This window comes from Furipterus horrens, unplaced genomic scaffold (genome assembly GCF_987537825.1).
Source record: "Furipterus horrens unplaced genomic scaffold, mFurHor1.1.pri manual_scaffold_7, whole genome shotgun sequence".
Lineage (NCBI taxonomy): Eukaryota > Metazoa > Chordata > Mammalia > Chiroptera > Furipteridae > Furipterus > Furipterus horrens.
The window spans coordinates 11,722,811-11,794,899 of NW_028327177.1; the positions used below are offsets into that span (position 1 = coordinate 11,722,811).

General features: G+C 39.0%; 1 pseudogene; it reads right to left on the minus strand.

Moving 5' to 3' along the window:
• Positions 1-5,479: 5,479 nt before the first annotated feature.
• Positions 5,480-39,290, minus strand: LOC150004039 (small ribosomal subunit protein uS3 pseudogene; annotated as a pseudogene).
• Positions 39,291-72,089: the final 32,799 nt, after the last annotated feature.

Below are 72,089 nucleotides of genomic sequence, written 5' to 3' on the forward strand. Positions count from 1 at the left end.
ACAGTGATAACTTGAATATGTCTATACATATGTAGCTGACAAAGACTTTTCATTTGCATCTTCTCTTCTTTTTTTCATGTGAACCCACTGAGACAGAATTTGCAGGTTTTATTACTAGCCTCATATTATAGTTGAGCAAATTGAACCACAATGAACTTGATTAACTGAATTAGTCAGAGTTGAACTTTGAAACTGAATTAAAATTCTTGCTGATGCAAGGTTGGCCCTGACGTGCAAGGCTCAACAGTCTATGCGAAACCCAAGAGCCTGGCTTAGAAGATAAAACCCGGGAGACAGAGGTCAACGCTTAGTAAGTAGGCTATCATTTTAAGCCACTTAGCCATGTTGACCTCATTTTCTCATTTAATAAACGAAGGTTGATACCTTTCACTTCACAGGATTATTATAAACATTAAAAGATCTGTTAGAATGCTTTTGGACATTTTATATGATAATTTTTAGTTATACTCCTAACTAAGATGAGTGCCTTCAGTTTTGGATACACACTTCTGCCTAATAAATGAATGCTCCCTGTAAATTATCTGAGGCAAGACAAGCTGATGGTTTAACCACAAGCCCTGGGGTTGCTCTGATTATATTTACATCCAGTTCTGCCATTGAACGGTTATGTGACCTGGGAAATCATTCCATCCACCTGTACCTCAGGGACCTCATCTATTAAATCACATTTAACATACCATGTATTATATAGAATATTGAAAGAAAGGATTGATAGTTACATATATAAAGACACTGTTTGATACATAGTAGCATTTAACCGATCAATGATTGATATTTATTTCTGCTGTATAGATTGGGGGCTATGAGCTGGAACTCCTCTTAAAGTCTCTTTCAAATTAATATTTGATAAAAATATAATGAAAACCTATTACATGCCAACCATTGCTCTAGGTAAAGGAGGTCCGTTCTTGAACAAGACTATATTTGTCTTGTTTCTTTAATACTCTAGAAATAAGGAGAAAGGAAACTTTCTCCCCTGTGTAGCTTCAGAGGGCACAAGTTTAGTCAGGAGAGGTAGAAAAAGAGGGGAGGTCCCTGTCAACTATGCAGCTCTGTGATTAACCTCTGGAAGCCCAGAGATCAGCCAGGCCAGGACTCCGCCGTGACAGTTCACGTAGGTTAGAAGTTCACTTCTTCTTAATTGATCCCAGACTCTCGTTCGGGACAGCCTTCGTTGGTGGCGGGCTTGCCAGGCAGCCTGCACTAGGTGTCACATCAGATAACAATGACTTCATTTCCCCCAGGCATGCTCAAGAAATGATATTCACTCAAGCTGCTTCTATTCCTCCCGGAGAAGTTTTTCCTCATTCATCAAATGACAAATCTAATCCATGCACATTTGCCTAACTTGTTTATCTCAAGATGGTGGAGTCAGCAGTTCTGTGTTAGTTTAAAAGGTAGAGGATTCTATCTGGAAGTTGGACTGAGATCAAAGTGTTATTAAAATATGTGTAAGTGGCGTGGAAAAATACCTCTCTTCCTCAAAAGGTTACTCTCAGCATCAAGGTAGATAATTGACATGAAGTAGTACTTTTCCCAGTTAAATTTTTGTTTTTGAGAAAATTGTAAAATCACATGTAGTTGAAAGAATTAATACAGACAGATAAATGGAAAGTACACTTTACCTAGTTTTCTCCAATGATAACACCTCACAAAACTGTAGCACAGTATTACAAGCAGGAAATTGACATTGACAAAATCCACTGATGATTTTATTTTACCTACACCTGGGGGTGGGGGTCACACATGCCTGTGCATTTAGTTCTATGCAATTTTATCACAAGTGTAGGTTCATGTATCCACCACCACTCTGAAGATTCAGAACAATGCCATTACCATCACCATAAAGATCTCATGTCGACCTTTTATAACCACACCCACCTCCCTTTCCCACCCCCATCTGCCCACCTGCATCCAGGACTAACCCCTGGCAACCAGTGATCTATTCTCCACCTCTATAATTTTGAGCTTTAAAGAATGTTATATACATGTAATCATACTACTTCAAATTGCTTGAAAGTGTAAGGAAGGGTCAGCTGGTATTATTGTTATTATTAGTTATGATAATTTTACTAACAACAATTATGTTATTTTTATAGCAATCATATTTCTCAGACAATTATAATTTTCTGCAAGCAATAGGTTTTCTGGTTTATTTGGTGGGCCATTACAAAGGAAATGGTATTAAACAGTAGCTGGTGAGAGGTTAGGTTTTCTGACAGTTTTTCCTGTGGGAAAAGGTCTTGTCTTGACAAAACTCTGCTAGAGAGAAGACGGGAATCTATAAAACAGAGGTGTTTGCTCTTCCTAGAAGTTTTTATTATTAGCCTTATTAAAATAATCCAGTGGTTTTTCTTCCAAATATACACATATATATAAAGTGTGCTATATAACATATCTTAAGAGACTCTGAGATCAAAGTTGATGTTTTAAGAAAACCAGATGCAACAAAACCTATTCCCAGTAATTCTAAGATAGGTCTTCCTGAGGAAAAAAAAGATTAAAACAATTGTTCTGATAACACAGGCAAATTGAACTCATCAAACAAATAATCACTATTACTATAATCACCATGAGACACTTTAATTGTGGTATGATATGCTGAATTCTGCTAAGCATAATACATAAAGTACTCTAAAATCGCACAACACATTTTTGTGATTAGTTTCTTTTATTCCTTTTCATTGAGTAGAGTGAAGCTTGGAAAGATTAAATAACTCCAATTCTCAGACATAGTGGTTGGCACAGCTATTATTCAAATCAAGTGTATCCAGTCACAGTTCTTTATTAGAGAAGAGATACATAACTCTATTTTGTTTCTGCTTTTATCTCCAAACTTTTTAATTTTGATAACATTGAAACTAACAGAAAAGTTGCAAGAATGGTACAAGAAATACCAATATACCCTTTACCTAAGTTTATCAGTTGTTAAAAATGTACTGAATTTGATTTTTATTGAAAACAGTTGTTCCAGTGATAGTCTTTGCAGACATATTTCCTCAACCCAGGATCTAAAGATTTACTTTTCACGTCACTTTAGTCTCCTCTGTTCTAGAACAGTACCCAAAGGCCATGTTGTCAGTCACTGAAGACTACTGCCAAGCCCCTGCAGCATGAATTCAATGATGAGAAAGAACCGAAGACATTGTAAGGAGACAGTCCCCCCCACCACCACCACCACCTCTTCCTACCAGGACCAAACAAATACCAAATTCCTTTTTTTACCACAATGGAAGGTGAAACTGGGCACAGTGTTACTTTCTTTAGGCAAGATTTTTTGTTTGCTGTATATTCAGATGATAAAATATGGACACAAATTTTATTTTATCCAAGTATGCAGGAGATGAGATTTCCTGTAGCTTGTAAAGTCTCCAAAGAGCTTTTAAAATATGCCTTCATTTGTCATACTTCATGCAACAGCAAAGAATCAACTGTAAAGAAAACACAGGATTACTAAATATTCTGTCTTTAGAATGGAAGAATTTGGGTTTGAATCATAGATCCATGTTCTTCACTTACGTCTCAGTAACCTTTACTTGTCTAAGGTCCTTTATCCTCATTCGGAAGATAGTTGCCATCATTATCTTACAAAGTTTTCACGGGAAAGCAACATAAATGGCAATAATTGGCATAATATCTGGCACTAGCAGGTACTGTTTCGATGTATTTAAGTCAAAATGATATGATCTGTTGCTAAACATACCCCATGCCACCTTCATGTCTATAGCTTCTTTGCCATTAGGAGTTCGCTTTATTTCTCTGGGGGGAATTCAGTTTCATTTCCAGGCACTTATCTGCTGTCTTACAGGAGTTGAAACCAGTGTTCACTGAGTGATACAGCATCAAACACAGGACTTCCCCCTTCATTTCCGTGTTGGGTTACCACTAGAATTACGGCTCATCAGCCAACCCAGCTTGCAGTTAGAAAGTTGTTCTTTGGGTTGGCCACAGGATAATTTTCTCATTCCGTGGTTTGCTGTGGTTGATTCTGTGCTATATTCCCTCCTGGGAAAACTCTGTACTTTACAGTGAATTCCTGCGATCAGTTCCCCCTTCTCACTCTGTTGTCTCGCTTTCCCAAGGGTGATCTTTAGCTCATACAGTAATTATTATTGGTTTGTTACTAATCTCTTCTAATTCCTATTAAAAAATAATTAAGAAAGCCATTTATTTTTGTTGTTGGTTTTTTTTTTACCATCAGCTCATTTACTCTTTTATTTATTTAAAACTTTTATGCATCCCTAATTCCTTCATTGTGCAAGGAACTTTAGAGAGTTTCTATTTCATTTCAGCCACTGTGGTTTAGACCTGCTTGTTAGAGCTATAAAAGTCTATACACTAATTAACACAGACATCTCTTTTCCCACCTGTTAAAAATTAAAATTGAGTTTCAAAAGCAGAAATGTACAGTTAAATTGTGGAAAGGACTCATACCTAAAACTGACTTACAATGTTTTCTAAGTAGATGTTCCTTTAGTCTATTTCCTTATGAATTATTATAACACACAAGTATGTTTTAGAGTTTTGGAGCCAGACACACCTGCATTCATGTGTCAATTCTCACAACAGAATGACAATAATATTTAGGGTCATCTATGTGTTGGAAGCTGGACTTAGTACTGTCTATTTGATTCCCTTCAATCGTCAGGAAAACCCAATGAACTTAGATTTCCATTTTATAGTAAAATAATGTGAGGCTTAGAGTAACAGATGAGGTCACACTAAGCAACACGCTTAGTGGTGATGGGAGGCGTGGGGTTTTATTCTAGGCCATTTTAGTTTGTATATCTGCATGTACACTGCTCCATCACAGACTTGCTGAGGGCAAGGCTCAGGTCCCTAATCTATAAAACTGCAGTAATACAGTAATATTTACCTATGTATGAGGTTTTTGTGAGCACTGGCTAAGTCTGCATGCAACGACCTTTCTGAGGCTAACACAGCTGATACACAGTAAATGTTGGGGGGCTCTCTTCTTCCTTTGATGGTCTGAGGGCCCTTAGGGTAAAGGAGCAGCATCCCTTTCACCTTTGTGTTCTTCAGTATCCTGTAAAATATCTGGCAAGAAGTGGGTGCTTAATAAATATTAGGACAAATAAAGAAAGTGAGAAGAGCAAGTATAAAAACTGACAAATGGGGGAAAAAAGGTAATAAAAATAAGGGCAAATACAGTCAAAAGTTTACTATATTCTGGAAAATATAGTGATTTCTTGGCATACATTTTCTTCTTTGATTCTTTTTATAGCCCTGTGAAGTTGGTTTTATTATTATTATTATTATTATTATTATTATTATTATTATTATTATTATTTTATTCTACAGGTGCAGCACTGCACTGTGTAGAGGTTAAGGACTTATAGTCACACAGATGTAATGCGGTATAGCTTCTACTTGAACTAAGCTTTACGTTTGTCCAGAGCCCATCTCTTCATCTCCTCCGTATGCCAAACAACAGAAATCAAGATGCTAAATCCACCTTAGCTCGTAACACTGTTAACTCGGGCTCCAGGATGCCCTGTTCTGCACTGGTCGGTATTGCAGGTGATGGTTTGTAGACCCCCGGCCCTTCCCAGCCTGACCTCTCAAGGTCCTGCAGTAGCCAGGTGGGCCGTAGCTTCAGCTTCTCTCCTCTGGGAAGAGCTCCTGGGTGGCCAAGCACGGCTTGTGGGCTCAACAGCTGCCTTCCCTGCCGCCGGCCAAGCAGCTGGGCACGTGAGCGGCTCCGGCAGCCTGCAGTCGGATTGTGTAACCGGCTGTGGGCTCCTGGCGGCTCTGGGATTGGCTGGGTCCCTTCAGGAAATGAAGGGAAAGCTCCAAGGGAGCTTGACAAGAGCTGCTCTGAGACAGGAAGCAACAGGCGCTTGACCTCCTTGAATTTCCAATGCAATTCCTTTCAAAGGCACATGCTGTGTCTTAATCTCCTACAAAGGTACCTCTTTTGCCTACCACAGTGCTTGGACGTATGCAGTGAAATTTTGCCGAGTGAATGAATGATTGGGTGAAAGAGATGCAATTCTATTTGCTATTGGTAAGGTAATAATAAAGCCAATTTATTTTGGGGTCCTTTAACAAGTTTCTTGCAACCAGTAACTTTCAGTTTTCTGTCTTCTTTGTAGCCCCTCCCACTCCCCTCACCCTCTCCACCACTGCCCCATGATCCTGACAGTTCCCTCCTAAATCTTCTTCTTCTTACCCCATATATTTATTTCTTCTTGAGTCATACTTCAAAACCATGTTAGGAAATAGCTACGTATTTGATCAGAATGAAATGCAATTCTGTTATGTTCTAGTATTTATCCTCCCAGAAAATAAGGATAAATTTTAAGTCATCTTGTACACAATATCTTAATTCCATTTATTTGGGGTACGATGGTCAGCCACAAAACATATTTTGACAAAGGTTAACTCTTATAAAATCTTCAATCTACTATTTAGATTTTCCCTACCTGTAAAGCTGGCTTAAAAGCACAAATGGTGCCCACATCTCATGAGCTTTACAAATATAAATACAAGCACAACTATCATGTATGTATGTCCACACAGACCTCCAGGTACCTTGGGTCATACCAAGTGGAAGTATATTTTCATCAAAATTATGGGTAAATGCATCTCAAAGGGCAAGGCCACGAAAAGCTCCCGTCTGAACCTTCACTTCTCTCCTTAACTCAGAGTGAAAAGCATATCAAATACCTTTTTTTAAAAAAACACTATATCAATTATACATCTTGTTACTATTTTTGAATAGGTCAGTGTAAAGACTTAGTAGTGAAGCTTTCTGAAACCTAGTTAGTTAGCAAAATGAGACATTTATATATGTTCTTGATATTACGTGATGTCTTTCAAGTTTTTTTATTATTAGAACCATGTGTTCAATAATTTTCTTTTTTTATTACATCCTTTCTAGTTACAAGTCTAGAAAGAAATAGACAGTGAGTTGGGATCATTTTTATTCTATTCTTGGAAAAGTTCTGCACCCAAAAAATAAAACAGAGAGAACTTCGTAGAGTAAAAGGACATAACAAAAAACAATACCTAAAAAATGTTTATAGCGATTCTTAAGTTGTCTTATTTACCACATACATTCTTAACTTGGCTAAGAATGGTGAGTTTATGCTAGTCATCACTTACTAAAACAAAAATTGTTGTTTATAAACCCATTTATAAATTTTACCACTTAGGGTTAATCATGTATACACATGTTTTTTGTGTTTTTAGTTATTTTCATAATTATCAAGAGATATATGTCTAAACTACAAAAGAAATAATTCTGTTTACCTAGAACAGAATTCATTTAAAACAATTAATAACTCTATAGCTCTTTGCAACTGTGGTCACTATGGACCTCAGACCACTATAATGCAAAACGTCTTAACTGGGCCTATTATTAGAAGATGAGCAGAAGGACACTTATGCAAATATTGAGCAACATAAAGGCAAAGACTATGCTATGCAAGACTTGTTTGCAAAAAGGTCTCTATGTAGCAACAAGATAACTCAAGGGTTATATGTTTGTACTAGAAATCTTCAAACTTAGAAAAATATAAAATATTTTAGTTTAGAAATATATTCTTAAATTTGTTTGATTGACTTGCACTATAAAGTAAAATTAATACTAGTTGTTAAAAAGAATCATCCATAGAAAAGGGATTAGACTAAAACTTCAAATTTAATTTTTTAAACTTTAGTGACTATAACTTTTAGTTATTTCTTTACTAATGTGATTCTGTATTCATATTTTTTAACTTTAAGTAAGTAATTAGCTGTTTAATTGTTTTAACTTTTATGAGTAATTATATGTTGTAAATTGTGTTTTGTACATACACTAAAGAAAAATTATCTAACTGTAGCATTTTCATCTGATTTTAGAAACACAGGGTGGGGTGAAGATAAGTTTACAGTTATTTAAATAGAAAATAATACAATAATTAATAGATAATAATGCACGAATAAACTCCATTTTGCATACTCACAGCTGTAAACCTACTTTTGTCCCATCCTGTATATAGAATTGTGTATAAAACTATTTGAAATCTAATCAACCAAGTTTAAGGAAGGTTTTCCATTCTGACATTAGATTAAAAAGTATAGAATAGTTAAGTTTATTTAACAGTTGGTAAGATGCCTCAAATTCAAGAAAATAAAATATATTACAAATGTTTGGCTCTGGTTGAGATCTTGGCCTTGAAATGTTCTCCTGCCACCTGTCTACTCAATACAAGTAATAGTAATATTCAGTGGGGGATACTCCTCTTCATGGTTATGTTTTAAATATTTTTAAACTTCTGTTGGTCACATAAATGATGCATTACAAAAATTAAGATAGAGATACTTAGATGATATATTTGGTCAAAAATAATAATAACCTTCAGCATGGGATTACAAGTTACTAAATTTTTTATGGTTTATATTTCAGAATTTTAAACTGGGAGAGACATTTTTGCAAAATCAAATATCTTTCCTGAAATGTAAAATTTGAGTCTACTCAGTAGAATCCAGTGTAATCCAATGAAGGCCATGTTAACACATAACACAAATAGATAATTATTACCTGCTTATAAGAGTAGTGTTAGGATGTAACAGGCCTAGCACATAGTGATATACATAGGTTTTCATAAATAGTGCCAATAAATAGTGGATTAGTAGTTTTGTTACTGAAAAAATAGTCATCATATGAAAATTAAATTTAAGAAATCCATTCTCTCAGCAGATCCAAATAATAAAAGGAAAATTTTAATTGTCTTAGTGGGAACATAAATGTTCTGTGATAAGAGAAACAAATGGTATCATGGAATAAGTAGAAAGCTTATTTTTCTAAGTAAACTAGGTATAAAGTTTAAAAAAGAGAGGTATCCAGGGGAAAAAGAGGACATAGAAAATGTAAAAACATGACCACTCTTGGCTGTATCTTTGTGTACTGTCTATCACAGAAGAACGCATAAAAATCACCATTTCCAGAATATGTGATTATGTCCTTAGAAATGTGACTAGAAAATGACTGTAAACTCATAATGCATGTAACAGGTCTGCACTTAATTTTAACAATGTACCCTTGCTTTTCTAAGATTTTAATAATAAAATTATTCATTAAAGTGATAAAATAACTGCCTACCTTCAAAGAAAGACTAAATAGCTACATGTTCTTTTTGGTCAAATATCAGAGTTTTGGTAGGTCGCTGCAGGTGTTATGATAGAGTCAAGGGCCATACTTATTATGTGTTCCTGGAATATTTTTAAATACTGGGATTTGAACAGCATACACAAAGGAATTTAAATTTAAAAATCAACAAAGAATCAATAACTATAAGAAGTATTCTATTATTCACCTGGTCACTGTTCTGTATACATCACAATGTGAGTAAAGTTTGTGCTGCTTTGGCAAGTAGTACTTTCTTACATACTCAAGAAACAAAATTACTGAATAGTCTAATAAAACTGTGATTTGCCATTTCCCCTTCAGCTGTACATTACAACTAACAAATATTGCCATAGTGAAATATGTTCATATTTACAGCTCAAATAAATACATCAAATGATGAAAAATTGGCAGCATGTTTTTGAAGAATTCATGGCCCTATGGTTAAGAATCACTACATTAGAGAGCAAATAACTTTTAAAATATGCTTGTTTGGATATTATATATACCCAAACTAGAAAAATGAAGTTGAGAACTGAAGTAATTCTTTAAAATTTAGACCAGCAGTTTTGGGTAAAAAACAAAAACAAAAACATTTTTTATGTATTTTTTAGTTTGAATGACAAAGAAAATAACAAACAAATCAACAAAGTTAACATATAAAACCTATCCATTTTCTACATAAACACCAGTAGGAAGAAATCATTTATTTTTTACTGTAATTGTCTGATAGTATTGTTTTTAGTCTTCTACTGAGTTATAAGGCATTAGTATTGAAAGTAATTGCTATAACAAACTAGGAACACAGTAGTAAGTGAATAAATAAAAGTTTTGCTAACAAATCAACCAAAGATTATTAAATGACTTAGATTGACTAGTCACTTGAAAAGAGAAAAGGAGAAGCAAATTTCAGATGGAAAAATTTAACACATGGGTAGTTGTAGGTTGTGACCAGGCACGTTACCAAATAGTGCCAAGTTTCAATAGTCCTGTTAAGTTAAAGTGCTAAAATACAAGTTCAGTACTATTTGCCTACATTATCCTCAATGGCTTTCCCAATTAGCTAAGTGATATGATTAAACCCGAAAGGAGGGAAACAACACTTACTGAGGATGTATTATTTACCACGTACTTTCACAGATTTCTCTTTAAAAAAAAATTCATTTGTTTGTTTGTTTGTTTGTTTGTTTATTTTCAGAGAGAGGGGAAAGGAGAAAGAGAGGGAGAGAAACATCACTGTGTGGTTGCCTCTCACTTGTGCCCCCAACTGGGGACCTGACGTGCAACCTAGTCATGTGCCCTGACTGGGAATAGAACCAGCGACACTTGGTTCGCAGGCCGAGACTTGGATTTCTCTTAATTAATAATGAAATAGATGATGATAGCAGCTGTGGAAATACATGGTCAGTAAATACTTAAACTTCAAAAATCTGTAGTGACTTACGAGAAATCATAAGGAAAATAGCACTTTATATCTGGAGCTCCCACAGCTTACTCCACTCTACATAAGACTATTAATTTAAGTGTCCCTTTCCTGGAAATCCGATGCTTACAACTCCATGAACACTTTGGAGTGTATGTACGTATATTGTGGGTTGTTTCACAATATCTGCTCACTTGGTGTTATGTTGATGAAACATCTGTACTTTGAGCTGAATTTTTCTTTTTCCATCCAACTATTTGTCCTTTACTCATGCATGGACATTGATTTGCTTTGCTCTGTAGAGGTCACTCAACCATAGTGACCAACTATTTGCACCAATATCACAATTAACCCAGAAGGTTCTAGATAACCACTAATTTTCTCACTTCGGGAAACTTTCTTTGCCAGCGACAAACATGCCCTAATATGGTTGATCACTGTTTTATATTGTTACTTGCAATTCTACCATGTGACTGTGAATCCATGAAGAGGAACCATTTTATGTTCTTTATCAGTTGTTCCTAATTCTTCCCTTTCATCCAATACATAGACTTATGTAGAAGCATAAAAATAGACTTTTGTCTTTTATTTAAATGTTTTTAATTAAAAGTCATGAACCCTATTTACATACTTAATCTGTTCCATATGTAGATAGGAGGATATATTTCAGAGTAATGTCTTACAGGAAACTTTTCCTGAGAATAAGAACACTGAATCTTTATTTATAAATTGAAAATTCTCCAGTGGCTTTTCAGTCACACTTAGGATAAATCCAAACTCCTTATCATTTTTCTTACGAGGGTCTAAATGATCTGGCCCCTGTCTTTCCAACTTCACCTCACGGCTTTCCCCTTGTCCCCATACACCCCAAATTAGCTACTTTTCACTTATTTCAATGTGTCAAGCCCATTCCTGCTTTAAGTCATATGTTGTAGTTTAGTCTTCTGGCAAGAATGTTCTTCATGTGACTCTGATTCTTGTCATTCAGTGCTGAGATAGGCCTTCCTTGACCACCCAGTATAAACTGGTTATCTGTTCATTCACTCTTTCTCACATCACCCTATGGCAAGCTTCTGTGGAGTTCGTATTTTTTTCTTGTTTATTTGGATTGTTTGTGTTATATGGTGTGCTGTTCTGTACTAGAATTTAAACTTTGCCCCTATAGCCCTATTGTCTAAAATACTCCTAGCACATATCATGCACAGAGTTAAACGAATGTCAAAGGAATTATTATATCTGTAGATATATATGATTTTTTCTTTATTTTTAAATTACAGAAATTTTCAAAATATAGGCAAAGAAGAAAGAATATGTGATAAATCCCTAGGTACCAATGAATCAGCTTCAAAAATTATCAACAATTCCAGCACTGTTATATAATTAATACCTTTAAAGTATAGATTCAACTTATTGTTCTATCATTCATTGCAACTCTTTCCTATTATCCACAATACTAACTTTCATTTATTATTTGAATATACCATTAACAGGCATCTACTTTAAGCAAAGCATTCTGTTCAGTCACTATTAAAAATAAACTTGAATAAGACCTTTGTCCTTAACTCGAATTAGGGAAATAAAGATATGTACACAGAGACCTAAAATTTGAGTACAAGTGAAAAATGCTTTGAGCTAAAACAAATAATACAGCAGATGAGAAAAAACTTTTTTTTTCAACTGGAAATACATTGAAAAGTTTTTACTTTCTGAAGCAGTGTTTTTTTATTTGGGTCTTTAAGAATAGATGAAATTTTAGTAATCAAAGGTCAAATAAATAGCATTCTAAGTAGAAGAAAAAATACTAGCAAAAACAGTAAAAGCAGAAAAGCAAATATAAGAAATAGCAAGTTCGAGTCTAGCATAGTGTAAATGTATTAAGAACAGTGGAAAGAAATACTACAAAGAGGGCTGAAAATTAAGATTTGGTACTTTATCGGAGAAAGACAAATACCATATGATCTCACTTGTATACGGAACCTAATGAACAAAATAAACTGATGTACAAAATACAACCAGAGGCCTGGCTCCATGGAACAGACTGACAGCTCTTGAGGGTGGAGAGAAGGACTAAATGAAAGAAGGTGAAGGATTTAACAACAACAACAAAATATATATATATATATATATAAATTATATATTAATATTATTATAGGTATTAGGTATTATAGGTATTATTATAGGTATTAATTATATATATCCCCTGGCTGGTTTGGCTCAGTGGATTGAGCGTCAGCCTGCGAGCTAAGTGTCGCTGGTTCGATCTTCCAGTCAGGGCACATCAGAGAAGGAAAACTCTGACTCCAAAAAACCTCCGCTGCCTTGCGGCATACCTCTTCAGGGGAAAGGCTAAGGGAGTAAACCCCGACAGAAAATCCGGAGCCGGAGTCCCTAAGGCGGTTTGACGTTGTAGTCAACACCGGCAACTCCTGCGGCGCACCTGAAGCCAAGCTGTATTGACTCCGTCTTTCCCTTGGATCCTTCAGCTGCGAAGAGAGGGGGGGTCTGCTGCATGGGCAACAGCAGACCCTCCATATCACCCTGCCCAGGCTCTGTAGCTTCAGCTTCACTGGAGAGGACACTCCAGCGTCATCGCAAGATGTCGATTCAACACGGGAGGAGACAGATACCGTGTCACTCCCGAGTCGGACTGCACAACCATTCTCGGCGGTGCAGATAGACTCTTAAGAAGCTACACCATCGTCTCTCGAGATGGACGGCTGCCAATGACGACGACGAATTATATAACAGTGCTGGTGACGGCCAGAGGGAAAGAGTGGTAGGGGCACGGAAAGGTGGGCAAATGGGGGGACACTGAGGTTGGAGAGAGACTTTGCTTGGGGCGATGGGCGCACAACGTAGTGTGCAGATGATGGTTTATTGAGTTGTACACTTGAAACCTGTCTGGTTTTGTGAACCAATGTCGCCCCAATAAATTCCATTTTTAAAGTAAATAAGGAAAGTTACAAAGACAAGCCAGATGGAACCACACTTAAGAAAAAGATTTTGTGCCTTGTTCAGAAGGAAATGGGGATTCATTGAAGGCTTTTGAGAGAAATATCACTTTAAAAGCGCTTTAGGAAATTAAATGTCATAGCCGTGGTAGCATACAAGATAAATAAGAATAGACTAGGCTGCAAAAGAAGTCATCAAAAGATAATGTCACAGTAGAAAATGTGGCCCTTCTAAAATATGGCTCCGAATTCTTAGACAGAGCTCCTATTTAAAGATCTTTAATCTCCACTGACCTCTCTCATGAGTCAAAAGCAGCTGTTTATTGTCTCCCTAACACACTGTGCTCAGTACCGTCTCCAAAGTTTTGCTCTTTGGGTCCATCTGCCTGGACTTTTTTTCTCCTCTTCTCTCTTCTTTTCAAAGTCTAAATAAACAGGGGCCAACTCAAGTCATGTTGTCTTATTGTGGTCATTAAACCACAATATTTTCCCCCTTTCTGAATAGCCACAGTATTTTGTGAACGGATGCTTGTTTCATTGATTAGGTGTATTGTGCCAGTCTATGTATGTTTCATCTTCCTAGCTAAATGCTATTACCAGATAAGGACCAAGACTATAATTTAGATTTCTCATGCCCAGCATTGTGAATTGTACCCAGGAGACATCTGATTTTATAGTGCTGATGGCGTTGGTGAAATTGTTGACATTGACGTGATTTCCTAGTATTCCAAACACTGCTTGTTTATTTCACATAGTTGCAATTGATTTATTTAAAATCTTGCAAATGGTTTCCTTTCTCCTTCTCAATTATTTAAAAGTTGTGATGGGTCATTTGGGAATGAATTTTTTTCCTGTTCTCTCATTTCTTGTCCTTTGTGGAAATTGAATAAAAAATGATATTCTTGATACTTGTATTACCACCTACCTGATTCTATGAATCTTAGATACTAGGAAAAGGCACTATGATATCCGGACTCAGCTTCTCAAATCCTAACATATTTATGGAGTTGTAGACTTTAAATAAAAACTTCTAATAAACAAACATTCATTTAGTTATAATTTTCATTCAAATCAAACCAAAGAGAGAGAGTATCAATGGTAGCTATCTCTTAGATTATCAACAGGGTAAATAATTTCATTACATATATACCGCTTAAACATGTTGTTATGTGCTGAGTCTGGAGCCTACGCAGGAATTACCAGGTCCCATCAATATGTTAAGGAAAATAAGGTAGATGAATAGAAAAACTTGCATTTTCTCAAAGGCTGAGGAACTCCTGACAACCCATAGTGGAGGCTAAAGGTCTAGTTGTGGATGTGTTATTTAAGCTTCCCCTGGGAAACAAAAGTAATTGACCCTGATAAAGTTCATGCTGACCAAAATGTTTGTTTATTTTGTATGTGTCATCTTAAAAGTCAAAAGCAACAGACATGTTGCTTCTCACATTCCTATTATTTATTTGCCACATTAGGACACACTGCCACAAAACGGCCCAGATGTAACTTGACATGACATGTTTTTCACCAGTCCCAAGTTGGCTATGAAATTCTAGTGAAACAAAATGTCAGGGTGTGGTCCCTTTGCTGTTACACATCCCCCCACCCCTTTCTTTCTACAAGAGGGAGAGAACAGAGTTCTAGAATAATAGTAAGGAAACTTATCTGCAGTTCCTCACTTTGCTAATCAATCCTATGGTGGCCTGACAGTGAATTCACAAAGGGTAGCTAGAAATCTCAAGGATCTCTGGAATTTTCTCCTGTGCTAAGTTTTTACAATGTGACCATGCTCCTGCTTCTGCTTCAGACAGGGAGTGGATATTCACTGGGAATAGTTAATCCAATCCAGACATCACCATGACAGTGTCTCATGGGGGGAGAGGCTGTCCTTCCATTCATTCGGGCTGGGTGGTTTTGCAACTGCAAACGCATGGGGGAGGTGGGTTACAAGGGCTTTCTTTTCTGCCAAATATATTTCACTCCGTTTCTTCACCAGCTGTCTGGTGATCTGAATCCCTTATGAATAAACTGAAGCCCAAAATTTTATCCGTTTCCCTAGAAGAGTAATAAGAAGTTTGATATCATATTTAATGAGCAGAGCAGATTAGTATTTTTAAAAGAAAAATCCTATGCAAATTACCATTAATTCATTTTGAAAGCTTCAAAATAGGTCTGAGTCCTTCAACTGCAGTATGTTTTATTTTTTGTTTACTTCTCAGTTTCTATCCAATTGAATGATGATGTTCTCAGCTGACATTTGTCAATAATTTGTCAACAGAGCGGAGAAGTGAGGATGTTTAGGGGCAATTTACTTCTTGACAATATTGGCAATCATAGTGGAATGAATCTTCATCCTTAACTCAGCACATTCTGTATAAGGAATGTGTTCAAAAACATAGTGCCAAGACATTGTAGAAATGAAAGGGTGAGGGCAGAGAAAAGAGCAAAAATAAGATGGAAGAAAAAACTCGAGATTGTGTTCTTGAACAATTTATTATCATTGTGAGTGACTTGTAAATACTTTTTTCAGCAAAAATTCCTTCCCTGAGGTGGACATAAATGCCTGCAATGGCAGAGAGTCGCTCACAGTCTCTGAAATAATGAAGACCTCAGGTCACTAGAAGAGAACACAGGGGCAAGATCAAAGTTGAAGGCAGACTGTAGACATACCAATTTGGCTGTTAAATGTTAGCAATTATTACTCCACAGATTGTAACCATAATTTATACTCATTAAAACACTGTGGATATTGAAGAAATGTGGTAGTTTACACTCTTCTCTGCTACTGACAAGTTAACCTCAATTGGATTATTGAATCATTCATACAGCAGAGCACAGAGTAGAGCTCAGACTGAGAACTTAATGGGTGTTTTGGTGGGGATAGGGGTGGAGAAAGTATAACGGTCATTAATGAGGGAGAGAGATTTACAACCACGTCAGACCCTAGAAGGACACAGGAAATGTGAATGCAGAGAAAGGAAAGGAAAGGAGTAGAACTTCTAATCAACAGAAGGAATGAGGCTGGTTCTATAACGTGCATTTAATCAAATGCATACAAATGTCCTCTCTTTTAATTGAGGATTACTTTCCCCACCACACCTAAGCTTCTGGGAGCCAGGATTCAGGCGGTGGGAGCAAGGAACATTGTGTTCTGCAAGAACAAGAGGTCCTCTGTCAGAAGATGGGAAACTTGTTAGTTAAACTCATTTGAGCCCATTTTCTGGATCTGAATCCCAGCAGTGGCTTGGGACTGTATAAATTGTCCAAGATTTACACAACGGCTTTATAGCATTCTTTCGGATACAGAAGCAAGGCAGGATAATCTGCGATGGATTGGTTTTTCTAACAGAGCCAAAAACGAAGTACAGGGGACTTTCTTTTGAAGAGTGATTAGTATAGATCCTATCCTGTTATTTACTTGATTAGGGAAACACAATGGATTCAAATTGAAAATCCCAGAAGTGTCCGAGAGAATGCCTGCCTACATCTAGGGCATTCTTCATGTTTATTATAGGGTTTTCAAAACTAGAAGCAATCTTGTGTACTAAACTTTTTCCCCCAAATTTGCTACTCCACAGCTTGCCAAGCTAAATGAGTTCTCGCCAGAGGCAGGGTAGGAAAAAGCATTTAGCTGAGGAAAGCTCTAGGTAGGAGTAAGGGGTTTTCTCAAAAAGCTGGCCCTAACCTGTTTTGTTAGACATTCTGACAGAGCAATAAAAAGCATATCAGCTCCAGCAAGTGTGGCTCAGTGGATTGCGTGCCGGCCTGCAAACCAAAGGGTCACCAGTTCGATTCCCAATCAGGATATATGCCTGGGTTGCCAGCCAGGTCCCCATTTGGGGATGCACAAGAAGCAACTATACATGGATGCTTCTCTCCCTCTCTTCCCCACCTCTATAAATAAATACCGTATTTTTCACACTATAAGATGCACCTGACCATAAGACACACCTAGATTTAGAGGAGGAAAACAAGAAAAAAAGAGTCTGAACTAAATGGTGTACTAAAATATTTAATAAAATGTCACAGAATAATATTTCAACCATGTAAACTGAACAGCAGTCAACAGCAGTATTAAGAACCATCATCATTGTCATTAACAAATGAGGGGAGACTTTAAGGTTCAAGTTCTCTTCTAGTTTTCTGAAAACCGCAAGAGCTCATCATTGCTAGTGTCAGAATTTATGAAGCTCAGTTGCTCACAATCACTGATATCACTTTCTTTGCTATCTTCATACTGACCAGATGCCCTGAGATTCAGCAGTAAAGTGGGACACTTAAGCGTCCCCAGGGGTTTCACGTGGGCCCGCTGCTTCCTCTTCTAATAGCTGTCACCACCACTGACAGGTCAGGTAATACACATCACCGTCTGTGACGTAATATTCGCTCCATAAGGCGCACAGACATTTTCCCCCCACTTTTGAGGGGGAAATAAGTACGTCTTATGGAGTGAAAAATACGGGAAGTAAATTCTTTCTTTGAAAAGTATATCAGATCTTAGTATAACAAACCTATTGTACAAATGAGAAAAGTGAGAGTGAAAGGCTGTCATTCCACCACAGAAACAGCTACAAAGTGGCAACATCAGGGTGAGAACCCAGTTATCCGACTCTTGGTCCAATGTGCTCTTCGTTACAATCCATAGATCCCTGCTGTAATGCTAGTTGCACGACTTGGAAATATAGACTTGTCTGTGTTATAGTGACGAGCGCATGTCCTGTGGTTTAATTTTTTACTCATGTTACCTAATTTGTTGCTCTTGCTGCCTCTTGGTTGTCTCCTGATAAAATGATCATGGCATTCCAAAAAGTGGTTGTATTCAGCAGCTATCTTACATCTACATTTCCTACAGCTCTTACTCAGTTTCTTGTGATACAAACTCAGGTGTGTGATGTGATTAAATGCAATGATAGGGGAAAGTCTGAGACCAATGTCAGAGCATACAGGAATCCTGGACAAGTACATGGTTTTTTTTGCCTCCTGGCTGTAGTATTTCCCCCCTTAATTAAGTGTAAAAAAACTAAGATTGAAAAGGGAAAACCTCCCTAAGCTTTTCTCTCCAGTTCTAATCTTGCGTATTAAGTCATTTTTTTCACTGGTCAATTTTATGGTCATAAGATCTACTTCTTATATCTGAGTTCGTGTTAAGCTAAGAGATTAAAGCAAAGGGAAAACAGTTATTTCCACAGTGTAGAAGCTTGGAAGCAGATAGTACTGTAATGCAATGTAAGGGCTCGAGCAGAAGTCAACATCCAGCAGAGACCCCAGTCTTATAATGGAGCTTAGTGGGCAAAGGCTGGGGATGTCTTTCTTAAAAAGAATCTATTAAAGCACCTGAAGTTAGGTCTTTTTTTTTTTTTTTTTTGGAAGAGAGGAAAGTGTGTTTCTAAGTTCATGGAATAGTATATGAATAAAAGTACAGAAATGGAGAGAACATAGCCTTTTGGGATCAAAGTAAGTCATTTCTGTGTATAGGATTTGAATAGAAAAGCAACATGAGTTAAATAGAAGCTAGATTTCGCAAAGGCTGATACCTTCCCAACAGAATATACTCAGTGAGTGGAATTCAGCTAATGGAAATAATAATAATAATTAAATGAGATAAATCATACAAAGAACATAAATCAACTCATTTGTTCTCAGAACAGTCTGTTGCTATTACCCCACTCTACATATGAGGAAACTGAGGTACAGGGAGGGAAAGAAAGTTATTCAAAGGAAATAATGATGTTTTTAACCAAACCAGGCAGCACCGAAGTCCATACTGTGTAGACATCTGCAACCAACCACTACAGCAAAAGGAAAATTACCCACATATAATAGTCAACACTCACCATTCTCTAAACAATAATTTTTGCCCATATTTTTTACACATTAAAGAGAAAAGATTCAAGTGTGACTTAGAGTTCTTTTTCTACCCTACCGAAATCATCATTTTCTATTTGAGGTTGGATAAAATAACAAGATTGCTTTCTCCTTCCAACTAGCTCTGTAACGTGGCATAGATTTGCAAATGGCTTGATTTCAGGTTAGGATGAAAGTAAAATCTCCAGTTATCTAGTAGGGAAACAGCAGTTCACTAAGGAAGGAGAGGATAAAAAACTGTTCTCAGATCACTGTTGGGTTGGCCAATCTCCAGCTCAGAATGAAGTGTTCATTTTCCTGAAGAACAGGGATTGCTCACACCCAATTACTTACACCTTGTAGGTAATCTCCCTTTTTTTTTCCAGACATGAAATCAATCACTGAATGCAACCTTTGTAAGCTAGGGGCACAAACTGTCCAACTTTGTGGCTGTTTGTGATTATAGCTGGCAAAATGAAAGATTGTTCAGTAGGTTTTAATAGTTAAAATGACATAGGAAAAGAAAAAGGCAAGTTAATCTCATTTAGGACCTCCAAAATGAGGAAACCAGCTCATGAGGAAGTCTTTGGATCTCAATGGGGAAGCCCAGTGCTCTGGTCTATTTGACCCTCAAAGTGCTACCCTCATCTGGAACAGGTGCTGATGAATGGAAGAGAAACACCCGACACTGCCTGGTATTTCTCTGCTGGAAAGGAAATGAAATTTCTCTTGCTTTAGTTTCCCCTCTGATTTGGTTACCTTTTTTCCCCAGTTAGTGTACAGTGCTGTTGAGAATATCTTGTGGAGAATAAAGGATAGCTCCTTTCTCAATAGAACCTGCTGAATATTAGAATAATGGCACTTGTGCCAGCCCTCTTGTTTAGAAATTGTAAATTGAAGGATTCTGGGAAATTTAATCTTGAAGCATTTTCTTGGCTCTTTCATTGGTCCTAATGCTTCATAGACCCAAAAGAGTATCACAAAGAGTTTCCTAAATGTTTTGACAAATGTTCTTCCAGAGCAGGTATGAACAAACTACAAAAACCCAAGATCTAATTATGTCCCTCTGCATGGTTTTTATGGCTCATTAACTAAAAATGGATTTATATTTTTAATTGTTGAAAAAGTATTAAAGTAAAAAGTATCAAAAATATTAAATATAAAAATATTCCACTTTGAATTTAAGTGTAAGTAAACAAACAAAATTTTGTTAAAATCCAAACATGCACACTTACTTATATGTTATCTGTGGCTCCATATGTATTATCTGTGGCCCCTTTGTACTGCAACAGCAGAGTTGAGGAGTTATAACTGAGACCATATGACCTGTAAATCTAAAATATTTATTATTTGGCCCCTTACAGAACAAGTGTCAATCCTTGGTCTACAGTATTAAGGAACTGAGTTGAGTGAGAAGAACGTCTTCTTTTGCTGAAATTGCAGCCCAACAGAAGTTGACTATTTCTCAGAGGTGTTGGCAAAAATCCAGTATAGTTTACATGGACCTATGGGAAAAAATAGAACTGCTCCTTTTTGGTGAATATAATTGAAATGCACTGGAAATTAGCCTGAACAAATGTACCAGGCTTGCACACCACACTGAGTCAAAGTGTAGCGGCCAAATCTCCATGAATGATTGTGCTGAACGGTATGAATTATTTTTGTAGGACAAAAATATTGGCAATTTCTTGTGATTCATATGACTTCATAAGATGCTCTACAGAGAAGGTAGTCTGTTTTAATACCCATCCTCTTCATCAGCTTTCTTCCATCAAGCTTTGCACGTGATGACTTTGTCTTAATTTCCAACTCTTAACATAATGAATGCCTAGAACATGTTTGTTCACAACCTAGTAACAAAACAATCAGTTCAAGTACTTTCTAAATGTTCTACATTAGGAATAGTGTTACAAAGAAAGGATGCTAGGACCTAACATTTAAAGTGAAAAGTAACTCCTATGTACTAAGGCATTCCTGAGAACTTGGTGTGTGGTTCTGGGTGGCACAGAAAAACTTGATAAGTTTGGCACTAGGGCATTTCATTTTAACTCCTGCCTTTGCATTCTACAATTGCTAGTACCTTTATTGTCAGAGCAATAGAGCTGTGTGGATTTATACTACTGTAATTAGGTTTCTTTGTTTCTCTTTTCAGTGAAGGAACAACAAAAGTTATATTAAGAATCCAACATACATGTTTGCTATATATGTATACACATACACATGAATGCTGTGTGTCTGGATTTTAACAAATATTTTATTTGTGTTAAACCATTTGAATCAATTCCATAAAATAATTTTATTATGAAAATTGATCATTTAATAACAAAGTCTTTATGTATGATGGATAAACATTTTCTCACTGTTTTGAAAGTTTTTGGTTTTTTATTTACTCTTCCACTGTTCTGTAAACTCCATGAAGGTAAGGGGCATGCCCAACAGTAATTAATCATGAATCCTACAAGGCTTAATATCATTTCTCAGCCATGAATACATACACTGAATGAAAATAGAGAAAGAGACTATCCAGCACTTCAGAGGACCGGAACAACCTTCAATTTTAACCACAGGCCCAGATTTATCCAAGCAAATCAGAGTTGTACCTCACATAATCTGAAGAAATGTTTCAACAAAAGTGCAACATGATGTTGGAGAAGAAGATGAATTAAGAATCAATTTAACCTACAGGAAATCCTAAAATACAAACCAATCAACAATGCATAGAGACTAGCAGCTGTGTTTGCATTTCATATAAAACAGGAATTTTAACTTTCCTTACATAGCTTCATTCATTACTTTTTAAAAATGTAACTATTTGTGTTCCCTGCAGCTGTTGTAGCAGTTAGCACTTACTTGGTGTTTTTAAACAGAAGAAATATATTCTCTCACAGTCCTAGAGGCCAGAAACCTGAAATCAGGGAGGACTTAATCAGGGCTGCACTTCCTCCAGAGGGTCTAGGAGAGAATCCATTCCTGTTTCTTTCCGTTTCAGTGGCTGTCCGCATCCCTTGGCTTGTGGCTACATCTCTCCCTGCTCTGTATTTGTATCATCTTCCCCTCTGGGTATCTTTGTCTAATACTTTTCTGCCTCTTTCTTATAAGGATATTTGTAATGGCATTTAGGTTTTATCAGATAATCCAGACTAAGTGCCTTCTCTCAAGATTCTTAACTTAATCATATTTTTTGCCACGTAAGAAAATAAAGATCACAGTCACAGCTTCCAGGGACCATTTATTTTCAGCCTATCATAGGAATGATGGCTTCATATTGAAGTATATCTTAACTGCTTTTAAGTTTTCTGAATATAAGTGGAAGTGAACCCAAAATACCCTTTATCTTGGAGCTAATTAAGATTATTCTAATATGAGATAGATGATAGTCTTCTACAAAAGAATTACTTTCTTGAGCTGCTAACTCTGCATCACTGTAAACAGATATGTACAACACTTGTGAATAAACATCTTTTAAAGATTCACATTAACAAAGTCATGTTTTCAAAAACAAATTATCAAAGAAATTTCTATTAATTTTTCAATAGGTTTATTTATTTTTTTTTAACCACAAGAAATAGTCTCCAGTAAAGACCTTTCATTTGATTAAAAACAGACTCTAATAAAAGTGGGTTGGGATCACAATGATAACCTATACTCAGGAACATGAATGAAAAGTATCCTTGAAGGGAAACGCTCACATGTGTTCACATTAGATACTGGGAAATAACTGTATAACATTGAGAAGTGATTACTACCAGCTGTAAGCATGTATACCACACAATAATATCTCATCCATACAACCACTTGGAAATTTTCTTGCTCTGTCTCCCAAGAGTTCCATAAACTATAGCTAAATCTTTTTCCTTTAATAAATAGTGACCTTTTCAAATCCCTATACATGGAAAGAGAGAGACGTTGAATCTTGGAAAAAAAGAGCAAGAGGAAACAGAGCTAGTTATTCTTCACCAAAAATAAGATTGGCAGGACCATATCCTCATCCTTTCTTCATATTGTTATGAAACATTTTAAATTTTTTTCCAATGGTATTGGAAGGTCTTTAATCTTTATGGCCTAGAAATATCACTTAAATACAAGAAAAACTGTACTGAATGAAAGGTGTTCAGATCTCAGTAGAGTATTATTTATCTATAAACTTTTACCTTTGCAAATGAGTTGAAATGGTATCCTGCCCATACTTCTGAATTTCAAGTATAACCAAGTCTGACTCACTTCTTCATCATCACTTCTTTCTAGATTGTCTGGCATCTCTCTAGGCCCGTCTTACTTTATCCTAGCTGGCCAGGCGTTCTGTAGAGGGATTTCTGAAGTGTTAGAAAAACGTCATGGAGAGAGGGTGGAGAGAAAGTTTGAGAAGCTCTTGATTAATGGTAACATACATGGGCTATCTTCTCCATCTCCCCCTGCCATTTTTAATATTTAATACCCCGGTAAGAATTTTATGTGAAGAAAATATTCTCAGTTTAAGCAAGAAAAAGAAAAAAAAATGAGTACTTTTTTAACAGTTAAGAGAAGAAGGGTATGAGATACCATCAGTGTGAACATCGGAATTTTAATTTTTTCTTTACCTGATACAACTGAATATGTGGCAAAAACACATATTGTGTTCTAAAGTATGAATAGCAGAGCCAACTTAGTATGGAGCATTTTGTCCCCTGAAAGAAAATCAAGCAACAACTAGTTTATTAATTAATGAGTTAGAAAGAAGGTGGTGATAGCTCTGCCTAGATATCACTTCTCTCCACCACTCTGGCTTGGACTGATGTTCCTGTGTGTACGAGGTCCCCTTTACAACATCTGCCTTAGCACTCAACACACTTAATTTTAATTGGTTGCCCCCTGCAATACAAACCTCAATATGAACTCAGAGACAAGACATATAAGCTTACCTTATTAAAATTATGCACTATAGCAAAGTATATAATTTATCTTTAGTAATAAACACTTGTTGAATGAAAGAATGGAAAAAGGATGTCACGTGAAGAGGAGAAATTAGACTTACTCAAAAGCCAAGAGTTCTCTAATTTAAGGGTATAGTCTAAAGACTCGTTTAAATTCATTCCTTGATCCACAGCAGTCCACCCAGTCTCAGGGCAACCATCAATAACCTATGATGAGAGAGCAGTTGCTGTGAGCTAGGTGTGTTGTCCACATTGTCCCCATAGCAGCATTAACTCTAGAGCAGGTGAGTAGTACTGCCCTCACTTTAGGAATGAGAGAGTCTTACTCAGACATACTCCTGCCCTTAAGGGGCCATTCCCAGTTCTAATCCCAGTTGTGTATAGCTCTCAATGATATGTTTCCCATTAAATGACCCTGACCCCTATTTCCCAAAGTCATTTTTCCATTAACTATGAAAACATGGATGAAACCTGCTTTAATTTTATTTGTACATGGAATTCATAACACATCTTTAGGCTAATATGTGGCAAAAAAAAAAAAAAATGTGTGTCAGCAAGTAGAAGCATAAATGATCAGAGAGAAAGGACAAGGAGATGACCCCAGACTGTGAAGGAAGAGATCTCATTAGGAACTGTGAGCAACAATGCTTCAGGCTCCCATTACGTGCTGAGGCTTAAAGCTTGATAAGTTGACATATTCTCAGAGAGGGATTTGGTAGACCCTAGGTATTGGACCTCAAGGGAAAGTCAAGAACCCAATGCCCAAAAGTGCAGAGAGAACCAGAGTGCTTCCTGATTCCAAATCACCAGGAGGGCTGGAATGGTGAGCCCATTAATGATGAACCACTTGGGCCACGAATAGAGGGACCTTCTGAAATATTCTCTCTGTACCAGATCATATGAGGCTTTGCACGACGTTGAGGAAAAGACAGGGAGCAATGCCCACTAACCCAGAGAGCAAATTTTCAGGCAGATCAACAAGATAAGAACTCAGAGTAAAATTTAGCTTGATAAATCTTTAAACAATATAATGTGTCATTTTTCACATTCTTGACTGCTGTGAAAAATTCATACCTGGTAGATAATAATGAGGCCGTTTACCATTTTTTTTCATATTGTCCATTCATTTTCATTTTCCCTTAAAAAAAAAACAAAAAAAAAAACCCAAAACACATAGTATATCTTTTTGTTTTTGTTTTTATTACAGTAGTCCCTCTCTATATCGTGGTTCATTTATTGTGGCCTCACTGTATTGCAGGATTTTTTAAAATATTATATTTAATTATTTATCCAGGATTTTTCACTATATCACGGGATTTTGCAGTACTGTATACGTATGTTGTTAAAGTTACGTAGGTTTAAGAGTATAGAATATGTTTAAGAACATAAGTAGTGTTTATAAAAGTGTGGAAAAGGTTAATAAGAGAGTGGGAAAGGTTAATAAGGGACTGGGAACGGTTTATCAGTGTGTGGGAAGCGTTTATAAAGCTTTAAAATATATATAAATACTAAAATAAATGTAAGGTTCCTACTTCGTGGATTTTCACCTCTCATGGATGGGGCCTAGGATGTAATACCCCCGATAAGTGAGGGATCACTGTATTAAGATACTGTGTAGTCCAGTGACTCCCAAACCTGACTAATATCCACTATTACCTGGGTGAATATTTTTAAAGTATATAGTGCTGTGTTCTATTCTTAGGTATTCTGACTTTTTAAACCCAAAATAATGTTACAGAGAAGAACACTGAAATCCATTAGGAACCTGGCTAGCTAAAATATGGGGTTGCCAGAATTCTGATTCCATTGTTCATTGGTTAACATGATATGATCCACATGCTTGGAGATCTGTTGAAAGGAATCAGAAAAGGGGCAGCAAACAGATCAATCACTGATTCAGCCTTTTAAATCCCCCCCCTCTTTTTTTTTTGGTTTAATGGAATGGTTTCAGAACAAGATTTTTTTCCATCAAAAGAAAATTATTTTCAGAAAATGGAAATTGGCAATTTACCCATTGAAGTCTGGAAGAAACGCAAATGTCTGCCTTTCCACTGGGAATGAATTCCGACATCCAGGGGGGTAGGGAGTGCTGAAAGCACAAAAATAACCACCTGTTGCCGAACAGGAGAGGAGGAAGCCAGGTGGGACCCGCAGCCACAGAGGAAATCCGAGCACCTTCTGGCTTCCTCTGGGATAGATGGGGGTGGGGGTGGGGGGAGGAAAGCTGGCAGCAGGGAGGTTGAGCAAAGGAAATCTGAGCAGTTTTCTTAGCTGTCTTCCATGTGGAGAAGGCAGGACTGAATTGGAGAGACGGTAAAACAGGAAGATTGACAATGAAAGCTTGTGTGTTTAAGGCACTTTTAAGCTATTAGAATGCTACAGAAACACATAATAACTCCTCGGAAATTACAGGTGTGTCTGAATGGATATGAAACCAGGGGTTACCTCAGTCACTATCATTCTAGAAAATTAAATATCCAGTAAAATGCTCTCTGAGAAAATAGTATGTGCAAGAAAATCAAGTGTTAAACATAGAGGCAGCACAGGAACAAAGGAACATGCTACCTAAAATCCAAACTCTTAAGGTCTATTGAAATAAAAGGCTTTAGCCTTTTATGACATGTCTCATATAAAACAAACTAGGAAAGAAAGATAACATTTACTTGCATTTGTTTTCCCCCTGTTTTCTGACCTCTCCTGTGAGGTAAAAGAAGAAAATAAAATATCCTAAACTAAACATTTAGGGAGAGAAAAAATAAAAAAAAGATGTAAACAGAGTACATAGGTCAATAGTTATCATTTAAATAACTGAGAATATCCCATCCATTTAGATATTTACTAAGCCCTAGCTGGGTAGCTCAGTTGGCTAGAGCATTGTCCTGATACTCCAAGGTTGTGGGTTCTATCCCCAACCGAGGCACGTACAAGAATTGACCAATTAATGCATAAATAAGTGGAAAAACAAATTGATGTCTCTGTCTGTCTGCCTGTCTCTCTCTCTCTAAAATTAATCCATAAGAACATTTTTTAAAAAAGAAATCAACTAAAAAGGATGTGGTCTATGTAATAGGCAGCCACCACAGGCCATGCCTGGTTTTTGAGGGCTTTATCTTTACTCCTCCTCTTAACCAACTAAGGTATTATTGTGTCCACTCTGAAAAATGAAGAAATGACATCAAGAAATTTTAAGTAGCCTTTTCAAATATATAGCACTCCTAAGCATTAAGTCTGAGATGTGATGCTAGATTCTGTGGCTCTAAAGACATTCTACAGTAATTTGTTACTATCTAGAATCATGAGCTATCCAAAGTAGAGCAAAGATTCTGAAAAAAAGTTACAAAACAAAGAATGTGTCTAAGAAGTTTAATACACATGTCACAAAACTCTGTCAAGCCTTCTGAGAGCATATTGATTTGTGGTAAGATAACTAGCGTGTTTCAGAACTGATTAATAATAGCAAATGAAGAAAGTCTTTGGGGGGCTGTGGGGTAGAAACAAGGACATAAAATAAGGAAAAGTAACCAGTAAACCTAATCCTGGGTAGACTATCACTTTAATTTCTATTGGTTGCAAGTGTCAGAAAAGTTCATTAAACTTACTTAAGCAAAGAGAACCTATTAGTTTATGAACCATGGTCATAGGGACTGTCAAGGTCTCAAATTAAAAAAGAGAGGAGGGGAGGGGAAAGGTGGGGAGGGGAGAGGAGGAAGGACAGGATTCAGTTTCCCTTAATTTTCATTTGCTGCTTCCAGGAAGAAAAAGTATACACTTTGCTCCTACCAGTTCTACCCAAAACATTCTCAGTAATTGTTCTGAACTCCTGTTAGCCCTGGGCACAGATATGAAAGAAACACAGTAGCCAAAGGAAGAGAAACCTTGGGATAAAACAGGGTGGATCCTTAGGTGAAATATACATACTAAGGTTATAGGAGTGTTGGTTTCTTTAAAAGAAAATTCAGAGCATCACAAAAGAAGAAAGGAATAATTGATTCTGAGAGGCAAATAAAGAAAAATGAGAAATACGGATGAAGACAGAAAAATCCATTGAAAAGCATCAGAACCTAAAAGTCCAGCTAAGATATTACTATTTACAGCTAGGCAGCCTTAAATAATTGAATGAATGGAGTAAGTATTACTTCCAACCGTTCCTTATCTTGAGTTTTCAAAATATTTAATGTTCAAAAGATAGAAATAGTATCACACAAAGTGGTGTAAAAGTAAAAAGGTCGGCATCTATATATTGTTGTTTATGTGCCAGGCATTGAAGGATCACTACTCTATGAAAAAGTGCTATGACAATTCCTATTTCATGGGGAAGTTAGTGCAAGGCACAGAGCAATTTCCCAATGAGACATAATGATTAACTTACACGATTTAACAGTACAAGAGAATGGTGATTCAAACTCATATAGTATGATTTTGGAAACTTTCCTCCTAAACACAATTAAATACTACCCTATACTGTGCAAAATAGTTTAGATATACTTCCACTGAATACAAGGCCTGTCCGGAAAAAGTTCAGCCATTGTTAATATAACGAGAATGGTTTCTGCAACATCAACATAACTTGGCAGCCAAGGAGCGTGGACTGGGATGTGCATGCATGAACAATGATAACGTTACTAGTCAGTGGAGGTGGTAGACATCGTTAAGTGAGTGTGTGTACTGTGTGGCTGTCGCATTCAAAATGACTAAGCAAAGCAACGAATCTGCATCAAATTTTGCATTAAGTTTGAACATTCCTCCACAGAAATTATTCAGATGATTCAAAAGGCTGAAGCTATGGGCAACTGGTAATTGGCAGCTTTATCATAACAATGTGCCTGCTCATGCCTCACATCTCATAACGAGATTTCTGGCAAGACATCAAATCACCCAGGTGACTCAACCCCACTACAGCCCATAGTTGGTGCCCTACAACTTCTGGCTTTTCCCAAAACTAAAATCACCTTGAAAAGGAAGAGATTTCAGATCTTCAGTGAGATTCAGGAAAATACAACAAGGCAGCTGATGGAGATTGGAAGAACTGTGTGAGGTCCCAAGGTGCCTACTTTGAAGGGAATGGAGACATCATTGTCCTATGTACAATGTTTCTTATCTCTTCTTCAGTAAATGTCCCCATTTTTCATATTACGTGGCTGGATATCTTCTGAACAGAACTTGTATCACTTTTAAAAAAGAATTTGTACTCAAAAAGGGTAGGTTGTAGTCCTCAGTTTTAAACCTATCTTGGTAGACTATCACATAATTTGACAAGATATTTAATATGAGAGCGTGCCATGGATTCTTTCAAATATTGTTGGTTACTCTTTGTGTTCTGTTCTTTTGGTTTTGACAAATTTACTGATCATCTATGTTCCAGGTATTACACTACACACTCAGGCTATCAGATTTCTAGTCTATACTTATATTCCATTCTCGAGTTTGTCTGGCATGTACTCCTTATTCAAAGTTTAATTATCTATAATGGTCACGAACTTCTTATTAAATATGTAATTCTAAGTATTAAATAACAATAAACTTTTTCTTATGACTAATGAGTGTGAAAAAAGATAATTAGTAGCAGTAATAAAAATTTTATTTTTGTGCCAGTTAAAACACTTGATGCCAAAATATGTTAACAATTCAAGTTGTTAAATATCTGTCCATCAGTTACTCAATTGGGACTGGCAAGCATTTTTATTAGGCATTATTAAACAATTGTGTAAATTTTTATGTTTGTGGTTAAGTGTCTACTCATATAATGTTTTAAAAAGACAGCAGAACTACTTCATGAAGATCTTTTATACAACTGAAGAATACTTTAAAAAATATTTTTTTTTTATTTTTAGAGAGTAGAAGGGAGGGAGAAAGAGAGGGAGCAAAACATCAATGTGTGCTTGCTTCTCATGCACCCCCAACTGGGATCCTGGCCCACAACCTGGACAAGTGCCCTGACTGGGAATTGAACCAGTGACCCTGTGGTTCTCAGACCGGCATTCAATCCACTGAGCCACACCATCCAGGGCTGAAGAATGCATCTCATGCAACTTAATACAAATTCTGTTTAGTACAGTAATTTACACATTTAAAATTTTTAGCCTTGTCTGAAACAGATTTATGAAAAATAAATAAATTTATTTTATTTACCTTAATTTAATCCATTATTTTAAAAATTAAATGATCAGAACAAAGGTAAATACTAACTTATAAAGACAAAAATAGCAAAAAATATTTTCTGATTTAGGAAGTATACCCTGTATATGGAAGATTTGGGGGGATATAAGAAGGGGAACTCCATTAAGCTTTATTTCATTCTAAATTGCTTTCAACTTTCTTCTGTCCCTGAAGTCTAGGCTATGTTCTTTTCAAGGGCATTTTCTTTCAGAGTTGAATAACAACTTCATTATCATTTTCATGTTTCTGTTTTCATGCTGAAAACATCTTAGTTTCCTAATCAAACTTCAAGGGTCTAGTGGCTCAAAAATTATTTCTTTTGCTTCATGGAAAGGTTTCAACTCCAGGTAAAACCCTTACCCTGGGCTTGATAGATACACACTAATTCTAGAGAAAGATAAATTGCCCCAGGCAATCTGTCAAATACATTGACTACTTACCAAATGGAATACAGTACGAAGAATTTAGATTTCAGAGTCAGAATTCCTGAATTAGAATACTGCTATGTTACTCCCTTATTCTTTTCTGATTACTATAACAATTCCACAGAGGAGTAGCTCATAAAGAACAGAAATTTATTTCTCACCATTCTGAAGGCTGGAAGACCAAGATCGGAGTACTAGCATGGTAAGGTTCTGGTAAAAGCCCTCTTCCCTGTCACCTACTGATGACTTCCTGTTATGTCCTCACAGGGCCTCTCTGAGGTCTCTTTTTAGAAGATCACTGATTGTCTCCCAAAGGTCCCAACCCCTAATAACATCACCTGGGGCATGAGGTTATCAACATATGAGTTTGGGGGTAACACAAACCTTCAGGCTATAACCGTTACTTAGAACATTGCATAGTACAGGAGAAATATTCAATAAATATTGTTTATTATTATGGCTTTTCTTTTTTTAATTAATTAATTAATTTTTCTATTATAGTTGTCTCACTTTTCCCCCCATTCTCCCCCCCACCACGCCCACTCCTTCTCCCACAGTCCAACCGACCCCATTACCCCATTGTTCATGTCCCTGGGCCATTTATACTAGTTCTTTGACTAAACCTTTCCCCTTCTTTCCCCCTTCTCCCCTCCCCCCACCCGCCTCCCCCCTGTTCACTGCCAGTCTGCTCCTTATTTACATGCCTCTGGTTCTATTTTGCTCATTTGCATTGTTGATTAGTTTCCTGTATTAAGTGATATCGTATGGTATTTGTCTTTAATTGCCTGGCTTATTTTGCTAAGCATAATATTCTCTAGTTCCATCCATGTTGTCACAAATGGCAGGAGTTCCTTCTTTCTCTCTGCTGCATAATATTCCATTGTGTAGATGTACCACAGTTTTTTGATCCACTCATCTACAGATGGGCACTTAGGCTGTTTCCAGCACTTGGCTATTGTAAACAGCGCTGCTATGAACATAGGGGTGCATAGGTTCTTTTGAATTGGGGTTTCAGGATTCTTCAGGTATAATCCTAGGAGTGGAATCACTGGTTCAAAAGGCAGTTCCATTTTTGGTTTTTTGAGGAAATTCCATACTGTTTTCCACAGTGGCTGCCCAGTCTGCATTCCCACCAAGAGTGCACTCAGGTTCCCTTTTCTCCACATCCTCGCCAGCACTTGTTGTTTGTTGATTTGTGGATGATGGCCATTCTGACTGGTGTAAAGTGGTATCTCATTGTGGTTTTTATTTCCATCTCTATGATGACTAGTCATGTTGAGCATTCTTTCATATGCCTTTGGACCCTCTGTATATCCTCCTTGGAGAATTGTTTGTTCAGGTCCTTTGACCATTTTTTTGATTGGATTGTCTTATCTTCTTGGTGTTGTCTTATAAGTTCTTTATGTATTTTGGAGATTAATCCCATGTCTGAGTTATCATTGGCAAATATGTTTTCCCATATGGTTTGTTCCCTTTTCATCTTGCTGACATTTTCTTTTGCTGAGCAGAAACTCTTTAGTTTGATGTAGTCCCATTTGTTTATTCTTTCCTTTATTTCCTTTGCTCTAGGAGATATATCAGTGAAAATATTGCTACGTGGGATATCTGAGATTTTCCCTGCCTGTGTTTTCCTCTAGGACTTTTATGGTGTCACAGCTTATATTTAAGTCTCTTATCCATCTGGAGTTTATTCTGGTGTAGGGTGTAAGTTGGTAGTCTAGTTTCATTTTTTGCATGTCCCTGTCCAGTTCTCCCAGTACCATTTGTTGAAGAGGCTATTTTCACTCTATTTTATGTTCCTTCTTCCTTTGTCAAATCTTTGTTGTCCATATAGACCCGGGTTTATTTCAGGGCACTCTATTCTGTTCTATTATGGCTTTTTTTTAGTATCAATCATTATTAAATGTCTGTATCTTTTTTTCAACCAGATATTTTGATAAATTACCTGGGTCCACAAGGAATACATAGGATTTCCACAATGGAAAATGGATTGTTTTGAGGAGGGGGAGGTGTTAAATAAAAGAAAAGAGAAACAACAAACATCAGTAGAAAATAACAACAGATCCATTGAGACTGGAACATAAAACACAGTTGATAAGTGTTGGAAAAGAAACTGGAAACATTTTTCCCCTAACTTAAATTGGTGGCCCTCTATGCATGCTCAGGGAAGCCTTCATTTTTCCTTCAATGCGTTATAAATATGCTGCAGTGACCTCAGGCTTGGAAGAGCAAATGAACCAGTTTCAATTCCTGGTCTTGCTGCTTACTTTTGTGTAATTTGGGGAATCAAACCACTTAACCTTTGTGAGTCTCATTTTTTAACAGATAAAATAGGAAATGCACCACTATGCATAGGCATTATAGTGATGAAAATAATAAAAATTTTAATAACAATAATTACTGACTTTGAAAGAATGCCAGGCATTGCGCTAACATCCTTGCATCCATATTTTATTTAGCTTCCTGCTCCTCCCAACTTATCCAGGATAATGACACTAGAACTACATGTGGATTCAGGGTCTAGAAACAGGCTGCCAAGAAAAGTTATTAATTATAAGAAAGAAGATGGGTTTCTTTGAGTTTTTATATACAGAAGGTGGGACTGGAAACAAATTTTAACTAGATTTCTGAAGATACAGAATTCCATTTTACATCTAAATAATGATAATTTTATCCTACATTCCTCATGGCACTGCTATTGGGATTTAAAAAATAATTATAGAGTAGAAGACTCCTTATCTTAAACTCATAGTAAGTCAATTAATCAAAAAATCAGATAAAGAGAAGAACAATAAGAAAGATATGTAAATATTTAATCTCAGTTACAATTTTTAAAAAGCACATTTATGGACTAAAATTTTCAGGTAAGACCAAGAAATTTTTTTGAGTGATATTTCATTGATTTGAAATCTGCATCATCTCTCTTATGAAAACCGTACCGACAATGGATCTGTGATATTTCCATGTTTGCTTTCCTTAAGTTGTAGTAGAATCTGTGAAAGGATACTTGCAAAGCAACCTGGGTGCAGAGACATTATACATTTTTATAGTTTTTTCTCTACTTTTTTTTTTTTTACAGTTGTCTTATCCATCTATATCCTACAACATTTTTTTTAAAGATTTTTAAATTTATTTTTAGAGAGAGGGGAAGGGAGAGAGAAAGAGATGAAGAGAAACATCAGTCTGTGGTTGCCTCACATGCACCCCCCAACCGGACAACCAGCCCACAACCCAGGCATGTGCCCTGACTGGGAATCAAACTGGCGACCCTCTGGTTCACAGGCCAGCACTCAATCCACTGAGCCACACCAGCCAGGGCTATCCTGCAGCTTTTTTAATGGTATAGAGAGATCCTTCATATTTTGAAAAATATAGAGCTTATTTTTCTTAGAAACAACTTTCTTTTTTCAAGCTCATATTAAATTGGTTTTCTTGATAAGTGATTAAATTACATAATGACTATGAAGTGTAACTGGCACAAAGGATTTGGGAACCACCATGCTTGACACTTTGTCAGCATTCAGCTCATTTGATGAGAATAGGGTGTGTGGTCACATAGAGAAAAGCCTGCTGTGGGTTTAGCCAGTGTGATTAATACAAGGAATGAATAGTATCGTTTAATCTGGCAGCTCTGTTAAGGGAAGATTACTTAGCAAGTCTACACTACTTTTGGTTAAAGTATATGGCAAACTCATAATAATTTGAGAGAAGATACTACATTTCCTTAGATCATTCTTCTATGACATAAATACTCTTCAACATATTGAATTTTACACAAAGAAGAAAATTCCCAGCCATATAAAAAAAAAATCACTTAGGTCATAACAGCAAACATGAAAGAAGCAGCCGTTAAGGTAAAGGTCCTCTCGAAAACATTCTTTATATTCATCTTGCCTTATTCACATTATTTGTGTTTCAACGGTGGCATAATGTGGCCAATCAGAAAGATTGTTTGTTTTCTGTATGCCTGGCCCCTTTTCATTTTAAATCTCTATTTGTAATGTTGCTCAAAGCTATGCGAAAACAAACAAGCATTATTTTTTTAAAAGAGGATTTTTCTCCATAGTATTCCAAGGCCTGAAAAAGTGTTCCCAAGTGAGTCTTTGCGGTTCCCCTGCCGTTAATCAGAGCTTAAGGTTTTTTGCACACAGGTCTAAGAGGGAAATAGCAGGGTTACCACCAAACCCAGACATGTGCCAATCACCAAATCTGTTGTGTATTTATACACATTTACAATTCATTCCAGCAAATTCTGAAAACTTTTTATTTTCAGCAATAGAGATCACACTCATTCTTCAGGTTGAGGAACAGTCAAATGTGAAGATAGATTGTTCTTTTCTAGCAATAATGAATTTATGGAAGTACAGGGTACAAAATGTCTTAGTCTCTCCAAAAGTAGCAGAGTGAAATAACCCTAAAACGCAATATAAATATAGGTTATTATTCCCCCAAGAAATCGTGATTTCCAGTGTCTTCTTGCCTTCCATGTAGAATCTGTTCATCACATTGACATTCAAATACATTGTTAAAACTATAATTTATAGACAAAGAATTTGAGTAAGAAGTCAGAATTCTCTAAAATTACTGTAGGCTGTATATCCAAGCCTTTTGTCTTGGATGAATAAACTCTATTCATCCAGCTTTTGCAGAATTGACCGACTTGTTCGTCAATCACAGTTGTGTACAAGAACTGGCATTATTTCTTTGACTTGAGCATAATGAGAAAAGCCATTATTCCTGCCACATTCATGTCCATGAGCATGCCCACTGGTCCTTAACTATGCCTTTGCATTTACCAGGATGAAAAAGAAAGCAAAATAATGTATATCAAGTACCAACCAAGTGGTAGGCACCAGGCTAAGCTTTTTATATATAAAGTGTCCTTTCTAGAATAAAACACTTATTTCCAAGAGGTAATTAGGTAGAGAATTTGAACAATATGTACTTTAGAAATTAACTAATCAATACTCACAATGAGAAGAAAATAAATATTTAATTAGTTTGACACAGCAACGAAGGTTTGATTTTCAAAGCTCTCTGTGGACAGTAACTTTAGAGTGGCATAGGGGGGAAGTAAGAATAATTACCCAGTAAAATAGAGATTTTTCAGCATGAACAGACCAAATAATATATAAGAAAAATTTCAGTGTCCCTGCTCCTTCTAGTACTTTGTCATTAGAGTTGTTATCTTCATATTCTGATTATGGTGTCAAATGAAAAATCAACTAAAAGTCTAAGAATTCAATAATAAAGCCACTTAACATTTGTGCATTTTACAGCTCTGGTTTCAAGGTAATGTCACTATAAATACTGCTAGGAATTCCTAAAATAAATCATAAAGGAAGATCTAATAGTTAACTCTAGTAGCTACATTCAACCAACCAGGCAAAAACAAATAAAATACAAAACAAACCAGTACACCCAACTCTGCTTGATTAGGAGATTAATATAATTTAAAATGGAAACAACCCCAAGGTTCCCCAAGGAGTATGGATAAATGGATTGCACTACTCAGCAATGAAAAAATATACACACAAAATGTGAATTTCAAAAACATTATGTTGAGTAAGAGAAGTCAGACATCAAGTGCACCATGTATGAACTTATTCATGCAAAGTTTAAGAACAGGTAGAAATAAACTGTAATGATAGAAATGAGAAGAGCGTTGTCTTCTGGTGGGGTGAGACCTAACAGAAAAGGGCATGAAGGAACTTCCGAAGGTGAGGGAAAGTTTCTACATTTTTCTTTTAATTTGTTTTCACTGTGTATCAAAACATTGCAAAGCCTAGGAGCTTAAAGCAACACTCACTTTATTGGCTCATGATTTTGTTTGTCACCAGGGTAGTGTTTCTTATCTGACGAGCCCAGCTGATCTCATGCATCTTTCATACATACTTCTGTATCGTGTGAGTGATCTAGAAGAGCTTCTCTCGCATGTGTGGTTGGCTGTTGGCAGGCTTTGAGCTTGATTACTCTGCTTGTCCTTCAGATGTACTTCCATCTTCCAGAAGGCCAGCTCAGACTCCCTCACGTGGTTGTCTCAGGATTCAAGAATTTGTGGCCATTTTCTAATCTTTTCCAACGTTAATGGTAATGTTATTTACATAGGTGCATATACGTTGTCCAAATGTATACTCAAAACCAGCGTGTTTCTCTGTATGTAAGCTATATCTTAAAGTAAAACTACCAGAAAGGAAAAAGTATATGAATGCTCTTGTGGTGAAAGCATCAATATATGATAATATATGGCATATTAATTACCATGATTTTTGTAGTTAGAAATATATTTAAACAATGAAGAGGATTTGTTGTTTTTTATATGAAAAGATCAGTTGTAGCTGCAGGTGTTGTTAGATCAAGGCTCCAGCTCTGAGGTTCTGCAATGACCTCTTCTTTGCTACCCTTCAAGACTACAAGAATAGACTTCATTTTCAGATTGGCACTTTTCACTATAGAAAAATGGCTATTGCCATCATAGGCCTTACATCTGGATGTTTTCAAGAAAAGGTTTCAAATTCTCTATCATTAACCAGTAAATAAAAGTCAAGGGTTTCACGATGATTGGACCAACTTAGATGGAAAGCCTAGACATCCCTGAAATAAGCCTGGTTACATTCTCATCTCTGATCTAATCACTGAGACTGGGAGGAGTGGACATGATTAAGGCCACGTCAACCAGGACCCAGGCCTGAAGGCAGGAGCAGATATATCATGTCCTGACCTCAGGGTACCTACAGAGTGTACAGGAGGTGGAGTAGGTGCTGTGGAGACAGTCAAATCACACAAAGCAGAGGAATCTGGGAGAAAACGATAAAAAAGAAAACATAATCTAAGTTGAGTAACCAAGAAAGAAAAGAAAACAATGAAAAGGAAGAATTTTCTGAAGTTGGGAACAATTCTCAACCAGAAAGTACTGATGAATGTACTTTGCTTTTAGTTCCAAGTAAAAGAATTTAATAGGGAAACTATAAAAGACTGACATGGCATGAGCAGTTATTTTTATTTGTCTACGTTGACACATAACATACAATCCCTGGTTGAGGCCGTGTCCGCCCCACTGCACCTGCTCCACACCTGTTGGTTTCACTGTTGCTAGAGATTTGTTTTGAGAGAAGCATCTGGACTTCAAACTAAAGACACTTAGGGACACTAACCTGGTTTATACTCAACCTGTAGATTTTATTACTGCACAATATTTCACACAGACTAACGCTGTGAGGGAATGATCCAGGGACCTGGAAAGCTAGGATATGACTCTGGAAATCTGCCTAGGGGACAGGCAATGTCCTCCCCCAAAATATTTATTTTGATCTTGTGGCTCATTGTAAAAGAAAATATAAGAGGCAGGGAGTGCTTTTTGACATTCCCACATTGTCTGGTATATGCAGGTCTGAACTTCTACCAGTCACAAATCATGGGTTTTGCTTAACATTCTCCCCCTGAGAACTGCAAGTGACTACGGAAGAAGAACTATGCTAAGCTTTAGCAGTCACTTATCCTTCAATGTCAATGAGTTTAAGGGTTCTGAGTAAGTGAGACGGGAGAAGGAGAGGAAGGAGAGAATATGAGGACAATGAGAAATCATGAGTGGTTTCAGGCAAGAAGAATCAACAAGTAGGGAAATTCTTTCTGTTTTTCTTTTGTAAGAGTTTGTATTAAGATCTTTATAGACCAACATGCAGACTATAGATCCAGCTGCAAAGGAGCGCTTGTTATGCTGTGCTTACTAGCTGGTGCGTGACAGGCGGCTTCCACTTTCTACCCCCTGTTCCGAGAAGGGGCTGGTGGGCAGGATCTCATTTCTGGGTTCCCCAATGCTCCCATGGTCAGGGAGAGGCTTCTTAGGGCCAATCTTACCACTTGGCTCCCAAGAAAGCATATCTTCTCTTTGAGGTCCAGCACGCCCAGCCTGAGCGGCACATGGCGCGCGGTGGTATCAATGTGGTAGTTCACAGGGTCCCCACTGTGGATCATCAGACCATTGACAAACTTCATGGATTTAACCCTCTGTCCTCAAGGTTTCCCAGACACTGTGACTCCCAGCCTTTGGCCTCACTCTCCATGATGAACCTCAGCATGCTATAGCGGGCCCCCGGCAGAGCAAGGCCACCTAAGCATTTGTAAAGCAGAGACTCTGCCTGGGCAATGCCATGCAGACCGCTCGGCAGTGTAGACCTTTGCAGCATAAAGCTCTGCACTGCCCTTAGGGAAGCCCAACGTCTTCTGAACCACATTGGTCAGTTCCTGTATCCGTCAGCCTTCTCACCAAGAACATTCTGCATCCTGGTGGCTATGAATTCTTTCCTGGTTGGAGTAACTTCAGAGGAGCAACCTTCAGCCATTTCCTGAGCGAGAAACTTGTTCAGTTCTGTTCAGCTTTGAAGGTGCTATCAGCAACAAACCCCTGTCCTTGGCTATTTGCGCCACCATTTTGCCCCTAAGGGGAAAAACTTGAAAGTAAAACCATGGTAGCCAAGGTAAACAACATCTACTTTAAAATGTGTGCCGTCTACACCTGGGCCTTATCTCAGCATTTTTAAAAAAATAATTTATTTATTTATTTGTTTGTTTATTTTATTTCTTTAGAGAGAGGGGAAAGGAGAAAGAGAGGGAAACATCACTGTGTGGTTGCCTCTCACTTGCACCCCCAACTGGGGACCTGACGTGCAGCCTAGTCATGTGCCCTGACTGGGAATCGAACCAGCGACACTTGGCTCGCAGGCCGATGCTCAATCCACTGAGCCACAGCAGCCAGGCTCAGCATTTTTAATGTAAGTAGGAAACACTTCGTATAATGCAAGCTTGTCCAGGAATATTGAACCTCGATATTGTCCTCAATATAGAGCCCTACATTCTGTTTGCCTAACAGGACCCCAGCCAAGTTACTTAATCTTGTTGAGCCTCCATGTTCTCGTTTGAAAACTGGGGATAATATCACTTGTCTCATAGTGTAACTACGAGGGTGAAAATTCAAGGTATATGAATAAACCAATGCAAAGTGACTCTGGTATTAGTCACACTCAAGGCACCATTGTCACAGTGAGTGGGGAGGAAGTGAATAAGAGGATAAACATGAGGGAGAAGTTTTTTCCTGTTACTACAACTTTTGAAGCAGAGAAAAATGGAAAGTATTCCATAAATTCCATAAGCATTTGCTTTTATCTCCAGAAGCACAACAGACATGAGCAATGATGCGAGAGACACATTTCCCGTCATTAAGGCTTCGTGAAGTCACCATAAAGCTAAGACAGGTGCAAAAGACATGTGCAGAATAATAAGCAATGACAGGCAATGTCAAATAAGCAATGGGGGTTAGTGCCGTGGGCGGAAGAAGCCTACGGAGGCCAGGTGGGGTTTCATGGAGGAAATTAACTCATGCTGTTTCTCAAAAGATGACAAGATACAGAAGAATGTTGTGGTCTTCCCTTGGGGTGTCAGAAACCAGTAGAGCTGAGTAACAGTTGACCTGCTAGAAGTAGCAACAGGTGCTCTCTGGCCTCCCTCCTCTGTGTGCCAGAAGAGTACATGAAGCTGAGAACAGCAGTCAGGCAAACAACTGGGAGCCCAAGCCCCGAGGGACATGGCTATGCAGGACTATGCCAACTATAAAGAGGCAGATCCTGAGCAGCCACCATTCCAGGGCTAAGCTACTGCCTGACCCAGGACTTCCTCTAAGGCTGGAACTTCAAAGACAGTTTATAATGAACATAAGCATCTTTCTCTTTCTCTTTTTCCTCTTTCCTTCCTTCCTTCCTTCCTTCCTTCCTTCCTTCCTTCCTTCCTTCCTTCCTTCCTTCCTTCCTTCCCTTCCTTCCTTTCCTCCTTCTGGGAACAAAGGACTTGGCATTCTCTGCATTTTGATTTCATCATCAGTAGAGTGAAGAGGTTGTGTGGAACGACACTTTGACTATAAGCTCCCTCCCTCGCTTCCCCACCACACTTTAATTATTCTCCGAGTTCTTCTGAATATTCTGTCCTCAGTGGACAGTTGAACATTAAGATAGTCCTTGATCAGGAAGAGTGAAATCGAGAAAAAGTGAAAACATATGAGCAGAGCGTGCGATCTCATGCGTAGGGACTTTCTGGCAACACTGAGGAAAAGTCTGATGAGCCTCGTAGGAAAAAATAAAAAGATTCCATGTAGATAAAACTATCTTTCTGTAAGTCAGGTGACTGGCTACAGTGATACATCATCTTGAAGGCGTACGTAAGGAATAAAGCTGTGTGAAGGTAAAATTGGTGGCATTAAACTGGACGGGCCCAGGGACTCAGGTCTTTGAATGCAGCTCCTCACTTGGTAATGTCTGTGTTTTCTTTCACTGCTCAGAAAAGCTGACGTCTGCCAGGTGCTTTCAACCCCTCAGAAGAAAAGCGCTTAAATAAAATATGAGGTGTCACCTTGAGTGGTGAGCTTTGACCGCCAAATCCGGGGAGTGTGGGCTTAAGCTCGGGGAACTGGAAACTCCCTTGTTTGGCTTCCTAGTTACCTGCTCGTCATCCGACCTGCTGCGCACTTTAACAGTGCAGATCGAAGGCGAGCTTTGTTTTACCCACAATTCAAGGTTTCATTTTTCCAGTATCAAATGACGGTATTTTGACTCTCTTCACGATTTTTGAGCAAAACAAACTACAACTTATCACGGGCTCCGTGGGTCTCCCTCTCCCTGCCCCCCTCTAGGAATTGCTGTGCTGTATCGGAAATCATTTCCTTTCCCAGCCAGAGCAACCCCACTCTTATCAGAGATCTTGATCTTAACCAAACACCCTCCAATAAACCAGACAGACTGAGGTTTGATACCATTACCCTCTGACCCCGGAGGAACTTCCTCAGAAGGCAAGAAAACATGGTCATCCAGAGAGGCACCAAAGCCAAAAGAACTGGAGGTAGGTTTATTAACTTTGAAAAGGCAGAATGTTTTCTTAATCCAATAGCTTTGGGGGAAGAGAAAATAAGTGAAAGCGGCCTTTGGAGAGTCATACTATTGTTGATTAAATATTACCTTACACCCACCCACCTAACTGAGAGGACCTGATATGTTTTTCTCAAGGTCTTAAAAGGCAGGGACTACAACTCCATTTCAGAACAGATAATTTTTTAAATATATACTAATGCCTCTTAGTAATATGAACTCTGCATAACGTGACTGAGCACAAAAAAATTACCCGTGACATATACTCAGTTGTTTTCAGATGAGGAAAAGACACTTTTAAAAAATTTAGATTGTTCCATAGTAAACACATTACAGGACAATCTAGTGGTTAGAAAATTTGTTTAGATAACATATAATTCCCCTATTGCATTTTCTTGTCAGAATCACCAATTCAAAGATTTTTTTAAGTCTTGGCAACCAAAACTTAGATATACAGTATTTACGTGGAAATTTAGAAAGCTAAGAAAGCAAGGTGGATAAAATGAACTCATTGGTCCACGGTGAGGATTTTTTTCCCCAAGTCAAAGCAGATACGGGATGCAGAAAGCAGCAAAAATCCCAGACAGCAAAATTTGAAATTGGGTGGTATTTATCACTCCCCACAGTAATTATCTCAACTGGAAAAAGCCAAGAGTTGACTCTACCAATGCTACTGTGCTTGGTTATTGAGCCTGTTCTTTTCTTTCTCTCGTGGCCAACGAACGAAGGAAAAACCTGAAACCTCAACTGAACGTTTTGAGCCACCGTGGAGAAAGCATTTGCTTTCCTGTTGCTCTTTTTCTTATCCTGATGAATTCCTTTGAGGAAAAACTCATTTTTGTGAATAATCAAAATGTCTAAGCGGCAGATGAGTTGACGGAAGCACGGTTGTCAGCTGTACCTCCCTCGTCCAGGTGCGGCGAGGTACCCCGGCCGGTCGAGGGCAGGTGTTGGTCGTATTTATTAGAAAAGCACACCATAGGGAAAGAAGACTTCAGGATGCTTGAGAAGAATGTGTTCGTCACAGGTCTTCAGAAGCCAAGTTATCTGTGTGTCTGGGCAGGAGGAGATCAGCTTCTACAAGGGATGAGAACAGCATAAAACGCAAAGCAAATTCCTCCACACTGCCTGTAAGCATTAGGCAACCAGGAATATAGATTGGTCCTGTAGAACCCAAAAACATTAAAAAGGCCGAATCCCAAATTGTGAGAAGTTTATAATCTAGTTGGGGACCACATGTGTTAACTACTGACTTGAAAAAATTATTATAAAACAAAAGGAGAATAAGAATTAGTTTTGATTGAAAATTCAAGTTCCACAAATACACTCTTTATAGAGTACCAGGCTCTTCATGATAGATGTTGTTCTTTGAGCCTTAAAAGCTTTTTAGACTTCAAAAATGTCCTATTTATGGAGTTGATATTTGTGAAAAAGCTAAGCCCATTTGCTTAAGATCCACACAACATTTGTGAAAGGAAGACTTTATTTTCCCCATTTTTACAACTAAGAAAATTCAAACTTAGAGATGTCAAAACTAATCGCATAATTACTACAAAGCAGTATTTGGTATACAGTAATTCCAGAACTACTTGTCCTTGGGTTTAAATTTTCTGCCACCTTGATCCCATTTCCTGTTTAGACACAAACCCACTCATAAATAAACAAAACCAGGATGAAATGGATTTTAGGGAAAAAGGTGAAAGGAAGACTTAGGAGAGGATTGTGTGGGCACCCACATAAAGTTTGTAACTTTCTAATTTCTCAGAGGTGGCTCCTTTGAGGGAGCTTTTTAATGAGTACACACACACACACACACACACACACATCAGAATACTCAAAATAGTGAGCAAAACTTTGCTGAGCAAATGCTGCTTCCTTTTCTCACTGAAAGTGCTCAAGCCACTTTGAAAGGAGATTATCTTCCCATCAGGCTACTTTCCCATAAATAGCACAAAAATGAACTCCTCCTTTTGAGAGTCTCAATTAGGTGAGAGATACAATTTTGGAGGCAATTGTCCCTAACATACAATGAATCAAGCAGAATCAGTCAGAGCATCTTGGAGCTAAGAGGAACAACTGATTTATGGACAACTGGGTCAGGGGTCAGAGAGGGGCCAATGGGGAGAAATTAAGTAGCTTCTAGCACTGGGATAGAAGGGGGAGGAGGGATCCATGTATAAATTCATAAACTGAATTTCATTAACACGATCTTCATTATTAACAAAATAAATATAACTGGATTGCTTCCTCTTTCCTTGTGCTTATGTCTTCCGTGATTCCTTTTCACTTTTCAAACAACTGCAGTTAAATACATATTGGTCAAATCATTGTTTTTAGGGAAGAGATAATAGAGGGGAAAGAGAAGAAAGTTATAACTTTTTAAAGCTGTTGATTTCTATGATTTCTCTGGTAAAGCAGGGATATTTATATTCCCGAAAATGAGTAAATGAGATGATTTATATAAAATTCTGGAAAAATGGCTGGCATGTAAACAAATCTTCACAGATTGGTAGTAGTAGTCATTGAAATTAGTTTTTTCTTTTTTAAATTATTATTATCATGATTTTAAAAACTATCCCATTATGATCAGTCTCTGGACTTTTTATGAATCTTATCTATTCAAATGTGGATTACTTTTTCTTTTTGTTCTGGTCTCTACTCCTTGGTTCAAAAGTATATTTCTTAAGTTCTTTCTCTATTTAAAGTGGTCCTTTAAGTACATTTCAAATTATCTGTAAAATTTCCATCCTTTCCTATCCAACCCCTCTTCATATTTCATCTTTGAACAATCATTTTAGTTTCTCAAGTTCCCCTTGGGCCACTCCCCTCCCCCACAATACCCTGGCTTTTCCCTCTTTCCTTCTCAGTTTTCCCACGTTGGTTTCCGCAGTCACATCAGCACCTTTGACCACTGACAGCTAGCTAATCACTGCCCATTTCTCTGCTGACGGCCAACTGGCCTTTGGGGAACATTATGTCACGGTGACATTGAGTCCTTTAGATGTTCACAAGTCAATCTGGAAACTCAAATCCTAAATTGAAAACATATTTCAGCAGAAATGAGATGCAGATTTTCCTGTACACGTAGGGCTTGTTGGAAGCGTACAAGGTGGTGCCATTGTAGGGAAAAGGCATACAGACAAAGAGAGCCGTGCTCTCAAAGGCCATGACCCAATTCTTCCTTTTGGGGGGTTTCCAATCGATTATTTCCCCCCTTTTTCTGAGTCTAAGCAGTTTTAGTCTAGACAATTTGGGGGTGGAAATAAAGAGAATTGATAATGTCAGAGAGTATGCTTCGTTGAAGTATGGATGGGGCAAGCCACATTTTAAAAATGGAATACAGATCACTTCTATAATTCTAGCCCCAACTCGTACACACAGCAATCAGAGCTGCCTGCATCTTTTCCCGAGATGCCCCCTGAAAATCCTGTGCTTTGCAAAGGGCAAGTACTTGCCACAGGATTTAGAGAAGTGCAAACTAACATTTCCTTTCTCATCCCTTAGATTTAAGATTTATGGGTCCCTCATCCATGGGGAGGGTTAGTTAGTGCTGGAGTAGATTCTCTTTTCACACATTTTTATTCTGAATCCTTCTCCACTTAAGGGCGTTTGTTATCTTCAGCTTCCCCATTATCAAAAGGTTTACAGAACAGAGAAAAAAAATGTAATCATTGAAATTAAGACAGATTTCAAATCTGTAACTAAATTAACAAGTAGGAGAATGTTCCTCTCCTCCACTGAACCTTCTTTTATTCACCAGAAATTAATTACTGACTTGCGTCACACACAGCTCTCCAGTATTCATTGTGTCATCTACCACAATTCTCCTGAAAACACAGGGTTGGCGTGAGGGTAATAACTACTAGTAACAAAAGTAACAACTAGCAATTACCCGTCTGCTTCTATGTTCCAGGAGGTTTCCTTAATGTTCATATTAGAGTAATGACAACTGCTGTGTATATTTGTATGATTTAGCCCTTCTTGTGGCTTTACTGAATAACAGTGTTGCTTATCGTAGTGAAAATTGTTTGTGGCTGGTAGTGTATGAATGAGTTCACTACCTTATGTTATTTGCACTTCCCATATAAGACATTAACCAAATAAACTGAGATCTCAGAGTGGAATTGGGGCTCTGTAGCTTCAGCGAAGAAAGAGGCCTAAGGGCAGCAGTAACATCCCTTAAAACACATGACGTAGCCTTGAGTTAGAAATGGTCCAAGATTTGTGTAGTCTAAGTGGTTGGACAACTACAGATTCAGGGCCCTCTTCTCCTGACTTTACCTTTCACCCAACAGTGACCTAGCAGGGAGAAATGAGTGAAAATAAATACTAAAAGTCAAATAGAGATTATAATGACAACACATGTAATAATTTACTATTTTAAAAATATATCCTCTTCCATGTACTTAACTAATGAGATAATATATTTTTAAGACAAATATTATTGTACCTTCTATGTACTAAGGCCCCATTTGTGTGCTCAAGACACTAGTATACAAGAGAGACAGATCCTTTGCTAGGCCCGTGAAGCAGTGTTTTAAAAAATAAAATAATAATAAATACATAAATAGTTACAGCTTTTAATTAGATCTAGAAAGAATAATAAAATGATGGTGCTATAAAGAATAATAAAGAGAGGGCTCTAGCTGCTCTGGCTCAGTGGATTGAGCGTCGGCCTGCGAGTCAAGTGTCGTTGGTTCGATTCCCAGTCAGGGCACATGAGTAGGTTGCACGACTGGTCCCCAGTTGGAGGCATGAGTGAGAGGCAACCACACAGTGATGTTTCTCTCCCTCTCTTTCTCCTTTCCCCTCTCTCTACAAATAAATAAACAAACAAACAAATAATTAATTAATTAATTAATTTTAAAAAATAGAGAGAAATGATTTAACTTAGAAAGGATGGTCAGAGGAGTTTTATTGTTTAAACAATAAGGAAAAAATGTTCAGAGGGATTAAATGACTGACCCAAGTTCACACAGGCAGTCGGAGGCAGAGCCAGAACTAGATTCCAGATCCCATCCACAAGCAGGAAAACAGGAAAAGAGAAATATGAGCTTTCAAGCTTGCATTGGATGATCTGAAAAGCTGCAAGTCTTACACACCACCCTTAAAAAAAGCTGAAAAGAAAACTCATCCTTTCACTCTCTGTAATCTTAGAGGAAGAGGCCTTTGAATGTGAGATAGAAACAAGAAATCCCTCTGACTCTTCTAGGGCTTAGCAGCAGCTAGTCTTGTTGACAGAACAGGTCTGATGGGCTCTCGATTGATAGTGACAAATCCATTCATTGCTGCCATTGGCTCTCCCCATGAGCTGAAATGTCACCAGCCTAACCATAGACAAGACAGTCTCCATTTAGTGTGGCTGCTACTGCAGAGCCAGCCCTCCTGGGTGCCAGGCACATTCCTTAGGGAGCAGTTACCAGGCCCCCTCCAACCCATACGGGCTTCCTGAACAAGACTCCTACGCCCAAGAACGTCCGCCCGCTCTCCTTTCAAACGAGGCTCCTCAATTGTCCAATGCTATTTTTTTCTCCCTTTAAGATGGTTCCAGATATTGAATGAATGGACTAAGACAGAGTGGCAATAAAGAGGAAAATAAGAGAAAAGGTGCAGTTTCACCCCCGTTGCTATTGTTCATGCACCCTACTCTCTAAGAATCTTTGTATAGAATGTCCAACCAAAATTCTGTTTCCGCCACAGCTTTTAATCCCTGACACGAAGGATCTCCCCCACCTCGATTCCCGTCTCCTCCTAGTGTCTGCTACTTAGCGTGACACTATCAAACACACTTAGGGGAAAAAATAGAACGAGAAAGAGAAGGGAAGGGAAGAAGAAGGAAGGAAGGAAGGAAGAAAAGGAGGAGGAAGGGAAGGAGGAAGAGAGAAAAAGAAAGAGAGAGAAAAGGAAGACTGCTATTTCAGCATAGGCCACTTGTTTCACGATTTTGACCAAATTCATCCTCAGAGCAAATCTTGAGGTACATACCATGAGGACAATAAAAAAGGCACTGCTGACCGAGCATTTATTACCCAGCACTGAGCAGTGACGGGACTCCTTGCTTACACGTATCAAGGCACAGTTCCATGAAGCGGGTTTTCTTCTCTCCACTCCCCAGGTGAAGACACCGAGGGTTATAAAAGGTCACAAGGCCACTCGTGACCCGCACTCTGGCTCATGTGATGCCTTTGTGCAAATTAGACAACGGCCCCTCCAAGTGGATGCACCCCAAGAGCATACGGTTTGGCAAGGGATTGATGTCTCAGTGCTAATCAGAAAAACAAACTTCTTCGCAGTGGAGGAGGCTCCCGTGCCAGGGAAACAGGCGTCAAGAGCCCAGTAGGGACTGCATTCAGATCCCGCTCACGTCCGGACCTCCCAGGCTTGGGCACTGAGCACCCCAGCCAGCCATATGCAGCAGTTCCGCAGGCACCCCGAGGTGAGGAGTACCAGAGCTGCAACCCGAGTCTTCGATTTGGAGCTTGTGATCTTTATCAAGAAGCCACCCTGCCTTTTGATGCAGATTTCCATTTGAGTAATAGCAGAGGGCTGTTACTCAAAGGCATTTTATAAGGCCTAGAGGTCAGAGCAACTGCAGACCCACCCATTGCTGGATGATTTGATACCCTGAGATGGTCTTAAGGGTAGGACAGCAAACCCCACGTTACCAGTCCCCACAAGACCAGGGGACCAGCAGCCAAGCAGCCCGATCTCCCCGCCTGCTTCCATCTCTTCTCTCCCCGCTGCACACTGCCACGGACCACGCTCATTCGTCCTTGGAAGTAGCACGCTCTGCTTCAACTAGAGCGTGGGCACAATCAGTCCCCAGCCCTGGCCTAGTCCTCTGACTCATGGGCCTGCAGCCTTAACGGATTCTCTCACAAACGTCTTTAAATCAAACCCCGGGATGAGCAAATGCCGGGAGTTAATGAGACAAACCATGAAACAGATCCAGGATTTCGGAGCCTCGTCTCAAGTTCATTGCTCATTCCCACAGTTCAGACACCGACTTCCTGTGTCTCCTTTGCTGTCCTGCACTCATCAGGGCCCCGATCTTTACTGTGGGGGTGTCCTTTTGGGGTCACAGTGGAGGCTGGTGAGATTTACTCAGCTGACTCAGCCGGCCTTTAAAGACACAGCACAGAAGCCCTTTCTGTCGTCATCTTTGCAGCTTAGACTTTCAGATTGTTTCATTACGAAACTTAGAGATCTTCCTGCCCGAGCTTTGCTATCTCTGTATGCGAACACGTTGGGGAGAGAGGTGGAGAGGGGGCTCTTCACTCCCACTAACGCGGTCTCTTAGTATTTATCTCCCAGCAGGACGTTAACCCCGAATAATACAGTGCTCTGCCTACATCCATCTCCTTATCTGGGGAGAAACTTTTATTTTTCATGAAGACTTGTTTTATTTTGGCCTTAAGCTACCTGCACTGGTTTTTCTTTTAATAACGTAACTAAATAACAATTACTTTTTCAAAAAGAATTTAAAAAATAACATATATCATGAGACAGATCTAAGGCGCGCGCGCGCGCGCGCGCGCGTGTGTGTGTGTGTGTGTGTGTGCGCGCGCGCGCACGCGCGCGTGTGTCTGCAGGGGAGGAAGGTGAGGGGAGAGAAGAAGAAAGAAAGAAGTGGCATTCAAAATGTGCAGGACCGCGCAGAGCTGAGAAGTGCCGGGGAACAAGACGGAGCTTTTTGTTGTTTTTGTTGGAGCTTCTCCACTAAATCTGGCTGCCCTCCTACCTCGGATCTCAGGGTGCCCTGGGCAGTGTCCTCTGCCACTCACCAGAGAAGCTACATCTGAGTATGGGACACAACTTTGTAGCTCAAGGTTTGCCGACCCGAGATCTGCTTGTTTTGTTGGGGGATGGAGGGGGGGCGGTGGGCGCGCCCCCTTTGCGCCCCCCTGGCTCCTCAGCGGCAGGGTCTGTTTCCGTCCCAGTGATTCAGCAGGCCTTCCCAGCCAGGCCCAGCCTAAACACTGCCCACTTGGCAGAGGGAGGGGTGTTCCCCCAATTGCTCAGTGACCTGGCAGCAACAGCCTGGGGCCCTTCCCTTGCTGCCTGGGGAGCAGTGCACGGAGCACAGCAGCGCGCAGGCGAGTCATCTGGGGCTGCGAGCAGGACGCCCGCCCGAGCCCTTCACCACACACCCCGCCCTCCTACCGAACACAACATGAAACGTGAAGAGTCTGTTTTCCCTGGGGCCCAGCTAATCACAAACAAGGCCATGTGCACGCAGTACACGGGGACCCCTTCATCCTCCCAGTGACGCAGCTGCAGCTGAGGAGGGTGGGGACAGCAGCTGTGAAAGGCCACACAGCAGCACACTCAGGGTCTGGGTGGGGTGGCCGGTGGGTCCCCGGTTTGGAAAGAGGTCCCAGACCACAAACAGTCACTCCCAGGAAAGAGTGCTCCTTGTTGGCTCATTTATTCAGTCCACACACATTAGCCCGGCACATGGCTGGGCGCTGGAGAAATCAGTGCTAGAAGTGAGCGAAGGCAGGAAAGGGTGTTGTAAAATGCATAAACCATAGTCTCTGTCCTCAGGGAGTTCTCGGTCTAGTTGGAAAGACAAAACAAGGAAGGGAAGGATGATGGCCCGCAATGCAAGGTGATGAACCCTTTGAAAGACGTGTCCAAAGCCCCAAATTTAAATCTCTGATCTTCAAAAGCATTTTATTTGTGCCCTTCAGCAACACAGCACATGCATGGACTGTCTTGCCCCACTCTCTCCACCTGGATAGTTAGAAATTATCCACCCAGAGTCAGCCCAGGCTGGCCCGCATCCATGCAGTCTTCCTGACCTCTCACCCATCCCTAGGACAGAGAAGGTGCCTCTACTTCATTTTATTTTTTAAAATATTTTATTTATTCTTAGAGAGAGGGGAAGGGAGAAAGAGAGGAAGAGGAACATCAATGTGTGGTTGCCTCACGCACACCCCCACCTGGAGACCTGGCCCACAACCCAGGCATGCGCCCTTACTGGGAATCGAACCTGTGACCCTTAGTTTGCAGGCCAGTGCTCAATCCACTGAGCCCCACCAGCCAAAACTCTGGATTATTATTTTTAAGATGTGTCTCTGGGAAGCAGGAGTGAACTTAAAAAAAAAAAAATCAATTTTTTCCTTTGTATTTAAAAGAGGCATGTTTATTATATTTTTACTTAATGTAATTAAGCCCTGGCTGGTTTGGCTCAGTGGATTGAGCGTCGGCCTGCGAGCTAAGTGTCGCTGGTTCGATCTTCCAGTCAGGGCACATCAGAGAAGGAAAACTCTGACTCCAAAAAACCTCCCCTGCCTTGCGGCATACCTCTTCAGGGGAAAGGCTAAGGGAGTAAACCCCGACAGAAAATCCGGAGCCGGAGTCCCTAAGGCGGTTTGACGTTGTAGTCAACACCGGCAACTCCTGCGGCGCACCTGAAGCCAAGCTGTATTGACTCCGTCTTTCCCTTGGACCCTTCAGCTGCGAAGAGAGGGGGGGTCTGCTGCATGGGCAACAGCAGACCCTCCATATCACCCTGCCCAGGCTCTGTAGCTTCAGCTTCACTGGAGAGGACACTCCAGCGTCATCGCAAGATGTCGATTCAACACGGGAGGAGACAGATACCGTGTCACTCCCGAGTCGGACTGCACAGCCATTCTCGGCGGTGCAGATAGACTCTTAAGAAGCTACACCATCGTCTCTCGAGACGGACGGCTGCCGCCGCCGACGACTTAATGTAATTACTGACATATTTGGTTTTAAATCTACCATCATCCTTTGTTTTATGTTTGTCTCATTTGTACTTTGTTGCTTTTTTGTTCTTCTATTTTTTTTTTTTTAAAGGATTGAAAATATTAGGTTTTTTGCTTCTGTTCTTGTTGAGAAATTTCCTCTCACCTGTACTTCTGTTCCTTTGGAGGCAGTCTGTCTTGTTCCGGTTTAGGTGTCCTGTCATTTCACTAGGATGCAATTTTTGAACTTACATTTCCCTTCCATGAGCTTATTATTTACTTACTTATGTATTATTAGGTTAGTTCTTTTAGTGCTATTTCACTTAACAAGAATAAATGTGTTTTTTTTTTTTTTTTTTTGAGTAGGTATTCTTTATTTTTTTTTTTAAGTATATTTTATTGATTATATTGTTACAATAGTTCCAATTTTTTTTCCCCTTTGCTCCCCTCCGCCCAGCACCCCCCTTCCCCAACAATCCCCTCTCCAAGTCCATGCCCATGGGTCGTACATACAAGCTCTCACGCCTCACCCTTTCATATATTCTTCTTCTTCTTTTTTTAAAATTAATTAATTAATTAGTTAAATATTTTAACAATAAAAAATAACAATTCCTCCCTCTCAGACTTAAGACCCTTTACAATCTTATAAAGGACAATGGATGAAGGTCTCGGGCTCCTCTAGCTGCTTCAAGCTGGACATGGTCGTCGTCCTACCTACCCGTGGGTCAAGAAATCCCTAATAAGAGTGGGGATGTGGAGGGGAGGGTGGCCTTCCCACAAGGGGAAGGATCGTGCAGACTCCAGGTTGGTTGGCTGTCTCTGGACAACGGCATGCTTGGTTTGACAGGCTGGCATCCTTGTTGTATTCTGGGGGCAACAGGGTTAAAGGACATCATTTAATCCGTAACCACTAGATGACAAAAGACAGGTATTAATTTTTCAATGTCCCACATTAGGGAAAAGAAGGGCTTCTTTGGAGGAAGGTGTGCCAGGTACATCTCACCTGTCCAAAACCCTTTTGCCCATTATACTTATTTTGGACTGAGGGAAATATTTTAGGTTTCCCCCATCTCAGGCCTCTGGGCTTTTTCTGTCCAAGCCATTAGGATAGAAAAGAGAAACCAGTTTTAAAGTGAAGCCCACAGACCACCCCGTTCTTCACCAACCCAGCCACTTAGTTCAGCCAAACCATTGAGTCTCAGGAGGCAGCAATGCAGACAGGATTAAGTGAGGCCTATGCATACAGATAATCACTCAGGTAATGAGATTGTAGGCTTATGCCCTTTGAAAACAGAAAACACATGTTAATTTATGTAACATAACCCACATACAAGTCTCTAAATCTGTAGGACTGTCTTATCGGAAGGAAAATCCTTGTCCTTCTAATATTCACTGAACTTGCATTTCTATTCTTTATATTTTTATTCCCCCCCCACTAAAAAATTTTCTGTTTGTTTTTCCACTACAGTTGTCTCACTTTTTTTCCCCCTCTTGCTTCCCTGCACCCTGCCGCCCCCCCCACAGTCAGTCCCCACCCAGTTGTCCATGTCCATGGGTCATTCATACATGTTCTTTGACTAGACCCTTCCCCTTCTTACCCCTTCTCTCCCTCCCATCTCCCCCTTTGTTACTGTTAGTTTATTCCTTGTTTACATACCTCTGGTTCAATTTTGCTCATTTGTTTGTGTTGTTCATTAGTTTCCTGTAACAGGTGACAGCATAAGGTAATTTTCTTTTGTTGCCTGGCTTATTTCGCTAAGCATAATTCTCTCTAGTTCCAATCATGTTGTTGCAAATGGTAGAAGTTCCTTCTTTCTTTCAGTACTTATTCATTGTCATTTTCCCCCTTTGTACTCGTGTTCCTCTCTGTCTCTCTGTTTCTTCATCTTCTTAAAGCAGACCCTTTAGCATCTCTTGCAATGCTGGTTTGGTGGAGATGCATTCTTTTAGCCTTCTTTTGTCTTGGAAACTCCTTATTTCACCTTCCATTTTGAATGAAAGCCTTGCTGGGTAGAGTATTCTTGGTTGTAGGCCTTTGTTTTTCATTGCTTGGAATATTTTTTGCCATTCCCTTCTGGCTTGTAGTGTTTCTGCTGAGAAATCTGATGATAGCCTTATTGGAGCTCCCTTGTATGTTATTAGTTGTTTCTCTCTTGCTGCTTTTAGGATTCTCTCTTTGTCTTTGAATGTTGGCATTTTAATTATGATGTGTCTTGAAGTGGGCCTGTTGGGGTTCATCTTCATTGGGACCCTCTGTGCTTCCTGGACTTGCGTGACTCTTTCTCTCGTCATGTTAGGAAAGTTTTCTGTCATTAGTTTTTCAAAGAGGTTTTCTATCCCTTGCTCTTCTTCTTCTCCTTCTGGAATTCCTATGATACGGATATTATTACGTTTCATGTTGTCCTGCAGCTGTCTTAGAACCTCTTCAGTCTTGTTCAGTCTTTTTTCATTTTGTTGCATTGTCTGGGAGTTTTTGTGTAGGTTGTCCTCCAGCTCGCTGATCCGATCTTCTGCTTCCTCTAGCCTGCTTTTAATTCCTTCTACTGTGTTCTTCAATTCAGAGATCGTATTTTTCATTTCCTCCTGGCTCTTATTGATAGCTTCTATGTCCTTTTTCATGCTCACGTAATTTTCTGTGAGTTCCTTGTAGTTTTTCTGGAGTTCTTTGAAGTTTCCGCTGAGCTCATTCAGCTTCTCCATAATCCATGTTTTGAATTCCATATCTGATAGTTCGCTCCCCTCTATTTCATTTAGCACTCTTTCTGGGGATTCTACCGTTCCTTTTGATGGGAGGTTGTTTCTCTGTCTCCCCATTTTTTTGACTCCTATTGTTTGTTGGTGCTTCTTGGAATGATCTGCACTTCCTGGATCTGCCTCTGGTGGCGTCAGATCATGTACCAGTCTGGCCCTAGGCAGCCTGTTGGAGACTTCCAGGGATCTACTGCTGTTGTCTGTCTTCTTTGATTGTTAATCTATTCAATCTGTGATTAGCTGTCAGGCTTAAGGACTGTGGGTGTGGCAGCTTAATTCCTGTAGGCAGGGCTTTTGCTTCCCCTCAGGCTGACGCCACTTGGAGGGGAATGGTCTACCCGCAGTACTGGGGATGAGTCAGCACTGGGACCCAGTCAGCTGCTCCTCCAGTTCTCCCCTCAAAGCCACCGTGCCAAATTCTCCCCAAGTGTCTCCAGTCCTCTCTGCCTTCCCTCTGCTTGAGCCCAGGGTAAGTGGTGGCCAAAATATTTTCGTATGTGATCCACTTAAGAGCTCTTTTTCTCCTGCTGTTTCTCTCCGGCTAGCAAGAAAGCCTGTGGCTTTTCGCTTTTCACAGCTGATACTATTTTACTTTCCACTCTGTCGCTGTAGGCTGGGAAGCCCAGCTGGGGGTTTAGACCCTGCCCTTCTCAGGGGGAATCCCCGGCTGCTGAGCTGTTTCTCAGCCCCTTCAGCTGCCACCCGTGGGAGCCCAGCCAGCCCTTCCACGTCTCCGCACTCCCTACCGGTCACGTTGTGATGTAGCGGCCTTTTCTGTCTCTCCGTGGTTATAAGACTTCTCTCCAGCTGGTGTTCGGTTCGTTATTCCAGATGATTTCTCCAAAATTACATTGTAAATCCAGACTAGTTCTAGGAGGAAGTTAGTGTAGCTTCCACTTACTCCTCCGCCATCTTGTTTCTCTCCTTATTAAAATTTACATCAGATTTGTTCTTTTATCAATTCCCAGAAAAATGAAAAGCCTGAGAACAGTTTAAATCAACGTACCAAATTCATTCCTACACCTAGTCTTTAGGATAATTTTGTCTTACATTTTAATTTTGTATAGATTTTAAATCCCATGCATCATACATATTATTGTTTTAAAAGTCGGTGTTTATTTAGATTTCCCCAAGTATTAGCTTCACACATCTATTCTCTTGCTTGTAATACTTTAGAGCTTCCCCTTAACCTTTGCTTAGCAAAGTCTAATGTTAACCAGTACATGGACCTTCCTCCATAGAAACGTAAGAGGCTTAGGATGCTTTAATATTGATCAGCGGCACTTGTCTTGGTGTTATTGTTAACTAATTAGTTACACGTTGAATTTTTAAACTTCAGAACTAGTAATTGTTATTATTTTGCATAATCTGCTTATTTAGGATTACATCTATGTTCATAAATTTTTTTGCTCACTACTCTTTCAATCATTTCCCTTCCCCCTAGGTTTAACTCTCTTTTTTTCTGAAATACTTTTCCAAGCAGTTTTGTTCAGGGTTTAGAGTTACAATTTCTTTGGTTTTATGGAGATAAAAATGTCTTTATTCACACACACACACACCCTAGCACACACACACACACAAATTAGAATTATGTTTTAACTGGTTGTAAGATCCTAGGTTGTCCTATTTCTACCAACATTTCTCCCATTGTCTTCCGGCTTCTATTCTTATTGAGAATTACCTTCTCAGACCAACTTTTGTTCCTTTGTAGATACTCTGTCTTTTCTCTCTGGTCGCTTTTAAGATCTCTGTATTGGGTGCTCTAAAGTCTTACCAAAAATTATATCAGTGTGGTTTCATTTATATTTACAAGCTCAAGACATACTTTCTGAAGCGGAGGACTCAAAATTCTAGAAACTCTCAGCCATAGCATTTCCAAACATTTCTTTCCTCCCCTGTTCCATACCCCTATTCCTCCCCAAATTCTATGCTCTTCTTTAATAATACACACAACTCGCTCTTATCATTCTAGCTTCCATATTCTAACCTTCCCTTTCATATTTTTCATTTCATTATCTCTCTTCGATGGGCCCTTGGAAGATGTTCTCATCTCTAACTATTAGTTTACCAATTCACTGTTCAGTAGGGCCTATTCTGCTGTTAATTCATCTATAATAATATAATTAGATTCATTTGTATATAATAGTAAATCCAATAAAAAGTAGCTTACTAATATATGCCTATTTTTTCTTCCACATAAAGGATACCCATACATAGGCTTTGTAGGGCTGTTATGGCAGTGTTTTGAAATTGCAGTAATCTTTAGCATTTGGCGTCCATTGTTTTTAAATGATGTATTTATTTATTTGTTTGTTCATTTACTTATTTATTTTTAGAGAGAGGGGAAAGGCTAAAGAGAGGGAGAGAAATATCACTGTGTGGTTGCCTCTCGTGTACCCCCAACTGGGGACCTGACGTGCAACCTAGTCATATGCCCTGAATGGGAATCAAACCAGTGACACTTGGCTCACAGGCCGATGCTCAATCCACTGAGCCACAGCAGCCAGGGCTGGCGTCCATTCTTTTTTTTTTTTTTTTTTTTTTTTTTTTTTTTTTGCTGGCGTCCATTCTTATAGTCACAGCACAGTTCCTGGAAATGTAGCCAACAAGTTCTGCTTATATTTCATTGGCCATAAAAAATCACAAGGTCATGCTTACATAGGAGGCCGGGAAAGTGTCTGTTCTGCTTTTGTTTGTGTGTTTGTTTGTTTTTTATGAGTAGGCATATTCCCAAGGATTCTACTGGATGAAAAATAGAATGGAAGTGGAAGGAGAGGCTATAAGTCTCTGTCACACCATTAATTCAATATTTATGTCAACAATATTTTTTTCCATCTAGAAATCTCATTTGTCTCATTTCAAGATCAGCCTGATTTATTTTTTGAGAGTTTCCTTTTTTAATTTTTCTTTTTATGTTTCAACACAATGACTAGAAGTCAAGTGTTTCTTTTAAGAGGATATATTGCCTATGTTGAGTTTTTGAAATTCGTGTCCTAAACATGGAAGCCCCTATAAAAGTAATTTTTTGTTCTGATCAAAATAGGACTATTCTGACAGAGCCTGAAGTTATCTTCATTGTCCTCAGTCTCCAAAGAGCTCCATCTAGTTAGACCAGCCCTCTGCTAGGCTGCAGTTCCAATTTTAAAGAGCTTTGGAAGCTCATTCTTGCCACATTCTCTATTTCTTTTCTCCTGCTTTTCTACCTTTTGGGCCAACATCTGATTATAAAGTTGGATTGTGCTTTTATTTTGGCTATAAAACTCACACTGTTCTTTGGGATTTAAGTAAATGATAACACTGCATATTGTTTCTCTTCTGGTGTGTAATGCGACCTTAACATTTAACCCAAGGAATTCTGCCTGAGTTTTTTCCCTTTGATGGTGACATAACTATACATTAGCAGAATTATTGTTCAAATTCAGAAGGACAATTCCTCTTTAAAACCTAAATTCATTTTTTAAAGTATATTTTATTGATTATGTTGTTACAATAGTCCCATTTTTTTAAACCTTTGCTCCCCACTGCCCAGTACCTCCCTTCCCTCCAGCAATCGCACCCCTCCTAGTTCATGTCTATGGGACATGCATATAAGCTCTTTGACTTCACCCTTTCCTATATTATTCTTAACTTCCCCCTGTCTATTTTGTACCAACCAATTATGCTTCTTAATCCTTACACCTTTTCCCCATTTCTTCCCCTCCCCCCTCCCAGCTGATAACCCTTCAAATGATCCCCACACCTATGATTTCGTTCCTATTCTGGTTTGCTTTGTTGGATTTTGTTTTTATTTTTTAGATTCAGTTGTTGATGGCTCTGAGTTTATTGTTATTTTAGTGTTCATAGTTTTGATCTTCTTTTTCTTAAATAAGTCCCTTTGACATTTCATATAATAATAGCTTGGTGATGATGAACTCCTTTAGCTTTACCTTGTCTGGGAAGCACTTTCTCTGTCCTTCCATTCTAAATGATAGCTTTGCTGGATAGAGTGATCTTGGTTGTAGGTCCTTACTTTTCATCACATTGATTACTTCTTGCCAGTCCCTTCTTGCCGGCAAAGTTTCTTGTGAGAAATCAGTGTCTTTTAGGCACCCCTTTGTAGGTAACTCTCTGCTTTTCTCTTGCTACTTTTAAGATTCTCTCTTTATCTTTCACTTTTGGCATTTTAATGATGATGTGTCTTGGTGTGGTCCTATTTGGGTCTAGCTTGTTTGGGACTCTCTGTGCTTTGTGGACTTGTATGTCTATTTCCTTCACCAAATTTGGGAAGTTTTCCTTCATTATTTTTTCACATAAGCTTTTAATTTCTTGCTCTTCCTCTTCTCCTTCTGGCACCCTTATGATTCGAATGTTGGTACATTAAAGCTGTCCCAGAGGTTCCTAAGCCTCTCCTCAATTTTTTCAATTCTTGTTTCCTCATTCTGTACTGGTTGACTGTTTTTTCTTCCTTATGTTCCAATTCATTGATTTGAACCCTGGTTTCCTTCCATTCACTATTGGTTTTGTGTGGATTTTCCTTTGTTTCACCTAGCATAGCCTTCACTTCTTTTCTTATACGTTTGCCATACTCAAGCATATCCGTCAAGCCTGTGAGCATCTTTATCACCAGTGTTTGGAATTCTGCACCTGTTAGGTTGTCCATCTCCTCATCTGTTAGGTTGGCTATCTCCCCGTCGCTTAGTTCTGCCACTGGAACCTTGATCTGTTCCCTCTTTTAGGCCATACTTCTCTGTCTCCTCATCTTGACAGGCTCCTGTGTTTGTTTGCCTCTGTGTCTTAGGCAGAGCTGTCGCACCTGTCATGTTGTAAGGGGCAGAGCCTTAGGTATTCGTCAGTACAGGGTGACCACATTGTGGTGCTGAGGGGGGGGGAGGGGTCTGAGAGGGAAAAATGCCACTTGCTCAGCACTTGCCCCTTTTCCAGGCACTTCTTTCATTTCTGTATGAGACGGGCACCTTTCTAGCTATTGCCACGGCCATCGTTCCCAGAGTGGGTGGGTCTGTGGAAGTTCTAGGACTGTGGAGGTCCTTTAAACAAGTGGACTCTGCTGAGAGACCAGAAGTTTCTTTCTCTGCCCCAGCCCCCACTGGTTTGCACAGTCAGAAGCAATGAGGCTTTATTTTTCCTGGCATTGGGATTGTGAGCTGCACGGTCTGATTTGGGGCTGGGAACGCTCCCCAGGTTTCCCTCCTAACTTTTTAAAATGTGTGACTGTGCTTTCTGCTGGCCTGCTGCTGCTGCTACTGTGGCCACCACACTATGTCCTCTCCACCACAGCTCCACCCCTTCTGCCTGTCCGGATGAGTATTTCTTCTTTATATCTTTGTTTGTTTGGATTTCCATAGAGCTTATTTTTCTGGAACTTCTGGTTGTCTCTAGTTTTGAGGTAGTTGTATTCCTCCTTAGTTGTGGAGGGAGACTCAGCATGTCTGTCTAGGCCTCCATCTTGGCCAGAAGTCTAAAACCTAAATTCTTTATTAACACAATATCTGCTTATATTTTCTCCTTTGTTGATTTTTTAAAACATGAATACCTTCATCTCCTTACAAATGATCCTCAAGTATTAGCCCTTGACAAGACTAGGTGGAGAAGATTCTGTAAATGGTTTGTGAAGGTATATACCTAGTTTTTAAAGACACTGGTGTTTTCCTATATATTTTTCTGTGGTTTACTACCAAGTGGCAGAGTATCACTTCCATGCTACAAGCTTCTGGAAAACTTCTTGGCAAGTTTCATTTTTAAGCAAAATGTTCCAATCAACTTACAGACACCAGTGAATATTTAATTTATAATGGAAATGATGAGCTCATCACTACTTTTAAAAGCCCATAAGCCATTTTGATTTTATAACCATTAATCCCATATTTTCAGTTTCTCATTTGCCAGAGCATAGCCTATAAAAAGTCACTTTTAGAGCCAGGAGGGAAGAAACTTTTTGACAAAACATCCCATTCAGGGGATAAAAGAATCTTAAGCCTTGAAAAGAAAAGATTATCAGATTTCAGAGGAGAGAGGAGAGAATCTCAGAGAATGAAGTGATTTGCCCAGTATTGAAAGACAGCCCCATGGCAGAGCTACCTGCAAGGTCTAAAAGCCAGGTGGCCTGAGCCCAAGCCAGGCTTCTTTCAATTTCATCATGTTTTTAATCTCATTGCTTGTGACAGGGGTTTTAGGCTGTACATAAAAGATCTATGTAATCTGTGCTACATTTTTCTTGAGTAAAGAGTGATTCAGAGTGTTGACAAATAGCTCTAGGAAAGCAATGGCACTGCCTGTCAATTACTTGTGACTTATACTTCATTACCAACTTGACCTCATATATTCATCTATTTATGCAACCAGTAATAAATAATACTCCACAAACTCAGAACACACAAAAAATTCAGGTATGCAGTTCTTTTAATTGCTTATCTAGTAACATAAAAACACAGGTGTGGGTTTTTTGCAGGAAGAAGTTTAGATCTTCCTCCTGAGGCTTTACTTGGATTTCCCAAGGAACTCTAAGGACTTATAGCATTCCAATAAGGTATTAAGCAAGTTTCTGCACTCATGCAAAAGTTAGCCAAGATTTTCACCAACTGATTTGTAAGTCACTATTTCATATGCTGCAGTGGAAGGAGAAATGGGCCTATTATTTTATTTATTTCTATCTGACATCGTAGCATTCTCCAAGAGGCCAACATAATAAAAATGATAAAGATAAATCATAGGTAGGTAGGTAAGTAGGTAGGTAGATAGATAAATAGCTAGCTAGGTAGAATCATGAGCTTAATTAATTATAATACTACTACTGAAGCTAGGGAAGGTGGTAGCAAATTAATCAAGTAGAAATATGTCAGACTAGGTTTTGATATGTGCTCACACTAAGTATAATATTGATCAAATAATTTCATTTCTAGTGACTCTATTTTATCACCTAAAAAATAAAGAGCTTGGACTAGATGAACATAGAAATCTCTTGTTTGCTGAGGAGTCAGCAGCATCTAATCTGGGTGAAGAGAAAAGAAAACCTTTTCCTGGGTATAGAAAAAAAGACATCCGTGAGGAAAAGCTGTTCCCAAGTTTTGGCCTCGGACTTGGATGTTGAAACACTTCTGCCAGAAACAAAAATCCACAAATGCAGAGGGACAGAGAGTGAAGATGCAGGCAGTCTCAAAAGCTGCTGCCTCGACACAGCAATGCCTCTGTGTGAGAAACCACGTGAATTCTGTGATACTCACTTGTGAAAGAAGGAAACATGTGCTGTATGTTAGCATAGAGTAAAAGGTCTTGAGCTCAGTATCATAAAAATCACTATTAAAGTGGGGAAAAAATATGAATCCCGAAGCAACTGTTCAAACAAATAAGGATCCCTCCATTAAATTTACTTAGACGGTTACACCTTGTGTTCCACCTCTTGCCCGACTGTCAGCAGCAAGACATGCAGACAAACATAAGTTTTAAACTATTTAACTCCACCTATGAGTGAAATTGGGCAACAGACTCTGACTGCAATGCTACTCCAACGGAACTGCTGCAGAACCCTCCTCTGTGATGTCATGGCTCCCTTCTCATCAGAGAATAATCTCAAATTTCTCTGCAACGCCCCTCGTTTCTAGAACTCTGGATGGGTTTTACATATAAAAATCACACAAGTGTGTTTCCCTCCCCGTAAGTCATCATTGCATCATTCATGGGGGCCCCACCCTGCCCCTGAAATCAGATCGCCTCCTGCTTCTTGTTTCCACAGGTACAGGATGGCAGAAGAAGCCCCAGATAAAGCATAGAAATAAAAAGGACATCATTATAATAAATCTACAAATAATCCATAAAATTAGAAGAGGGCAGATGACCTTGGGAGATCCCCAGGCAGAAAAGTATCTCCCATAAAAAGGAAAGCTTTTAGGGGGTCCTAATCTATTTGGGAAGTAATTCTGTGACAGGTGCTGTCCTTTTCTGCTGAGAGCAAGGAATGAGAGAAAGAAAGCAAGAGCCAATGGGCTTCGAAACTGGGCACTCTGGCTCAGCCAGGGCCTCTGTCCATTTGCCTGTGCAGCTGCCTGTTCTGTGCTCCTCTCTGGGCACAAGGCAATGGATATTCCCATACTTCTGTTGCCAAGGCTCATAGGAGGGGAGAGGGTATTGATATAATCAGCTGTCTTTTGAATGTAAAAGAATGTGTGCTCTTTGGTTAGGAAAAGAAGAAAAGGGATCAAGAAAGACACAGTAGGGAAGAGTGGGTAAAAATAAATAGTGCCAAGCATGTTAAAAGATTTACAGTCTACAACATTCTTTCAAATGTGTGTTCTCATTTGCCATAATAGCTCTGTATTTTTTGACACGCACTGTTTTTTACAGAGGAAATAATTAAGTCTCAGAGAGAGTAAGTGCTTTGTCCAAGACTGAGTAGAAAATCAAACACAACATCTTGATTCCAGATCCTTGCCTTTCCCCCCTTACTTCCTGAAATACAGAGACATCTAAATTTGGTTTGGGGATCAACACCTTTGTGGGGTGTTTGACTGACAGTTTTCTTCAATGCACAGACACTCATTTTTCTGGATTCTGTAAGTTATCTCTTTTGTAGTCAATTTTAACTCTACCATTGGAGAACGGAACCAATTGTTGGTCCTGCCCCTCTTAACCTCCAGCCTTGCCAGCAGAGCCCTGATGAAGAGACTGCAGGGAGGTACACAGTCCTGATGAAGACTTGGGAAAGTATTGACCCTTATGTCAATGGAGTATTGTGTAAATATAAGTATCACTTCCAACCAGTTGGGTTTGATTTGAGATTCCAATTCCCAAAGTTGAATTTCTCTCACTTGTGCATCAACCATGCCCTGAAATAGTCTACTTTACTCCCATCTCATGTCATAATTTCTCAATAATTATGTGGTTGCTCTATATTTTATCCACCCTACCATGGACACATTTATATACCTTGGGCACAAATCTCCCTATGACTGGGTCCCCCATGTCATTGTGTGATGCCCTGACAGCCATCTGCCTACTTGGGTCCTGCTGATTTTCAGTTATCAGTTTACTTGCCAATAATTTTGTCAATAATAAAAGAACTTGCTACTATTTATTGGGCATACAATTGCCTAGTACTGTGCTAAGCATTTTACCTATTTTCCTGGCGTTCTTAAACATCCTTGTAAGAGACAGGTACCAATAATCCTGCTTAAGCATGGACCATCACAATACTTCTTCAACTATGTGTGAAGGCAAAGAGATAGTTGTTCAAAACAACTTGGCAAGGATATTTTATATAATGAAAAATAGAAGTCTATGTGTTTAAATTCTTATAATACATTACTAGAAAGCATAAATTCTTAAGTTGTCATTAGAATGAGTTCTCAGTAATCACTTGCCCCTTCACCATCCAGGAAATTAGATTAAAACTAACAAGTTCTAGGGACATTTCTTTTGGCCATATTGTTTCATTTTGGCAAAGTGGTGGGCGAGGGAGGGACAAAAAAATTTTTTTAGGCGTTTTTCTTTGCTTAGATAAACACACAAGTCTGAAAAACATCAACAGTGATATTTGAGACAATTGGAGCCACTACATTGAAATGCATTGGGAGTTCATTACACTATTAGGAAAGGACACGGTCCATCTACTCTTTAGCAACATTAAGCATTATGATGAAATATGTTGTGAACTAATTCATGAATTTCATATTTAGACAATTAGTGTCGCATGGGGTAATGGCTTAGCAGTGACAGGTAAACTCCTTCCACGTCGGCTAAAGTAAGTACTGGCTTTCCTCTCTGGGGACCAGAGATTCTTGACACACCCAAACATCTACAGTCGGCCATGAATAATGTGAAAAGGAGATCCATCCATTACTATTTTAGTGTCAAAGACTTCATCTTTATCTTCTGCGAGGGTTTGACATCCTCGCTCTTGGCAATTATATATAAGGCAGGGGCAGAACCCTGCCTATCCCAGGAAATCTAAATTCACAAGGATTTCACTGCCCGATCTTACGATATGACCAATCAAATGTCAGTTCTGAAGACCATTAATTTTTCAGTCTTCTCAGAATAGAAGGCTATGGATCTGTTTATCAGTGTGTCAATGGCTCCATTAGAGTAGGGACTACATTTAATTTTTTTAAATCACTGTACCCTTATTATTCAGCACAATACCTGGTACTTAACGAGGGCTCAATAAATCACAACTATTTCAGGCCTTCAGATTTACAGCTAATTGTGTGTGTGATTTTCAGGCTAGTCATTTAATACAATAAGGAATTTGGACTAAAAGGACCCCTTACTATCCTTTCCAACTCTGATATATACTAGTCTTTGACTGAGTGCCTTGGGTGTTCACTGGTTTAGTATAATGACTACAGAGAAAAACAGTGTTCCTTCCAAAAACACTTAAAATGAAATAATCCCCATTTCCCTCATTCCACACCAATCTGAGACTATTCCTCACTCAATCCCTCATCTGCCAAGGAAACGCCCATCGTTCCTATTTTATAAAAGGATTCTCAAAATCCAACCCATCGTGGTGCTAACAAAGATCAGGCCCAGAGCAAGAAACATATGTTAATCTGATTTGATACTGTTTCCATTTTGGTTCTAAGAATTTAGTTCTCTTTTAAAACTGTATTAATGCCACTTAATTAAACCAATTCCTCCTACACCTTTCGTTTATAACACACTCCTCTCTCCGCCACCAGGAGGCAGTATTGAAGTAGCTCTAAGGTAAAGAAAGAACCATCAGCCCAGAGAGAGCACTGGAGTGGAACTTAACTCTTCAAGCTTGGAAGATTTCTCCTAGACTTTCTCTCTAACATCTTCCTCACAAAGAAATGACCAAAAATACTAAGAGATGCATACACCTCCTGAAATTCATGTTTTTAAACCATGCTTCTGTTTATAACACCATCATTTAGGGGCATCTTTGAAGTTCAGTTTGCCACTTGCCATTCAAAACAATTCATCATCGTGTAACTAATTATTTCTCTATTATTAGCTGTTGAAAGACTCTTGAGTGTTCTAAAGGGTGTGGTCAGTAACTGAAGGACAGTCCTTCAGTTCTTTAGAGAAATGCTTTTATTTTTAAGTAGAAAATAATTCCTGAAGATCATGGGTTGGGGAAAAAAAGGAACACATAACACATTTTTAGTACTAGGTATTTTGTATAGATATGTTGAAATCTCACAGCAACATTAGAAGTACACATTACCATTTCTATTTACAAGAGAAAATGTAAGCCAATCGTGATTTAAGGTCAGGCAGATAAGTACCCAAGATGTAAACTGGAGCTTATATGACTCAACAGTCTACTATATCAATTGGACAAATAACAACAGCATAAATAAATAAACTCTAAAGCATACTAAAACTTGGTGCAACAGTCTCTCAATTTGGTGCTCTCCTCTCGATCACAGTCTGGACATTCCACAAACACAGAACCACTCACTGCATGCTTGCTGATACATTGTTTTTTATTTGTACTTTTTTTTTTATTATGGGTTTATTTGATATTAGTCTTTCTAAGCCTTCTTCTTTTGTTGTTTAAAGGGCCATCCCCATTGCAGCCCTAAATTGCCCTGTTTGAGAAGTAAAAACATCATCTAAGCTCTTATCTTACCAATTTCCAAAGCCTAAGCCCCAGGAAGAGAATTTGAAAAGTAATTAGTGTCACAGTCCTCCCTGCAGGCCTCACACCCTGTCCTAAGCCCCACAGAGTTCAGAAACAAGGCTTCATCCAGGCTTGTGAGTTTTATTTTTGTTAGTTCTATTTTAGTCTTTTACTGACCATCACAAATGGTCTTCATCATAACAAGAGTAATGGCTGAATCTCCTGTGTGCTCACCGAATTCTTTTTCTCCTAATATTATAGAAAATAACATATAGGTAAGGGGACACAGAAAGAAAAAAACTCATGTCTCATTTATATGCAGCATCTAAAAGAGTCAAATACAGAGAAGCAGAGGGTAGAACAGTGGTGACCAGGGTTAGGGAGGTATTGGCCAAAGACTACAAAGTTATGTAGAATGAATGTCTGCAGACCTAAGGTTTGGCACAATGACTATACTTAACAACACTGTATTGAGTTCTGGAAATTGGCTAAATGAGTAGATCTCAGGGTCTCTTATCACAAAAGGAAAAAGATATCCATGGAAAGAGACATGTTAATTATCTTGACTGGTAATCATTTCATTACGTAGTTGTCAATCAAATCACCAAAATGTTATCTTAAGTATACACAATTTTTATTAAAAATAAAATTTCAAAAAATTATGTGGATATAAAAGAGTCACATACTAAACCTGACCAGCTTAGGGGAGGCCTGAATGGTGGGCTTACAAACTCGTGAGACCTACATAGGATGGTCTGAAATGAAAACTTTCTAACTGTAAGTTAATGGCAGATAGTCATGTCCTAGGCCTGTGTTTTTCCTCAACAAAGGTCAATCTTTACCTTAACGGAGACTGTCAGTTCTTTCTTTGCATCTACGAGAGCATACCTGAAAACACAACTTTGGAATATCAAAGTAATTTCTTTTTTCTCCAGACCCCTCGAAGCACCTCCACTGCACTAGAGCAAAAACCACAAATCCCCTCATTGTTCTTATTATCATGTTAATTGTTAACTGCAGAAGAAGTATGTGTCTATCCATGTTACTTCTGATCTAATCCCAGAGATTTCCCTGCTTGGCTTTCTCCCCTCTTCCCAATCTATCACCACGGAATTTTGTGTAACCCCTTAGGTCTCCCCTTTGATTCCGATGTATAAAATTAGTGGTAAAACTGTCATTTCCTAGAGCATTTCCTCAATCCATTGAGATTTTACTTCCCAGCAATTGTCCTCAGCTTGGCTCAAATAAACTCATAAAAATTCTCTACAGGTTTGGACATTTCTTACGTTAAATAAAAACACATAATGTGAATATGCAGGTAAAGGATCTCTGAACAGAGATATGACTAACAAGACCCTCCATGCCACAGCATTTCTTGCAACAAGTAGGACAAATTGAAGGAGTAACAGGTAATTGCCAAGATATCCAATATGCAAATATATTATATGCAAATATAAGAACGTTTCACCTTAACCATAGAATTAAATGGTGGTGTTTTTAGGAAGCCCGGGTGCTTAACAGATTTGTAGAATAATAAATACATTTCAGCCATTGGTCTAGTTGTCTTATAATTTGTATTTGCTAAGATGTCTGGTGAAAACTTAGCAATGTTTACTAAAAATAAAGAGCTCTAGAGCTTTGAAAATATTTGGGGAACCTGCAAATGGACCCTCAAGTAAACAATTGGAGTAGATCTTGAGTGTTTGAACACCTCTTCCAAGAGACCTGAAAAAGCAGCCAGAAGATCATTATCACCATTATCACCTTGAGCTCGGGAGGAAGCAAACCAGGATGTAAAGCTCCCTATCCACAGAGGGAGGGAAGGAGGGAGAGAAATAAAATGAATGGCAAAAGGGTGAACTCGGCCCTGCAGTAAAACTCTTTACACTCAGCAGGTGGGCGATCAGTTGTAATCACCTCCTCCACGGCTTTAGACAGTTTCCCAGGGCAATTTAACGAAGAATTCCTAGGACTGGAGAAGGGAAATTGGAGAAAGGAGAGTAAAGAGTGTGTGCTCTTGGCAGCACACACACACACAGGCAACATTTAACGTAATGGTGGCTGTATGGTGCATCTTGAATTCAGAAAGTTTAAAACGCGGCGCGAAGTTTTAAGATGAAGAAAATGTGTGCACTCCTCTTTCAGGCTCTACCTCACAGCCTCCCCCCACCCCCCCTCAGCTCTCATGGAAAGCACCAAAATAAAAAAATTACAGTCAACTATCAAATCATGGCAGACTGAAACTGCAGACTACATGAAAACCCTCAACAACCTGTTTGGGGAAACTCTAGAGCCATAGAGTTACCTAATGGATGCAGGTGCTTCCCTGGTCAATAAAAACGCCTATGACATTATTCTTCTTGCCAGGGTGGTTCATTCTCATTATACCAGGTTATCCTTATTATTGCCAAATTAAATAGTCACTATAGTGCCTCAAATTTCAAAGTTAGGAGAGATTTGCTTTATGATCAAATGGTTCTCTGGGGGCTATATATACATGAATACTTTCCCTCTCACTCTCTAAGATCTTCTTCCTGGGCTAATAATCAAAGTAACAGAGAGATAAACAGGAGAAAAATCAGCGTTTTTAATACACGTGCAAGGGGAACTCACATAAGCATGAAAATTCCAGCCAGTAGGCAACACTGAGTATAAAAGACATTTTGGACAAAGGAGGAAGGGAGTGGGAGGAATGGGGTCTTAGACGTTAGAAGTAGGAATGGACAATTTACAGGCAGAAAAGTAAGAGTAGAACACACTTGGCTGGAAAATCCTTGGTAGGCGACTCAGAAACAATGGGACGCAGGGTATCCAGCTAACAGGCCCCTGTCTGACGCCCTGTGCTTACCATACTTAATTCAAATTAGGCTAAGGCGACCAGGCTAAGATCTCCTTCCTGAGGCAGGTTTCTATGTTTGAATCACTCGGGCAGGAAAGCGGGGAGGGTCGAAAGTTCTTTCTGAATCATGTTTCTTAATAGACGGCTTAAAATCAGTCTCCCAGAAAGGCCACCTCCAGGTGAGGAAACTCGGTTCCCCTCGGTTTCCGAGCGACTGACAATCTTGGTCACCTACAAGCCTCCAGCGTTTTAAAGGCTGTTTGCTGGGCGCCTTCCCTTTTTGCACGCTGTTAACAGTCCCGCAACGGGTCACAGAATAACCGGCCGTTTGTGTTTCCCAGCACAGGGGCCAGTGGTGAATGTGGCTTCGGAGCCAAGAGCGGGGCCCCACCCTGAGCAAATTTGACCTCAAAAGCAAGCCTTCAAAAAATATCTACTTCTCACTTGCCAAATACTCTAACGTAAACACTATTCCTTTTGGGAAAGCCAAGGGAAATCAGAATTAGATCAGAGCGCTATTGCTTCTTTGAGTCTCCAGTTCTAAGCTCCGTCAATGAACAGGAAAAACGAGGCGAAGACTAAAAAACGTGTTGCCTGACCAGCCAATGAGAAACAAATGGCGTCACAGGAATTACGCAATAACAAAGGATGAGATCAGAAGTCCTTGGACATACGTTTTTAAATTAAAATACATTTGTTTACATTTATAAAATTAATATCAACATGCATTCACACTTCTACATAAAAACTCATATGTATTTGTGTACCTGGAAGAGATGCCAAAGCAAAAATGTATTTTTTTAAAGTCCTTTTTCACTGATACCTGTATGACCTCAATTATATATTTCATTAAAAGGAGATTCTTTTTAAGTTTTTAAAAAAACATTTGAAAAGGGAAGAAACAAGCTTTTATTGAGACCAAATTATTTCTTTTTCTCCCATTTTTAATTTTATATATTTGGTAAACACATAGCACTTACTATTTTTCCAGCACTATTCTGAGCACTCTGCAAATACTAATTTGTTTAACCGTCCAACCCCCTTATGAAATATGTCCTATTATTATCCCTATTTGACAGGTGAAGACACTGAGTCCAGAAACGTGAAGTAATTTGCCCAAGGTCACACAGCTACTCGTGGTCAGTCTGGGATTTTAGCCGGGCATTCTGTCTCTGCATTCTGCTCTTGACTCTGCTTCTTCCCTGGATGAAAACTCATTTAATCTCATAAAGATCTCCAACAATGAGGAAACAAAGGCACAGAGAATTTACAGAACCTGTCCATACAATTCACGCCAAATTTGAACAAAAAATGTGGCAAATTAGAACAATAGCACTGACAAAGATATTTGCACATCAAAATTATTTTGTTTCTTTTTATATGGACCCCCGCTCCTTCAGTGCGCCGTTCTTCCCCACCGGCACTTCCCACAATGCAGGGGGAGCAAGGTGTCACCCTGCGTGTATCATCAGAGCTCCTCCAGGCGTCTCTGTTCACCAGTTCGAACAGCTGAATCACTGAGGGCCCCGCTCCCAATTAAGATTTTAAAAGAACATTAAAAAACGTAAACTCACATCTTGGCTACCAGTTCATTGTAAAATGATGCAAAAATTCGATTGATAATAAAACATTTTATTAGGCTCATCTACCATACATCTGCTATATTATAAACTGGCAAGGCTTTAGACAGACAGACTTTTCTAGAAGAACACTCACATATAAAGTTTGCTGTTATTTTATTTTATGCTAATAAGAAAAAGACAATGTTAGCAAAGAGATATATTTTAACTTATTTAAAATATCATTATAGTTTTCTACAGAGCAGTCCCACTGCCTTAAAAAGTCCTCTATGCTCCTTCTATTCACCCCAACCCCCTCCCTACTCCTTGGAAACTGTTGATCTCTTTATTATCCCCGTAGGATTGCTTTTTACAGAATGTCATATAGTTGGAATTGTACAGTATGTGTCATTTCCACATTGGCTTCTTTCAGTTAGTAATATACATTTAAGGTTCATCCAATTGTTTTCATCTCTTGATTGCACATTTCTTTTTCATTGCTGAATAATATTCCACTGTCTGGATGTACCCCAGTTTATCCACTCACCTACTGAAGGACATCTTGGTTGCTTCAGGTCTGAGCTGTTATGAATATAGCTGCTATAAACATCCATGTGCAGGTTTTGTGCGGACGTAAGTTTTCAATTCCTTCAGGTAAATACCAAGGAGCACAATTGCTAAATTGTATGATTAGAGTATACTTAGTTTATTAAGCAACTGCCAACCTGTCTTCCAAAGTGGCTGTTCCATTTTGCATTCAGTAAGGAATGAATGAGAGCTTTTGTTGCTCTGCATCTTTGTCAGCATTTGGTGTTCTCAGTGTTCTGAATTTTGGCCGTTCTAACAAATGTCTTGTGGTATTTCACTGTCATTTTAATTTGAATTTCTCTGATGACATGTGAAAAGTGCAAGATCTGTGCTTAGGTTCCTTTTTTTAAAATGTGGATGTCCAGCTGTTCCAGCACCAGTTAAGAATATTTTTGCTCCATCATATTGCTCCTTTGTTAAAGATCAGTTGGTCATATTTATCTGAGTCTTTTTCTGGGTTCTCTAGTCTGTTCCACAGATCTATTTCTCTATGTTTTCTCCAATAGCAACACTCAATACTGTCTTGGTTACTATAGCTTTATACCCAGTCTCGGGTTAGGTAGTCCTCTAGCTCTGTTCTCCTTCAATATTGTGTTGGCAATTCTGGGTCTTTTAACTCTCCATATAAACTGTAGAATCCCTGGCTGGTTTGGCTCAGTGGATTGAGCGTCGGCCTGCGAGCTAAGTGTCGCTGGTTCGATCTTCCAGTCAGGGCACATCAGAGAAGGAAAACTCTGACTCCAAAAAACCTCCGCTGCCTTGCGGCATACCTCTTCAGGGGAAAGGCTAAGGGAGTAAACCCCGACAGAAAATCCGGAGCCGGAGTCCCTAAGGCGGTTTGACGTTGTAGTCAACACCGGCAACTCCTGCGGCGCACCTGAACCCAAGCTGTATTGACTCCGTCTTTCCCTTGGACCCTTCAGCTGCGAAGAGAGGGGGGTCTGCTGCATGGGCAACAGCAGACCCTCCATATCACCCTGCCCAGGCTCTGTAGCTTCAGCTTCACTGGAGAGGACACTCCAGGGTCATCGCAAGATGTCGATTCAACACGGGAGGAGACAGATACCGTGTCACTCCCGAGTCGGACTGCACAGCCATTCTCGGCGGTGCAGATAGACTCTTAAGAAGCTACACCATCGTCTCTCCAGACGGACGGCTGCCGCCGACGACGATAAACTGTAGATTCAATTTGTTGACATCCTTAAAATAAATAGTTGGGAATACTTTACAGCTGTGAGAATGAATGTACTACAACCATATTTAAATAACAAAATATTAACTTAAGAAAAAC